Source organism: Durio zibethinus, chromosome 24 (genome assembly GCF_047325235.1).
Source record: "Durio zibethinus cultivar Kanyao isolate XHJ-2024 chromosome 24, ASM4732523v1, whole genome shotgun sequence".
In the NCBI taxonomy this organism is placed as follows: Eukaryota; Viridiplantae; Streptophyta; class Magnoliopsida; order Malvales; family Malvaceae; genus Durio; species Durio zibethinus.
In genome coordinates this window covers 17,946,676-18,018,764 of record NC_143185.1, presented here as the reverse complement: position 1 = coordinate 18,018,764, position 72,089 = coordinate 17,946,676, and the positions used below count along the sequence as shown (strand labels likewise).

General features: G+C 30.0%; 3 protein-coding genes and 2 pseudogenes across 13 annotated transcripts; 3 read left to right on the top strand and 2 right to left on the bottom strand.

Moving 5' to 3' along the window:
* Positions 1–3,050: 3,050 nt before the first annotated feature.
* Positions 3,051–4,804, top strand: LOC111316152 (dof zinc finger protein DOF5.7 pseudogene; annotated as a pseudogene).
* A 6,866-nt stretch (positions 4,805–11,670) lies between these two features.
* Positions 11,671–14,750, bottom strand: LOC111316424 (kinesin-like protein KIN-14R; annotated as a pseudogene). Its single transcript, XR_016333285.1, has 9 exons — positions 14,503–14,750; positions 14,227–14,410; positions 13,648–13,757; positions 13,442–13,537; positions 13,245–13,362; positions 13,047–13,168; positions 12,700–12,951; positions 12,176–12,337; positions 11,671–12,056 (listed from the first exon to the last, which is right to left on the bottom strand). The product of XR_016333285.1 is annotated as a kinesin-like protein KIN-14R (transcript).
* Positions 14,679–15,697, bottom strand: LOC149512002 (kinesin-like protein KIN-14R). Its single transcript, XM_089753468.1, has 4 exons — positions 15,595–15,697; positions 15,081–15,215; positions 14,928–14,986; positions 14,679–14,762 (listed from the first exon to the last, which is right to left on the bottom strand). Exons 1-4 carry the CDS (start codon positions 15,695–15,697, stop codon positions 14,679–14,681), a joined length of 381 nt encoding a protein of 126 aa, XP_089609594.1.
* Positions 15,698–39,379: 23,682 nt separating this feature from the next.
* Positions 39,380–53,490, top strand: LOC111317012 (uncharacterized). 10 transcript variants are annotated; one of them, XM_089753280.1, is made up of 22 exons: positions 39,423–39,659; positions 39,846–39,913; positions 40,105–40,247; positions 40,790–41,302; positions 41,893–41,987; positions 42,163–42,237; positions 42,331–42,492; positions 42,595–42,673; positions 42,783–42,937; positions 43,271–43,334; positions 43,938–44,017; positions 45,248–45,313; positions 46,608–46,658; positions 46,767–46,918; positions 48,045–48,135; positions 48,356–48,436; positions 50,252–50,329; positions 50,468–50,503; positions 50,595–50,638; positions 51,334–51,412; positions 52,100–52,196; positions 52,299–53,490. In XM_089753280.1, exons 4-22 carry the CDS (start codon positions 40,810–40,812, stop codon positions 53,387–53,389), a joined length of 3,069 nt encoding a protein of 1,022 aa, XP_089609406.1. In that variant the 5' UTR covers positions 39,423–39,659; positions 39,846–39,913; positions 40,105–40,247; positions 40,790–40,809; the 3' UTR covers positions 53,390–53,490. The 10 variants fall into 10 exon arrangements, with proteins under 10 accessions (XP_089609404.1, XP_089609400.1, XP_089609399.1 ...); XM_089753278.1 differs by lacking the exon at positions 40,105–40,247 and having other exon boundaries at positions 39,380–39,659; positions 40,746–41,302; XM_089753274.1 differs by lacking the exon at positions 40,105–40,247 and having other exon boundaries at positions 39,380–39,659; positions 40,746–41,302; positions 51,322–51,412.
* Positions 53,491–54,351: 861 nt separating this feature from the next.
* LOC111316151 (putative glycosyltransferase At5g03795) lies at positions 54,352–57,329 on the top strand. The gene is made up of 5 exons (XM_022918161.2): positions 54,352–54,999; positions 55,148–55,434; positions 55,599–55,831; positions 56,811–56,968; positions 57,083–57,329. Exons 1-5 carry the CDS (start codon positions 54,484–54,486, stop codon positions 57,182–57,184), a joined length of 1,296 nt encoding a protein of 431 aa, XP_022773896.1. The 5' UTR covers positions 54,352–54,483; the 3' UTR covers positions 57,185–57,329.
* Positions 57,330–72,089: the final 14,760 nt, after the last annotated feature.

The following is a 72,089-nucleotide window of genomic DNA, read 5'->3' as shown; positions in this document are numbered from 1 at the left end:
TTTACCTGTGTCTATTGACTCGTAAAAAATGTTACTACAAGGTCAAAAACTACTTTGAAAATCAAAATGTTCTTTCCTCCTGTGTTTGGGATTGCAATTTTACAAATAAAAGGTGTCAAAAAAAAAAAAGAATCATAATATAATTATACTGTATATAACTCCTTTATATGACAGGATCAAATCAATTAAAAAGTTTCTATATCAATTAAAAGATGGGAAAAACTTATATAAAGTTTTTTAGGTGAAATTTGTGAAGCTTTTAATTAAAAATGATTAAATAAAACATAAAATTGAAAATCAAAATCAATAGATTGAAAGATTTTGTTATATAAATTATGTAAAATTTAAAAAAATTTAATAAATTTATATATATTTTTTTTAGATCGACATTTTTAATAAAAATATTAATAAAATTTTTACTATTGAATTAATATCAATTAAATGTAAATTATAAACAATATTTTTAATAATTTTTTTTACATATTATTGATCTGCACATTAAACTCTATCAATTTATTGATTTGGATTTTTTATTAAAGTTTTTATTAAATTATTTTTTAAAAAAATTCACAAACTTCAACTAAAAAATTTCTTATAAATTTTCTTCTTAAAAGATTGACATCAAGAGGAGTGTTTTAGATCATATGAGTTTTGCTAAGAACTTATGCTTCATTTAAATAGCTTTTAGGAAGGAGTTTTCACCATACATCCATATAAAAACCTTTAAACGTTATAATTTCAATTTTGATTCATGTATTCGTTGCTTAAATTAGAATCAAGATTAAAATATGATTTTTAAAATAAAAAATATATATCTAAATCATATAAAAAAAGAGTTTAGATATTTGAGTTTAATTTACTGGTCGAGTAAAATGTTTTTAAAAATATTTATTAAGTTGATTATTTAAAATAAGAAAAAATAAAAATATTTCTATGAATAACATCTTAACAATGTTCTTGAACATATTTGATTAAACAATGATAGGTCTTTTCTTTTCTGTCTTTCAATTAGGAACAACAAATGGAAATGTCTTATGAATTTCTGTCATTAATTAAATTATGAAGACTATAGGAGCTCTATATGTGTGCTTGTCTCCTTTCTCAAGGACTATTACAGCCCAAAAGTATCACTCATTTGTTTTTTCTTTGGGCCACAATTACTCAACCACTTTTTTGGAAGGTGTCCAAATTAATTAAAAGGTAAGATTACATCCCCCAAAATCCTACTTAAATGTTGAAGAACAGGTGCAAGATTTTATATGGGGGATAATTAAATTGAAGAAGAGGAAAAAGGCAGGTTAAAAGGGACATTACAAGGCAAGTAATAGATAGACCAAGGCTGCAAGTAGCGTTCCTGGCAGAGGCCCACTGTTACTGTGTTCCTCTTTCTCTGACTCAACCTTACCACTGCTTCTGCCATTGTTGCTACTCTGATTTTTCTTTTTTCACTTGTAACTATTAAAACTCTATGTATATTCTACCAGAGCACATATCCAGGCTTTCATGCATGTCAACAATTCCCATACATTCATGGACCATGGCTCAGTCCCATATGGAGCATATGTATTTGCATCATATCTCTTAAAAGATTTAGCAGACCCTTTTTATGAGTTTCTATTTTCACCTTTTACTTTTATTTAATTTCCATCCTATTAATTACTACATGTTTTAAGCCACATAAACTCATCTGAATTTTAGTACTAATTGCATGCATAGGATTTTTTTTTTTGGTAAAAAGTCTGAAATTAATTAATATAAAGGAAAAATAGCTAGCTTGATATCTTCCAATACATTTGTTCACCTGACCTAATAATTTATTACTAGTCTATGTTACATAAGCATTAATTTTCTCCTTGGGAAAATTTTACACGTGGGATATATATAGGATGAGAAAACTATAATTTAATAGATAAAGTAAATTTCACATATGATAACTTAAAATTATTAATAAATAAATAAAATAACAAACATCATTTCACTTATAATTAATTAATTTTAAATTGGATATTTATTTTAAGATTTAACGTGATATATATTAAGCTTTAATAGATGTTAAATTATTAATTTGGATTAATATAAGAAGCATTTTCCTATAAAAAACATTTTTTAAGAAATTAAGAATACATGATAAAATATGTAAATCGCTTTCTTTTTCAACATTAACTATTATTTTTCAATAGTAAAATTTTTTTTTAATGGAGATGGAGAGATTTAAACCAATTATTTAAGCAAAGAATTATACACCAATTATTAAATTAAATATTCAGGTGTTTAATAGTAATTAGTAAGGAATTAATTTGAGTTAAAAATAACTTTGAAATGTTCCCTATATATCCTAAAATTATAACTTAATAATAACAAGAAACAAAAGCCTTAATGGACAGCAAATCAGCAATTCCCATTACTCAATATAAATTCATAGTGCTTCACAGTTCATTGCTTATCCAGAATTGTAATTTGGGCTAACCGATTGCCCATTGTGTCTTACTTTGTGGGAAGCGGACAAGAGGAACTAAGAGTGGATTTTATTTAACTTCTCTAACAAAACCAGATATGCCTCATTTTTTCCAAATACTAAAATACAGTACTTAATTATTACTACAACACGAAACCTATTTTTAATCTCTTTTTATTTCATTGCATTAACTATGTCTTAATTATTACTGAAAAAATCTCATTTTCACCTAATTTTTAGATTCAATAATTTTAAACATAATATAATATATATTATAAAAATAATATAAAAAATACATAAAACTAATATTATTAAATTTTTAATATAAATCATATATAAATTTAATAAAAATATATTTTGCATTATGTATATGAATATAATATTTTTATATTTTATATATATTAAATATAAAATAAATAAATATAAGTACACGAATATCATAACTATATATCACCAATTAACCATGCATGAAGAACAATCTCTAGCCAAATTTTGTTTCAATCTAGTTGTGTATCTCGCTCATCAGTTTCAGATCATCTATACTTTCTTTGTCTTTTCTCTCTCTTAATTTCCTCTTGTAGAGCTAATTAATTATATATATTTGCCCGCTCTTTATTCTAGTGAGATCTACTCTTTCCTGATTTCCTCTTTTTCTGTCTTTCATGTAACTTTGTTTATTCCAATTTCCACAGCAGATCTATCCTCAAAGAGTACCCCAGCTTATATTTAAGAATTTCCATAACCCCCAGAGCCTTCTTTGATGAATATCACAAGACCCCATCATCAACCCCATCTCTGTCTCTCTATCCCATGCATGAAAACAATCAATTGAGTATCTTTGCCTCTGCAAAAGGAAACTGAACCTTGATACAATCCCACAATTTCTTTTTTTTTTTTTTCATTTTCAAGTTGTTTTTCTCGATTGTCTTTCCATGATGCCTCCTGACAATCCTTCTGTAAAACCAGCTACTGCTAAAGAAGAAAACCAAAACAGTGGCAACCGGAAAGCAGCTTCAACAAGGCCACAAGAGCACCTAAAGTGTCCAAGATGTGACTCTCCCAACACGAAATTCTGTTACTACAACAACTACAGCCTCACTCAACCAAGGCATTTTTGCAAGACTTGTCGGAGGTACTGGACTAAAGGTGGGGCTTTGCGCAACGTGCCAATCGGTGGAGGTTGCCGCAAGAACAAGAAGATAAAATCGTCTTCAAGGCTGTCAGGTGACTCCAAAGACTCCATCTCATCTTCAGAGATGGGCGGATTGAAGTTTTTTCATGGCCTTTCTCCAGCCATGGATTTTCAGCTAGGCGGGTTGTCATTTCCCAGGCTTAGTCCATCACCAGCTGGTATTTATAACCAGTTTGCTTCATTTGGAGAAACTACTAGCACTTCTCTCAGTCTTGATCCATCTGGTAGCTCTAGTTCTTTGATGGGGTTTAGTAATTATCCATTATCTTCAGTTACCAGTGGCCCCAGTGGTGCAATTCAGGAAATGGGTTCACTGAATGTTAATAGTAGCCTTGCTTCTTCAATTGAGTCTTTAAGTTCCATAAACCAAGATTTACACTGGAAGTTGCAGCAGCAACGATTGGCTATGCTTTTTGGTGGAGAGAATAATCAAAAGGAAAATACCACCACTATTTCTTCAGTTCCACTTGAGAACCAAGCACACAAGCCACAATCCGTTTTGTTCCAGAATCTGGAGACTTCAAAACCTGAAATTTTAGCTGTTGGTAATTCAAGAAAAGGAACAAGCAATGAGACCGCCACAGAATGGTTCTTTGGGAATTCTATAGCACCAGTAATTCCAACTCCAACCACTAGCATCAATGGCAATGATAACACAAGCAACTGGAATGGCGTTCAAGCATGGAATGATCTGCATCAGTACAGCACGTTGCCCTAAAAAGAGAAGGATCTAAAAGGTAGATGGCAAAAAAGAAAAATAGGGAAAGAGTAATATATTTTCTAAAAACCCATTTAGGTAACTGTCTGTTTAAAGTGTTTTATTAATTGGGTTCAGGTATCATCAACATGTCAAAGTTGCAGATAAAAAAAAATAGTGTTTTTGTCTCTTTTTGTTATTTATTTTAATAAGATGTTGAATATTAGTCACTTTATAATTTGGGTTCCTTTTATTTCTACCAATTGTTTGTGTTTGATATATACTTTTTGATGATAGTGCTAGACGTATATCTGTTTTCTTTTGCATGTTTCTACAAAGATTATATGTAGGAGCAAGCAGCTGGATTCCTGCTGCCAATAAAAAAGGCCTAAAGTTTTTTTATGAAAGTGAAAGCTGTAGCTGGCTCTACTATGACTAAATGTATATGATCAGGGAGACATGAAAATTTCGTATTTGTTCTTATATACTCAATCTCTCAATAAATTTCCCTTTTTTTTGGTTTGATATGCCTTACAATTTTATCTTCCTTGACTCAATCTCTTTGGGATCTGTGATGGATTTTGGACTGTTATCTTTGATTTGTTTAATGTTCAGTCAGTGTCCAAAACTCTCACTGTCTCACTGTCTCACTGTCTCAGTGTCTCAATCTCTCCCTATCAGGGAACTGGGTCTCAGGCTCTTCAGGCTACTGAACATTGTTACCATATACATGAAACACCACGGCCGCAGGAGTAGCTGGCGAAGCCCTTCCTTGCCTAACCTTGCAGTGTTAAGCCTGGCCTGTTTCCTTTATCCTCTTTCCCTCTCTCTCTCTCTCTCTCTCTCTCTCAATGCCTAGGGCTTTTCGTAAAGAATTAGTTGCAGTGTGGTGTGATTTGGTGGTGTCTGAAAAAGTGGTAGTTTGAAAGCTTATTGAATGAAAGACTGCCAACATTTGAATTGAGAGAGAGAGAGAAGGGAGGCATCTAAAAAGCCTAGGGTTCGTTCTTTTGTGTGTGCCAAAATGTTTTGGTTGTAGCTTTTTAGGGTCTTGGGGGGTGAGCCACCCTCCCTGCTAATTGCTACTGATCAGCAATCACATTGTGGTTCTGTTTTTTGACTGGTGCGGCTGTGAGAGATGAGTGATAAAGCTTTGCTTTTTCCCATCACTGCATTTGCCTCATCTTTACTTATTACTTTCACTATTTATATGATAAACAATTTTGGTCCCACAATCTTGCAAAAGATATTAGCCTGGCCTTAACCCCACCTTCATTTTCTCCATTAGTTTTAGGGAATGTTAAAGTTATTGGCGTCGGAATAATTTTATCAATATCCTTTTCTAATTTTTGTTATTAAATCTTGCTTTTCCATGGTGCATGCAATGGCGAGCTTTTCCATAGATAATATATAATCACAATCATTCTCATCGTGATTTTCATATAGTATAGCAATTAAATGAATCACTCGACCCTTTTATATCCAAATCATTAAGATTTCTCCTCATGCATTAATCAAGTAGCTAGGAACATTTATAACCAATTAGTTTTCTTTCTTTCTTTTTGGTTTCTTTAAAGGTAGAACTAAGGGGAGGGAGAGTCAGATTTCTTTCTATTTCAGAGCCTCAAAATAATTAATGGAACTCATGGCTTTTAATTACTTCCCCCATATCTTCAACATTCTTCTTCTTACCCTTTAGCCCTTAATCTCTTATCTGCCTTTTTCTCGACTTTTCAACATTATATATGTGCAACATTCTATGACCATAGGCTTTATATGTTTACCGAATGATGTCCCCTCTAAAGATACCAAAAACTCCTTATTATGCCTTTAGCCAAAGGTCCCCCCCCCTTTTAATATAATGTTTCTGCTTTTCTCTACCAATATTTCCTTTTATGTACAAAAGTTTTGAAGCGATCATTTACCCATTTGTTTTATTCTTCCGATGATTTTTTATGGACAAAATAATAATCATATAGTAATTAACTAAATATATATTATTTTATATTATATATATATATATATATTAACTTGTGGTATAGAGACAGAAAAAGAAATGATTGGCTGATGAAGAAGAAAACTGACGAAGAACATGAAGAAGCGTGATTAACGTGATAGGTCTCATTGGGAGAAAAAAAAAAGTTTTGATAGAGACTATTTGGTGATGTTGGTGTGTTTCTTTGTGTCTCTAACTGTCATTTTTACAACTTACAAACATGCAAGAAGCTCATGATTCATGGCACCGGGAACTATATATCTGCTCATTCTTCACCCCCAACCACCTCTATTGCCACTCCAATCTATGGCATTGCCCATCACTCACCTACCCTTGAGTTTTAATTAACAGTTTAAACATCAATCCTTTCATGGGCCCAAATCCAATTAATCCTGTGATCAGTTTGACTCTTACCCTCTGTAATAGAACATGACAAGGACCCGGGACCCATTTTGTCCTAAGATAGTATCAATCTTACCAGATCTTTCTTTTAAATTGAGAATCATATAACTCGTAAAGCTACGTTCAAAATTTTAGAAATATATAAAATGAGAACATAGAAAGAATAAAAATCAATTTCCTTTTGTATTTTTGAATTATACATGAAACGGCAATCATTTCCTTTCATATAGAACTCGTCTCGTTTGATTTCTGAATTTTGACCCAAACTTTTGACTAAAACCTTAAAATTACCAACATTAGAAAAGTAGTTACTTATTTCCAATCAAATTGAATATACTACTAATGATCTAGAACGGGCTTTTAAAGATACGTGAACAGATTATTAAATCGAAATTTAAATTTTAATCTTTATAATTATTTTTAGACCCTCTCTCTTTTGTTAAAAAGAAAAACACAACTTGAGAACAGTAATTAAAAAAAAAAAGCTTGAGAACATAACAAAGGGGAATCTGGAAGTGTATCTGTTTAAATAAACGTAGCAATTACCTAATCTTACATGTCATCAGCATTCATTACATAATAACGCTTTCTCCCTTTGAAAGCAAGATATTTTCCTTTTTGGTTTTGTCGTGTCTGCGATTACTTGTTCAAACAATGGGCCAGCCCTACTCAAACGAGAAAAATGTTTTTGCCTGTCATCACTCCTTTTGGACTCTTCTGCTCTAGGTCTTGGGTTTCAAAAATTAATTTTTTTATTGAAAAAAAATTTTAAAGTCAGATAAATTATTTTTATTTTTAAAATTAGGGTAAATCACTAATTTATAAGAGAATTTATAGATTTTTTAAAAAATTTTTGAATTTGTAAATTACTTATCAATAAAATATCATGAGATTCAAACTTGAATATTTTATATCTAAATTTTAAATTTTAATCACTTACATCAATTATTATTGATAAAAAATCAACTATTTCAATTTTAACATTTTATCCATTTACTTCCATTTCCCTTTCTTTTCTTCCCTATTAATTTCAAGGGAATGTTAACAATATAATTAATATATGAGATATATTTTAAATTTAATTAGTAGACATGCACGTGCTTTCTTTTGTTTTTTTTATTAAAATTCAAACTCAGTTACCCTAAACTCCTATTCTATATTCCATTGTCCAATACACTTACGTTTACATGTTTTCCATGTTGATGAAAATTTTTCTTGTTTGTGTGATGTCTACTCCGCCCCATTTGACTGATTATAGAACTTCTTTTTTCATTGGCCAATGATAAGAAAGCTGGTTTCTAGAGATGAAGTGACCCAAACGGGGTTTAAAACGCAATGAATATTGCACTTGTACTGGTTTGTTTCTGTTACTACAAATCACTGAAAGTGATGACAGCATGACAATGTTGTCGATTTTTAGTTTTTTAATATACTTAATTTTAATATTTAATAATTCTTTGAAATATTTGTGTTTTTTTTTAGCGTAAATATTTGTCCTATTTTATACAAAGTATCACGGGTTGGATCGGAGTAAGTTTTTACTCGGCTCGAATTCGATCCGATCAGATAATTTTTTATTATTTTTATATTCAAATTCAATTCGATTTGATATTATATAAAATCATATTCGATTCGATCTGATTTAAAATTAATAAAATATTATTTTTAATATAAATATAAAATTAAATATATAAAAATATATATATAATTATAAAATTAAATAAATAATTAAAAAATTATTTATATATTTAAGATCGGATAGATCAGATCGGATTTGCCTAAAATTCAACTTCGATTTTTTTTTCATGTCACTTGACCTGACCCGATACCCAATTTAAAAAAAAAAATCGATCCTATAAGATCGAATCAGATCAGAATCCATCGATTTCGAATTTTTTTATCTTCTTTACAAAATATACATATCACCACTAAAATCTCTCTAGCTTTACTTTGAGAGGTATAAATATTTTTTATTTTTAAAAGTACAAATAAAATAATTTTGTATTTAATAATTTTTAAAAATAAATATTATAAATCATAATTTTGTAAAATAATATCTATTCTAAAATTTTCTTTCTCCCTATATTTCTCTCTTTTTTTTCTAGGTGGCTTTTTTTTTTTCGTTAAAAGTCCCAAAATTTCCACTATATTTTAAATCTAAAATTTATAAAGATAGAACTTAATAGCTTTCCTTTTTTTTTTTTTTGTTTTGAAACATTCAGCAATCAGCTGTAACAAGATATATACCGGCTGAGTGATTTTAAAAAATGATAATAAATAATAAATAAATAAATAATCGTTATTATTCGATTAATTTATGTTAAATTTTACGTCACGCTTACATCTGCGATCACCGTACCAATAGTTTTTGTTAACCTCGACTCAACGTTATCCGTACTAAAATTCCTTCCCAACATCAATATCAGTAGTAAAATGTTTGTGACTTACATATCTTGCTTCAGTTCATGTTAAATAATCAAACCATTTCTAATGTGGTTAATTGCTTTCCTGCATGATAAAATTAAGCATTTATCTAATCATATGCAGCAAGTTGGAAATGACATTCCACCAAAAAAAGTAGTTTTGCTGTTTTAAGTTATGATTATATATCAGCTGTTTCTACACAGAACTAATAAAAAAAATTAGGTATCTTGATTGCCATAATCAGGGAAAAAGTAAGGCCGACATGTTTCATTTTATTTTATTTTTTTTTGGGGGAGGGGGGGTGGGGGGAGGAGAGGGGGGGAAGGAAATCAACATATGCAATTTTAATTCGAAGATAATTTCCCTAAAAACATTGATGGGATTCATTAACTCATGCATTGTTAAACATAATTAAATAATACTCTATCAGAAAGCACGCTAGCCATTTCAAAATATGAATAAAACTTCATTTTGTGAATTAATTTGATGTATTATATGTGCATTTTTAACAAAGAAAGCTACAGTATAAAAATAAAAAATGAGATTACATATATTAAAATTTAAAATTTAAATTTGTTAACTGTCACTTTTAAAAATGACAACATAAATTAATTAAATTAAGTTTCAAGTTCATTATACACTCATTCCTTGGTATGTTCTCTTTTATCTTGTTCTTTTTTTTTTTTTTTTTTTTAACATTTCATTATAAAAAATTTACACTCATTTTTATCTTCATATTGAATAATTGAGGAATTGAGTAAGAATCTTATCAATTGCAATTTAAAGACTTTTAATGCACATTATATATGTTTTATAGAATGATACTGATTTTGAATTCAATGAAATTTGCTTTTATTACAAAAATAATAATTCTTTTATTACAAAAATAATAATAAAATTTTAATTAGAAAAGAAAGTACAAGTTTCTAAAAAATTTTATTAGTTATGCACCAATGAATGACAATCAACTTTAAAGTGAGATAGAATCTGTGCTTGACTCAAATGATTCATTCATCTGTCTTGAGAGATGAATTCTAGTAAGATTGAGATTCGGTTTACAACACTCGTAAATTTCCATTCCCTAATTTCCTTAGACATTGATCTCTTATGTGAAAAAAAAAAATGAAGTGTGGAGTTTTAGCTTAATAGGAATTTAATAGGATTTTTTGTAGTAACATAATGTACATGGAAACAAGTGTGGAGTTTTAGCTTAATTATCTTGACAAAGTCTTCTTACTATCTCTGTCCTTCGCTGCTAAGACCTGATCCCTGTTAATCCTTTTGCGAGTAAAGGGTCCTTGAGCTGTCATAATATTAGGTGGCCTCCCAACCCTTGCAATCTTAGGTGGATCAGATTTCCTAGCCCTTTTATCATTCAAAGAAGCAGATATAACCATATTGTTCTCTCTTTCACCACTTCTAGAGTACCTTCTGGTGAAGGAAAATAGCTTCTGGGTTTTTTTCTTGCTCTTTCAGCTTTCTCTCAAGCTCCTTAATCTGGAAAAGAAACATAGCATATTAAAAATCTCTATTTGCTCATTGATAAATACAAACTAACATTGCTAAATATTTGCAACCTTGAGTTGAAAAGCAATTGAATGGGACTCAGATTTTTGTACTTGCTCTTTCAACTTATTCTCAAGATCTTTAACCTGTTTGAATCAAACTACTGACCGTTAATCTGTTTTTCCTTTTAAAGCTCCTCAGCTATTATAATAAGAAGATTACACACGAAAGGAAAAACAATCATAAAAAGGATCATTTCTAGGAAGAAATGGTTTGACAATGTAGGTAACCTCTAGCTGGTAACTAGCGGATTCTGATTATTGTTGCTCTTTAAGCTAGTCTTCAATTCTTTGACCTTTAGCAGATAGTAGATTCTAGTTAGTGTGAATAACAACAGGGCAATATGTCAAGTTATACTTTAAATGGATAGCAACCTTTTGTTGGACGCCAGTGCAAATATCTTCTCTCCCCTTTAATCTATCTGAAAGTTGTGAGACCTGCTTCTCTGACTGCTTCTGCATGCAAGTATTCAGCTCCAATTGAACTTCAAAGTTCTTTGATCGTTTCTTGTTGAGTCTTATAAATCTCGTCTCTACCTTTGGCTTTACTTTCTAGGTTCTGTAAGCTCTCTTCTAGTTTCCTTAGAGACTCATATTTGGATCTTGATTCCTGTCTTGCTTTTATCAAGCTTTATAAGAATTTAAAAGTAGTTGCAGTCAAATACTTGATCAATCTCATAATAAAATAATATTGATGGGAAGCAAACACTCCTACATTTAATAACCAGCTACTAGACCTACCACTGTTTTCATCTTTTGGAGCTCACTTGTATCAACTTGCCTCTTAGCAGGACCCAACTCAACTCCTCGACCTAGAGTTGCAAAATTTAAGGAGCTCAAGGTTTCACTCAAAGTCCCTCTCTGAACGGCTAATTTGCACAAACAACAAAGTCTTGGAGTCACCTCCTGATAAATACTAGCTACTGTTAGTTGCACTTTCGGAAGGCTGATTATTCCAAAATCTAATACCCTCTTCAAAACAACTACTACAGTCCGGATCCCTCAAATTTACCTAATAAATCAAGTTCCTGAAATCAAATGAAGGATGTCAAACACAAGAACAAAAGAGCCGGTGGCTATAGAGCCGAGAAGGGTATAAAAGCAACAGACCTGTACGGAATGTGACTACTTTTCATTACTAAAGCATATATGACATCCCCAAGAGCAGAAAGGGATTTGTTGATATTTTGAGCCTCCTTTTGTTGCTCCCCTGTGCATCAGTTTTTGCAAGCCTCTCACTGGCAGCCAAATCCACAAGCCAAAGCTTGCTTTTGGTGCACTCACCGGTCAACAATTTTTTTTATTTTACTGTTATACAAAGCACGCTGAACAAAAATAAAAGAAAATGTTCTCTCTGTAAAAATTAATGAGGAAAAGACAGAATTTGAATGATCTTCATTCATTCTAAATGAAATGTTAAGAGAAAAAGAAAGGGTATTGATACCAGTGGGATCAGCTGCTATGCTCATTCACATTGTTTGATCCAACAGCTCTAGAATTGCTTCCAATCCGCAATACATTCCAAACTTCCTTGACGTTATCAACATTGGCTTCTATAATGCCTGGAATATGATGGAACCCTTCAGCAGATTGCTTTATCTCCAACCTAGCAACCAAAACAAGTTAATGCATTAAGTTTTATGTTGCAAGGCAAGCCCAGATAGATAAGCCAACATTCAGTCTACACTAAATTCAGGATACCAAGTTTCAAAAGTGACTAGTTAAACATGTAATAAACATACAACTATCTCACCTCTTTGATGTCAGTGATGCAGATAACAAGTCTCTAATTTGTTCATTATAAACTTCAAGAACACTAACAGATATGTTATACATAAGTCAACATTAAGTTTTATGTTGCAAGGCAAGGCCAGAGAGATAAGCCAACATTCAGTCTACACTAAATTCAGAATACCAAGTTTCAAAATTGACTAGTTAAGCATGTAATAAAAAGTATGGCTATCTCACCTCTTCGATGTCGGTGATGTAGATAACAAGTCTCTAATTTGTTCGTTGTAAACTTCAAGAACGCTAACAGATATGTTATACATAAATGTTTCACTCCTTTCCTGGGCAATTTGAAATAACTGCTCAAAAGTTCTATAATTGATTCCCCTGTCCTGATCAGTGCCTTCCGTTGTAAATGTCTTTCATGTTCCTGTTAGCCCATAAACAAAAATACAGACATTGTAGGCATAAAGGCATCCGCAAAAACATCAACTGTTAAAGCAAACAAACCACTAGCTAAATCTGCATCTTACAGGATTTAAATGCTTATATCAGAGTTGGTACATAAAATGACAGGTAATTGTTACCTTGATTGTCTTTCGGTGTGTAAACTCAGTCAAACTTGAAAGTCTTTTTGGTGGAGCCACCAGTCAAAATTCCAAGGTCTCCATCTTTTGTTGCATCAAAATCTACAATCTCAGCATGTTACCTGATAATAAATAAATACAGTGTAACAAGGGTTTTTCCATTTAGTCTTCAATGATAAATTGCAAAAGATGCATTACTAAACTACTCAGAAGGGAGAAAAATCCCTGCCTTTTGTTTCCTGAATTTCATTATAGAGATCCTTTAGCTTCACTTGCTCCTCACTGTACTTCACTTTGAGATCCTCACACTGCACAACTGCAAAATCATTCTGTGAGCCTGTGCAGATGCATAATGAAAACTCCAACTCACTAAACCAAGTTGAGTTAGACCCTACCCAGTGCCTGAACTCCGGTGACCATTTTATTTAACTTGGGTATTGACTCAGAATATGCATGTTCTTCACAAACTGAGCATGTTAATTTTTCATTATCTGCAGAGAAATCAAAAATAAAATGCATTGCAAGAAAAAATCTCCTGACATCAATAGTAAGCGAAATTATCATTGCAACAAGAGATTATTGAAAAGATAACATCATTTACCTTTATTTTCTTTTGTAAATCATTGACTGCTGCTGCCCAATGCTTCTTATCATGCTTGTATCTGCTAGTAATATTTTTCAAAAATTTGGCTTGTTTCGCCACAGTTTCATCTGACAAAAAAAGATTTTTTGAGTTTAAAAGGAGCAAGAATAAGACTGTCGTATTACTTGTAGAACTTAAGTACCAAACTGGTAGGACATGTCTTTATAATCTAAACAAACCACTATCATGCATAATCTTTTTCATTTTAGTTGACAGTCATTAGCATTTGTAGCCCTATATTCAATATTCATGATCAAGATTGTTATCATAGATCAAGTCAGCCTTCAGACTATTACCCCCAAATCCTTCCTCACTTGAATTCTTCAAACATAAAAGAATACTGAGGAATGAGCAAGAATGGAGGTTTTTAAGATCAGTTATACAAGAAATGTATTTGGCCGAGTCATTAACTGCTGAGAACAAGTAAACAGCTCCTATCAGAATCACGGTAGAGAATTTCTTTACTAGCTGAACAATTCTTCTGCCCAATTTAAAGTATATGCCTATGCAGGCTTAGAAAATATACACAATGGTTACCTAGCTTGTATGTGTGGAAGATCTTGTTATCAAGTTCCATCCTAACCTTCTCCAGCTGCTCATTTGCTGCAGTCAATGACATCCATGCCTCATGGCATTCATGTGTCTTATGCAGGCATTGTGTAGAAAGCTCTTATATCTTCTTCTCATATTTATCTGAAACTTTTGTTCGGATAAGTTTCTTCTGCAAGCCCAAAATAAAAGTCTAACTAAACAAAAAGTTCAGCCTAACTCCTCTTAGTGGAAACATCTAATCGGAGCTAAATAAACTCTAACCTGAGCTGAGGCAAGTTCTATTTCAGCAGCACAATCGTTGCAGTTAAGGTATTCTTGAGATGCTTGAGTAACTGTTCTTAGATTGAAAAAAAAGGTTTCAAATAAGCAGTTCATCTACCAAGCTCCAAAGTTATAATTGGGAATGAATCAAATAAATGGAATATTTTGTGCTTTCCTTACACAAATCCCGCAAGCCATTGGGCTTCCAATAACTCCTTCAAAACCTCATTGCAATTAGCCCATCCTCCTTCACCGAGACCCTAAAATCAACAACTTGCAATGGCTTATTGGTCCAACAACTGAGAAGATATCAAAATCTGATTTTACCTGTCATTTTGACACAAAATTTTCAACATTTTTATACAGTGAAAAAAAAAAAAAAAAAAAAAAACCACACACTGAAATGATTTTGAATTAGAACTTACCTTTTTTTCTTGCATATAAACATTGAATACCCTCATTCCTTTAGGTCCACTAGGGTGATCTCTGCAAAATGAAGATCAACAAAATAGTCTCCAGGGGGAAGATAATTGAACCAGTACCAGAAGCTTCCAAATCTTGCTAAATGAATGGACAACCTCCAGCTTCAGTTATATCCTCATTAGTCTGCATAACATTTCCCCTTTCAAAGTAACTATCTCCAAGAAATTTCATACTAAAATCTGCTTCATTTAAAGCCTCACCTCCAGCATTTATAAACATCACAATTTCTTCTGTAAATTATGTTAAAAAAACCCCCAAAAATTATAGACTCGATTGAATTATATACCTTTAAGAACAAAAAGATAAGGCTAAAATTCATAATTTACTCATAAGAATTATAAGTTCTCCACAAAAATAAAATATAATCATTTATAAATAATAAAAGCAACCCCAAAAAGTTTGAACGGAATTCCTCGTTTTCCTTTATTTTCTATATTATTTCATAACATTTCTAAAATAATAGATGTACTTAAAAAGATTAAAACTCTTTTTTAGCAAATGTATCAAGAGAAAGTACTTTAATTTCTTTTTTTCCCATAAATTTGTTATTCATTAAATAATTAGGAGTTTAACAAGGTAAAATCATAAAATTAAAAAAAAAAAAAGTACCTCCGCAATTAGATTCGGAAAACCCATATGGGATCAGCCTTGAATTAGAGTCACAAAGCATTGAATCAAGCAAAGATGCTTCTTCATCTTCACCCATGGCCATCTAGATTCAAGGCAAGTGATACATGCGTGATTGTGGGAGTTATTTTGTTTAGATTTGTTACTATTTTTAGTGTTAGGCTAAGCTCAATAACTGCACAATGGGTAATACGGATATTTTCATATATTGTAATTATATGTTAAAAAAAAATATAAATGAGGTATTTGGCACTCACGAAAAAGAAGCAAATTCTATTTTACTTTCTCTCTCTTAATTTTTTGGATTCTCCCTTCCTTTCTATCTATTCTTTTCTTTCTCTTTTCTATTATTTCTTCCTTCTTATTTTTCATTTTAAAGGAAGTTATCAATAGTGGTGTGTGATTTCAAAAGAAATTGCATAAGTGGCATCAAAACCTCATTTCTGGCAAGTGATTAACAATGGTGAATGGTGTTACTACTCGTCTTCGAACATTAATCAAATGCAATAAAGTGTTACTTATATCTAGACAAAACTTCAATAGTTAAGAAAAAAAGTGGATAATCTTCATTTGGAAATGAGAAATGATTTTAAAACAATATTAATGAAATTTTTTAATAAAAGAGAGCTAAAAGGTAGGGCATATGATACTCTTTTCATTAGACAATGCACTTCAATGCTTTTTGAAAATAATAGCAATGAATCCCAAAGTACTCAACAGTTACTTCGTTGGGGATTATTAGTTAGCATTCAAGTTTTGATTTTTTGATGATGTTCAAGTTAGAACGTCCTAAATTCGAGGGAAAAGTTTCAAGATATGGTTTATAAAGATGGAATAGTATTTTTTAGTAGAAACAATGCTTGAAGAGTTGAAATTCAGAGTAACTATTCTGAGTTTGAAAGGTAAAGCCTTTTAGTGGCATCAACATATGCAAAAACTCAAGGTAGCTTTGACATATTGAGTTGGGATAAATATATAACTAGTATGAAAGAAAGGTTTATGTCAGAGGAATTTGATGACCTGATGGCAAAGCTGGTGGAGGTAAGACAATTTGGGACTGTGGAGCAATACTATAAAGACTTTATAAGTAATCTAAAGCTTCACAACTATCAAAATCGTATGCTTTGAGTATATTTGTTAGAAATTTGCATTATGATATTTTTAAAAATATAAGGCTATTCAAGCCTTTTAGTTTGAACTAAGCCCTATATTTAGCCAAACAATTTGAATCCATTTGACACCCTTCTCATAAAAAGCCTGTTCAACTTAACAAACTCTTTTTACCTCCCACTCATCTTAACTCATTTAATATATATGGCAAACACAATATACTGCTTCATTTATTACCAACCTTTCAACTCCCAACCCAAACTTACTATCCTATAATACACCAAAAATCACTTATATTTAACCTTGTCTTAACAAAAAGTTTAACATCATAGAACACTTCACCCAAATTTCACACTAGGAAGCCAACCCTTGTTAAAATAAGGATAAAAAAAGAAAAGATTATATTACTGATGTGGTGTTAAATATAGTCCTAATAATAAATGCATGAAATCATAATTATACCAGCTTTTAATTGAAGATGTGGCTAATCATCCAAAATTAGAAAAATATTCAGATTGTGTGGATAAACCAGAACTATTGGTAATAAACTTAGAAAAGGGTGATGTACCAGTAATAATACTACATGCTATCTGTGGAACTGCAGGTTATCAAACGATGAGAGTCCATGGGGTCATTAATGGCCAAAAGATAATCATGTTAGTCGATTTGGGAAACACACACAACTTCATAGATAACTCTATAGTTAAGACTCTAGGGTTAATTATCAGATTAAAAAGCAAGAGTAGAGTTGCTATTGCTAATAGTGATATAGTTTTGACTCAGGGGGCTTGTCAAGGAATATGTTGGTTAGTACAGGAAAATAAATTCAGGGTTGATTTCATGGCATTACCTTTAAAAGGTTGTAAGGTGGTTTTAAGAGTTAAGTGGTTGGCTACTTTGGGACCCATATTATTTCCATCATTTAACTATACAATTTTAAAATGAGGGCCAATTGGATTACCTTACAAGGAATTCAACTTAGAGAAATACACCCGATGAATAGAAAACAAGGTATGAAACTGTTTGGGAATAACCTTATCAACCTTGTACTATGATGATTTTTGATGGAGCACAACCTCAATTGAATATGATCACCAGCCATCAACCAGAGGCAATAGAGGTCCAAAAGAGCTAAGTTAATTCTTGCAAGCCTATGAAAATGTGTTTGAACTACCAAAATGATTACTACCTAACAAATATCAAAACCATCAAATTTCCTTTGTAGATGAAACCAAAACCATAAGAATTAGACCTTACAGATATCCTACTATCTAAAAGGATAAAATTGAAAAAATGGTCAAAGAGATGTTAGAATCTAAAGTGATAAAGGATAGCAGTAACTCATTTTTATCCTCTATCATAATGGTTAAAAAGAAAAATAGTTCTTGAAGGATGTGTGTCGAATATAGACAATTAAACCAATTAACCATTAAAGACAAGTTTCCTATTCTATTGGTGGAAGAGTTACTAGATGAACTAACTAGTGTTAGTGTGTTTTCAAAGTTAGACTTAAAACTGGGTATCACCAAATTCGAATGCATGATGTTGATGTACATAAAATAGCTTTTCGAACACATGAAAGGCATTTTAAGTTCTTGGTCATGCCATTTGGGCTGACAAATGCTCTTTCCACTTTTCAAAGATTGATGAACAGTATCTTCAAACCATATTTAAGGAGATTTGTGTTGGTTTTCTTTGACGATATCTTAATCTACTCCATAGATTGGGATTCACATTTAAAACGTTTTAAGATAGTGTTTTATATTTTCAGAGATAATCAACTTCACTTTAAAATGAGTAAGTATGAGTTTAGAGCTCAAAAAGTTGAGTACCTAAGGCATGTAATATCTGGCAGTGGGGTGTTAGTAGATAAGAAAATGATCCAATGTACGTTAGAATGGCCTCGACATAAGTCCATTAAGGAGTTAAGAGGTTGGTTAATACAGAAGGTTTATTAAGGGTTATGGAATCATTGCTAAGCCTCTATTTGATCTTCTAATGAATGATGATTTTGGTTGGTGTCATAACATATAGATCCGTAAATCTACAACTAGACTTAACAAATGGATGGAGTCACCATCAATCTTTTTTACTAGGTGTGATTGGCCACCTAAAGAATTTATCCTTTTAAAGAGCTCCAAAGCTTGACTAAGGGTCCCTAAAAGAATAAGTTTGGGTCTACAAACCATAACAGGGTTCAAAAGTTTGATCACATATGAAGAAGGTTATAGCACCTCCACATGCCCATTTAAAGAATTATACCATATTATTTTAAATTCATCATAGGGTCTTGGTTCTAATGGTTTTAATGTTAAAATATTGAAAATAATTCTTAAGATTTTTTATCAATCTGACAGAACTCTTAAAAATATTTTCTCACCTCAAGAGTATTCAAGAATCCCATTTGATTTCTTGAAGAGACTTTTGTCATCAAAAAGATTTTTTTTGGTTTTATTTTTTTGTTAAAAATATATCTAATTATTCCACCATTTGGGCCAAATTAGAAATATTTTTTCTTTTTGAATTTCTAAATTTTCTATCATTTGGTCATATTTAGAAATTCTTTTTTTCTTAAAAAAAATAATATGACAATTATTTTTATTAAAATTTTATCTAAATTATTCCACAATTTGAGCCAAATTTAGAGAAAATTTCTCACTTAGAGATTTCTTAGGAATTTACCATTTGAAATTTCTAAGAATCTCATAATTGGATAATTATCACATATTTTCAACCAAAATTTTATTTGAAAAAGAATACAATTACTTTTATTGAAATTTCATCTAAATTATTCTACCATTTGAGCTAAATTTAAAAAAAATTTCTTACCTAGAGATTTCTTAGGAATTTACCATTTGAAATTTCTAAGAATCTCATCCTTGTGTAATTTGTATTTAATTCCAAAATTTGTATATTTTTATGTTATTTTTATTTTTTTATTTAAAAATAAATATTAATTATTATTATTGAAACTTTATATAAATTATTTCACAATTTTGGATAAATTTAGACAAAATTTCTTACTTAAGAATTTTATATAAATTTACCATTTGAAATTTCTATAAATTCCATCATGGATAATTAATATTTATTCTTAAAATTTATTTTATTTTTATTTTTTAAAATTTAATCATGCAAAAAATACTAAAAAAAACACATAAAATAAATAAATAAAAGTAAAAATAAAAAATACCAAAGAACGACTCGACTTGGGCTGGAATCTGGCTCGGCTATAGGCACAGAGATCAGCTCAGAGGTGTGGCTAAGGGAACGCGGCTTGGCTCAACTCGGCTGAGGGTTGGCTGGAATGCGGGTCAACCAAAAGCGGGTTGCGCTCGAGTCGAGTTGATCCAAATAAGAACCCGCGAATTCTAGGAGTTTCTTAACGTTAAAATGACGTTTTTCAGGAGTATAAAAAATTGAAATTGATCTTTTTTCACCAAAGTTCTCTTCCCCTCTTTTCTCTCTTTCTCTCTCTAAAAAATTTTAGAATTCAATTGAATATTCACTGGAATCTGGAAAAACTCGTCGAAAATTGAAAAATACGATGAAAAATTCAAGTTTGGCCAAAAAGTTTGCCAAAATCTGAATTTTTTTAATAAAATTCCCATAAAAAATAATTGCAAAAAAAAAATCAAAAAATTCCTTAAAAAATCTAAAATTGTTTCTACTCTTAAGAACCCTTTTTTAGCTTCTATTTTCTGTATTTCATGTGTCTTCTAACTTGATCTGTGGGTCTATTTATAGGGCTTTAAAACCACGGACTCCAAAGCCGAATAGAATCCCAATTTCCTCTAGACTTTAGTCCTATTCAACCTCTCCTAATCTGTTTCAAACTCCTTAGCCCAATTTTACACCAATCCAACCACCCTTTTTTCATTTTTATTTTTTTAATTAATTAAAAAGTAGACTCCAAACAGATTGTGTGTCTATAGCTGCCCCTCTTTGTGCATTTTCTGTGAAACATGAATTGTACAAAGACGTAGATAACCCAATCAACTCAACACACTTTTTTTTGTTTTTTTTTTTTTTGAAAAAGTAAACAATGCTTCTCTAAACAAAGGTTCAATGACTTTGAAAAAATAAAATGTTCTTCTAAATAGAGGCACCACAACTTTTGAACAATAAAATTGCTTTTCTAAATAGAGGCACCACAACTTTGAAAAAATAAATTGCACCTCTAAACGGAGGCACCATAACTTTGGAAAATAAATTGCTCTTCTAAACGGAGACATCACAACATTAAAAAATAAATTGCTCCTCTAACATTGAAAAATAAATTGCTCCTCTAAATAGAGGCATCATAATTTTGGAAAATAAATTGCTTATCTAAACAGAGGCACCATAACTTTAAAAAATAAATTGCTCCTATAAATAGAGGCACCACAACTTTAGAAAAATAAAATGCTCCTCTAAACAAAGGCACCACAACTTTGAAAAAATAAAATGCTCATTGATAATCATGTCTAGAGGAGTTATAGATCATGTCTGAAGGAATTTTAAGAGATTATGCCCGAAGGTCTTATAAATCATTTCTAATATTAAGAGATATCCTCTTTCAATGATTACAGGCTTCTTTTCAAATGAGAATTTGAAACTTTTTCATCGAAAAATCTTCATATCTATCTTCTTCATGTAGGATCTTGGAACATCCCTGCACCAAACCTTTTCAAATGTAGTATATGCTATGCACTAGACATTTAGAAATGCAATGCATGCTATGCAAATGCTAGTTAATTAATTCCCATTCAATTGTGGTACTCAAGTTTCTCAAGCTCTTTTTTAGGCCCTAAACCCCTCAATCTTCAAGTATTAGGGCCAAATCAATGTAAGCCTTAATCATTTCTCTAACTTAATTCTCATTTTCTCTTTTTCAAGAAATCTCTTTCCAAGTTCAATGTCCTTATCAGGAACTGAACATTTTAAATTTGCCTTTATCACTCTCAACCTTTCCAATATAATGTAAAAATCTTTCATGCTATCATTATTTATCAAGCATTATTTCAACCTCAAAAAGTAAAAATGCATTCACACATTTTCTCTATTGTAAGATATTGAAAAAAAAAGAGTAAGAATGGTTAGAAAATAATTAACAGAAAAAACACACAAAGAATAAAATGGAATGTCTTTTCAAAAATGATAGCAAACTTTGGCCAGTTGGAAAAAAAAGAATTACAAAAATAGGTCTGGAGGAAAAAGCCTAAAAATAAATAATCCGACAATCATGATAACATATCTTGAAGTCCTTTTTAAAAAATTCAACCACTTAATACACTCAATAACTTAGAGCTTTTCAGAACATACTAGCCTTTTTACCAATGAACTTCCAAATTCTTTGTTGTATTCTCTTTATTTAAGCTGTTTTTTTAGGTTTTTAACTTAGATAAATCTCTTTTAACTCAAATCGCCCTTTTGGGGTTTTCGCCTTGAGTCTTTTTTTATTTTTTTTATTTTTTTCCTTTTTTCAAGCATAATACTTTTTCACAACATCAAAATTTATAGGATGAGGTAAATAATCTCTATCCATCTCAACTAATATTAATGCTCTACTTGAGAAAGCTCGTTTCACGACATATGACCCTTCTCAATTTAGAGTCTATTTTTCTCTATTATCATGCTGGCTTAAAAGAATTCTTTTCAAGATCAACTACCTTTTTCAAAAACAACGAGGTCGCACTTTTTTATCATGAGCCCTCATCAATCTTCTTTGATATAATGCTGACCATGGCATAATGCTATCAATCTTTTTCTTCAATGAAATTTAATTGTTCATAGCATTCTCGAATCTATTCAGTCTCTTCCAGTTCAACTTCTTTTAGAACTTTCAAAGATGAGATCTCTACTTCTATTAACAATATAACTTCCATCTCATAAACCAAAGAAAATAAGGTTACCCCAGTAGAGGTGTGCATTGATGTTCAATATGCATGCAGTACAAATGGTAACTTCTCATGCTAGTCTTTATAAGTTTCAATCATCTTCTTAAAAAAATTTTTTATACTCTTATTAGTTGCCTCAACTACCTCATTTATTTTTAGATGGTATGGCATCGAATTATAATGCTTGATCTTGTACTAGGCACATACTTCTTGCATCGTCTTTCTATTTAGGTTTTTGGTATTATCTGAAATGATTCTTTTTAAAAGTCTATATCTATAAATGATCTCTTTTTTTATGAATTTATAGATCATAGATCGTGTTACATTTCTAAATGATACTGCTTCCACCTATTTTATGAAGTAATCTATCATCACGAAAATAAACCTATACCCATTAGAAGCTTTTAAGGTAATAGGACCAATGCATTAATGCCTCACATCAAGAATAGCCAGAGTGCTGCCAAAACATGTAAAACAGATGGTGAAGCATGAATCTTATCAGTATAGATCTGGCACTTGTGATATTTTTAAAAATAGTCAATGCAGTCATTCTTTATTGTCAACTAATAGTACCTTACTCTCATGATCTATCTTGCCATCATATGTCTATTGGCATGTGCCATACATATTTCATCATGCACCTCCTCAATAATTTTTTTAGCCTTGGTCTTATTTACACACATCAACAATACTTGATCATGGTTTTTTTATAAGGAACATCTCTATCCAGAAAAAAATTCATAGCTAGTCTTCAGATGATTTTTTTATCATTCTCAATTACCTGAACTGGGTATTACTGGTTCTTAATGTATGTAAAATATCATAATACCAAGGCTTCTCATTCTCTTTCTTTTTTATATTAAAGTAGTGAGTCGACATATCCTTGACATCTAACCTAATGGCTTGAATGTTAGCACTATCATTAATTCAAACTATTGCTGCTAAAGTAGCCAAGGCATCAGCAAACAAATTCTCTTTTTGAGGTAAATGATCAAATTGAATATCTTCAAACTGCTTGATCAACTTTACGATATACTTACAGTATAAAATGAGTTTTGAATCTTTCATCCCCTATTCTCCTTTTAACTGATATATAACTAGAGCTGAGTCTTAAACACTTTTAATACTCTAACTTTTTTATCTATAGTAGCTTGCAAACCCATGACACATATCTCATATTAAACGATATTATTTGTATAATAAAATTTAACCTTGCTGTTATAGGATAGTATTATTCTTCTAGAGAAATCAAGATTGCCTTAATCCCATGTCCCAAGGCATTGGTAGCTCCATCAAAATACATTTTTCAATGGTTATCTTCATGCCTTTCTTTTTTCAACTAGGAAACAAGCATCAAATCTTCATCAAGAAATTCAAATCTCATTGGCTCATAATCTTTAGCAGTACGATTCGCGATAAACTCAGCTATGGTACTCTTTTTTATTACCTTCTGGTTTACATATATGATATCATATTCTGATGGCATTACTTATCATCTAGTAATTTTTTTAGACAAAGAGGGTTTCTTGAAGATGTATTTAATTGGATCCAATTTTACTATAAGCCAAGTGTTATGATAGAGCATATATTGTCTGAGTCTTTTGGTGGTCCAAGCTAATACACAATACATTTTCTCCAAAGAAAAATAATTAGACTCGTATTCTGTGAATTTCTTATTCAAATAGTAAATAGCTTTTTTTTTGGCTGGACTCATCATGTTATCCCAACACACATCCCATTAAATTTTCATACATCATCAGGTATAAAATTAAGGGTCTCCTTGAAATATGTGGCACTAACACTAAAAGATTGGACAAGTATTGCTTAATTTTATCAAAAGTTGTTTAACATTCCTCATTCCATTCTTTAGGTTATTCTTATAAAAAAATTTAAATATGAGATCACATTTGTAGGTAAGCTGAGAGATGAATCGAGAAATGTAGTTTAATCTACCTAAAAAATCCCAAACTTCTTTTAGTGTGCTTGAAGGTAATAAATTTTGAATAGCCCATATTTTATCTGGATCGACCTCAATCCTTTTTTAACTGACCACAAAACCTAGCAACTTCCCTAACTTTACCCTAAATATGCACTTGGCTGGGTTCAACTTGAGTTAAAATTTTCTTAACCTCTCAAATAGCTTTTTGAGGTTGGTGACATGATCTTCGTATTCTTAAGATTTTGTAATCATATCATCTACATACATCTCAATCTCTTTGTGCATCATATCATGAAAGAACGTTACCATGGCTCTTTGGTATATTACCTCAGCATTCTTTAGACTAAAGGGCACGACTTTATAGCAAAATGTTCCTTATATGGTCACGAAAATGGTTTTTTCTATGTCATTTTCAACCATCTTTATTTAGTTAGACCTTGAGAACCCATCCATAAAAGAAAACATCAAATGCTTGATCGTGTTATTTACCAGCGTATCAATATAAGGTAAAAGAAAGTTATCCTTTGGGCTAGCCTTATTCAAATCATAATAATCTATGCATATTCGTACTTTTTCATCCTTCTTAGAAATTGGTACAATGTTAGCTACCTATTTTGGATATTTGGCTACTTGTAAAAAACCTACATCACACTATTTCATCACCTCTTATTTGATCTTCAATAGCATTTCAAGTTTCATTCACCTTAATTTTTGTTGGACTGACTTACATTCTGGCTTCAAAGGCAGTCTATGCTTTACTATCTCTGTACTGAGCCCAGACATATCTTGATAAGACTAAGCAAACACATCTACAAATTCTCGAAGTAGATTTTTCAATTGTTGCATTGGGATGTTCAATTACATTGAATCGGTATCAAAAATATATATATTTGTAAATCTACAGCTAAACTTAATAAATAGATGGAGTCACCACCAATCTTTTTTATTATGTGTGATTAGCCATCTAAGGAATTTATCCTTTTAAAGGGCTCCAAAGCTTGACTAAGGGTCTCTAAAAGAATAAGTTCGGGTCTACAAATTAGAACAGGATTCGAGAGTTCGGTTATATATGAAGAAGGTTATAGCACCCCTACATGCCCATCCGAAGGATGGTACCATATTATTTTAAATTCATCATAGGGTCTTGGTTCTAATGATTTTAATATTAAAATATTAAAAATAATTTTTAAGATTCTCCATCAATTTGACAAAACTCTTAAAAATATTTTTTCACCTCAAGAGTATTCAAGAATCTCATTTGATTTCTTAAAGAGGCTCCATCGTTGAAAAGATTTTTGTTGGTTTTATTTTTTTGTTGAAAATATATCTAATTATTCCACCATTTTGAGCTAAATTAGAAATATTTTTTCTTTTTGAATTTCTAAATTTTTCATCATTTGGGCCTATTTAGGAATTTTTTTTAAAAAAAAAATAATATGATAATTTTTTTTATTAAAATTTCATGTAAATTATTCAACCATTTGAGCCAAATTTAGAGAAAATTTCTCACTTAGAGATTTCTTAAGAATTTACTATTTAAATTTCTAATAATCTTATCCTTGGATAATTATCACATATTTTCAACTAAATTTTTATTTGGAAAAGAATACATTTACTTGTATTGAAATTTTATCTAAATTATTCTATTATTTGGGCTAAATTTAGAGAAAATTTCTCACCTAGAGATTTCTTAGGAATTTACCATTTGAAATAAGAATCTCATCCTTGTGTAATTTGTATTTAATTTCAAAATTTGTATATTTGTATATTTTTATTTTTTATTTTTTTGGTTTGAAAATAAATATTAATTATTGTTATTGAAACTTTATCTAAATTATTCCACCACTTTGGATAAATTTTGACAAAATTTCTCACTTAAGAATTTTATAAAAATTTATCATTTGAAATTTTTATAAATTCCATTATTGGATAATTAATATTTATTCTAAAAATGTATTTTTTATTTTTTATTTTTTTAAATTTAATCATGCAAAAAATACTAAAAAAACACATAAAATAAAAAAATAAAAATAAAATACTAAAGAACAGCTTGGCTCGATGATGAAATTTGGCTCGACTACAGGCATAGAGATCAGCTCGGAGGCACGGCTTAGGGAACGCGACTTGGCCCGACTCGGTTGAAGGCTGACTGGAATGCGAGTTAGCCAAAAGTGGATTGCGCTCAAGTCAGGTTGGTTCGAATAAGAATGCGCAGATCTTGGGGATTTCTTAACGCTAAAACAGCGTCATTTTTCAGGGGTATAAAAGGCTAAAATTGATTTTTTTTCACTAGAGTTCTCTTTGTCCTTTTATCTCTTCCCCTCTTTTCTCTCCTCTTATTTCTAAAAAATCTCAGAATTCGATTAAATGTTTTACTGAAATTTGGAAAAATCTATCGAAAATTGAAAAAATACTTCGAAAAATTCAAGTTTGGCCAAAAAGTTCGTAGGAATATGGATTTTTCCAAAAAATTTCTAGAAAAAAAAAATTGCCAAAAAAATAAAAAAATTCTTTAAAAAATCTAAAATTATTTCTACTCTCCAGAACCTTTTTTTGGCGTTTGTTTTCTGTATTTCATATGTCTTATAACTTGATCTGTGGGTCTATTTATAAGGCTTTAAAATCACAGACTCCAAAGCCGAATAAAAATCCTAATTTCCTCTAGACTTTAATCCTATTTAACCTCTTCCAATCCACCTCAAACTTCTTAGCCTAGTTTTACACCAATCCAATCACCTTTTTGTTATTTTTTTATTTTTATTTTTTTAATTAATCAAAAAGTAGACCTCAGACAGATTGGGTGTCTATAGTTGGAATAAGGAAGCTCAGGCAACATTTGACAAGCTTATAAGGGCTATGACTACTACACCAGTTTTGGCACTACCAAATTTTTCACAAGATTTTATGTTAAAAACTGATGTTTCAGGAATTGGGGTAAGTGATGTCTTACTGTAAGGTGGCAAACCCTTAGCATATTTTAGCAAGGCATTGTCCTTTAAACACCAATTTTTATCAGTGTACGATAAAAAGATGATGGCAGTTAAAAAATATAGTGCCTATATAATGAGTAAACACTTTAAAATTAAAACTGATCATCAGAGTCTAAAGTTTATTTTAGACCAACAAGCCACCACCCCTACTTAACAGCTTTGGATTACCAAGATAATGGGTTATAATTATGAGGTTTGTTACAAAAAGAGAATTGCTAATAAGGTAGCTGACTTATTTTTTAAAAATCTCAGGGAAACAAAATCTATGTTGATGGTTATCTCTGTTATAAGCAATAATTTGTTGGATAAAATAAAAAAATTTTGGGAGCATGACTTACACATACAAGGCTTATTGGTAGAAATACAGAACTCTAATGGTAACAACTCTAAATACACACTACATAAGACTTTACTAAAGAGGAAGGGTAAACCAGTAGTGCAAAAAAATCTAGAGCTAAGAAAAGAGTTAATACAGTACTTTCATAATACTCCAATTGGTGGACATTCTGGTGTACAAACAACCATGAGCAGAATCACTAGTGTACGTTTTTTAAAGGGCTTAAAGAAAGATGTCAGAAGGTATGTCAGGGAGTGTACCACTTGTCAATAGCATAAGTATGATACTGTTGTGAGCCTAAGATTGCTTTAACCACTTTCTATTCCAAATAAGGTATGGACTAACATTTCTATGGATTTTATTGAGAGGCTACCTAGGTCTCAAGGTAAAGATGTGATAATGGTTGTTGTTGATCGATTAAACAAATATGCATATTTTTTTACTCTGGCACACTTTTTTTACTGCCTTGTTAGTGGCTTAAGTTTTTATGAATCATGTTTATAAGCTTCATGGTATGCCAAATAATATTGTCTCAGATAGGGACAAGATATTCATAAGTAAATTTTGGCAAGAACTATTTAAAAAATATGGTACAACCTTAAATCTATCCACAGCTTATCACCTTTAGTTAGATGGACAAACTAAGGTTGTCAACAAATGCTTAAAATCTTATTTAAGATGCATAACTAATGAAAATCCAAGAGAATGGAGTAGATGGTTATCTTTGGTAGAATGGTTGTATAATACTACTTATCATTTAACTATTCATACCACACCTTATGAAGTCATTTATGGAGAACCAGCTTTGGTGCATTTACTTTATTTGGCTGAGGATTCCCTTGTTAAAACAGTGGACAAGAGCTTACAAGCTAGGGAAACGGCTATAAAGATGCTCAAGTTTTATCTTCGAAGAGCTTAGGTGAGAATGAAGATCTTAGCTGATAAAATGAGGTCTGATTGAAAATTTGAACCAAGAGATTGGATTTATGTGAAATTACAGCCATATAGGCAAAGGACTATTATGAATAAGAGTTGCTTGAAGTTATCTGCCAAGTATTTTAGTCTATTTTTTATTGTTCAAAAAGTGAGAAAGGTTGCTTACAGGTTACAGTTACCACCTGGGTTGATAGTACATCTAACTTTTCATGTCTTTTAATTGAAAAAACATAAAAAAGCCATTCTAGCACAATCTTAACTTCCTTTGATTGGGGATGATGGTACTATTAGTAAAGAGCACCTATTGATTATTGATAGAAAAATTGATATGAGTGGAAATAGAGTTGTGATAGAGGTTTTGGTTCAATGGACTAACACTTTTCTTGAAAACGCAATATGGGAAGTCTCATACGAGCTTCAACAAAAATTTTTAGCTTTTAATCCTTAAGGACAAGGATTTTGTTAGGAAAAAAGTATTGATACATGCCTTATTGTGAGAATAATAGATAATTTTGTTATTTGTTTAGAGTTTTTATTTTTTGTTGTTTTGGGTCAATGTTAGGCCAAGCTCAATAACTGGGGATGGTCTATAAGGGGTAATATGGATATTTTCATAAATTAAAACTATCTATTACAAAAAGGATGAACATGAGGTATTCGACACTCATAGAAAAGAAGTAAATTTTGTTTTACTCTATCTCTTAATTTTTTAGATTTTTCTCTCATCTCATCTATTCTCTATTTTCTTTTTTCTATTATTTCATCCTTCATATTTTCCATTTTAAAGGAAGTTATCAGTAGTGGTTATGATTCCAAAAAGAACTGCATCAACAAGATCATTTTTTCCCTCAAAAACTCTAGGAATAAAAGAATTAGGGAAAAAGGTTCAGGGTTTTTAAGAAAAGCGTTTAATAGGGAATTATCCATTGGAAAATCAAAGTTTTAGGAGTGTTTGGTTACCGAGAAAGTTCTTAAGGTTTGCTTAGATTCTCTTTTGTAAATCTGTAAAGATGACGAAGAGAAAAAATTTTATGTTTGATTTTGTGTTGCATTTGGAAAGAACATTTTTGGAATTTGAATTCTTTTGTCGACCGTTGGATAAAACTGACCGTTAAAAGCTTTTTGGGTTTACTAAAAGCCTTTTTTGTGGTGGACTCAAAAGCCCATAGGTTTTTTTTATATTAATCTAGTTGTGTTAATACTTTTGCATAAATAAATCATATCCAGTCATCAAAAATTAAAAAAAAAATAAGTAAGTCTTCACATTATTTTAATTATCCATATTTGATATTATAGATATTGAAAATAAAAAATCTATCTTTTCAATGAATTAAAATTATTACATTAGGAACTATTTATTACTACATTTAATACAAAAATATTGTTATAAATAATATGCTAAAGACAATAAAACCTAAAAAAAATTGATTGTAAAATTTATTCAAAAAATAATAATTAATCATAAAATTTATTCATTCAAAGATAATATCAATATCAATAAAAGTCTTTAACTATTAAAATTGAATTAAATTATCATTAAACCAACATCTTGTTGGTTTTATTCTTCAGGTTGAAAATAGAAACATAAATGTTTTGCATGTAATTGTCATGAAGTATCAATTTAATTGAAAATTGAGAATATCAATATTGAAAGTAATATATTTAATTAAATTTGCACACATATGTAAACAATCATTTTAATTATAAAATAATAATCTTTAATTGAAAAAGAATTTGCTTAAACAATTGACAATTTAAAAAAATTATAAAATTTATTTTTAAAAAATTCATATATTCTGTCAACGAGATTAATCAAATTGTAAGAATTTAATAATTATAAAATTTAAATTCAATGCACACATATAATAATTCCTTTTGTAAATGATTTATAAATTAAATATAATTTTTATTGGAATACATTATATGCTCTAACTCTTTTTATGCATTCTTTTGTCCCATATTATTTATTATGTATTAATTTTTATGGAGTTTAAGAAAAAAATATTTGACTTTAATGTATTTAATATTAAATTTTAAAAATTTTTAATAAAATTAAAATTTCATAATTTTTAACATCAAAAAGTAAAAAAAAAAATCATAAAAATAATTTTAAAATGTAAAAAGGTAAGAGTTTTAGATATTCAAAAAAAATAGAATACTTCAAAAAAGAAAAATAAAAAAAAACAAAAGATTATTTTTTTGTAAAAAAAAAGTTCATTTATCTATTAAAAATAACAATGCTTAATTTTTAAAGAAAAGAAAAAAAAATTGGAATAGATCCTAATTTACGAGGACTTCTATAGTAAGTTTAAGATTTTTAGTCTTACAATAAGGTCAATATGAAATATCATTAGATTTGTATAGTTATATATCAACCATCGAATAAATTTTAAAGTATAGAAAAGTAAAACCTATTTATCAAGGAATGAGATTGCAAAACAAAATTTATTAAATCCTATACAAAATTTAAATAATGTTCACTTAGGTAAATTTTTTTTATTTTTTACTTTACTACATGTTTATGAAATTACTTAAAAATAAAAAACAATAATTAAAAATATTTTTTAAATTTTTTTATGTAATTGGTATTGTTTAAAATAATTGAAAAGTATTATAAAATAAAAAAAATTATAACATAAAATTCTTTCAAAGAAAAAAATTAATCTAAAAGAATTTATATTTTAAAATAAAATAAAAAAATTATTAAACATAATAGATGAAAGAAATAATAAAATTTATATCTATTTAAATAAAATGGGATAAAAATGTCATAACATGCTAAAAAAAATTATTTTAAACATAATTAAATATTAAAAAAAGCTTTAGAAGAATTATTTACCATAAATAATTAAGTTAATGACGTGAATTTAAATTAATAATTTTTCTTATAAGTATATAAAAAATAGTTAAAAATACTTTTACGGATAAAAAATAACATAAAAGAAATGATATTTTAGAATAAAAAATTAATAAAAAATTTATTAATGTAAGTAGGTGAAAGGCATTGTAAAAATTTTATCATTTATCGTAAAATATGTTAGAAGTATCGTAACAACTAAGAAATAGTTATGATAATTCTAAACGTAACAAAATGTAAGAATAATCATAACAAAATATTATTAAAATGTAAATAATTAAGTTAACAATATAAGATTTTAATTAATTATTATTTCTCTAAAAATATAAAAATATCAAATAAATAAAAAAACAAATAACATAAATAGGTGAGAGGAAATGTAACATTGTCGTAACGGTTTTATAATCGCTAGACGTAAAGAATTTTAAAATCAAGAAAATAAAATGGGAGTCGCCACCAATCTGTTTTAGGGTGTGATTGACTACCCACAAGTTTATCTTTTTAATAAAACTATAAAAGTGGATTTAAAGTTTATCAAAAAGATAAATTTTGATCTATGAAAAATTAGATTAGGCTCGAGAGTCGGTTACGTGTGGAGAAAGATTAGCACCCTCACAATGCCCATAAATTGGTACCATTGAATTATGCACTATTTTCGGTGTTGGATAAAAATGGTTTTAATTTGAATTTAATACTAATCCCTTTCATTTGAAAAAATAAAGATTTTGCTAAAGCTTTTTATTTAGGAGTATTGAAAAAATATTTAAGTTAAAAAATTATCTTTAAATTCTCCAACATCTAGGTAGAATTTAAAATAACTATTTTCGCTTAAGATTCAACACAACAATTCTTAAAATGAAATAATACTTTTTATAGAAGATAATTGTTAATGACTCTCTAACATCTAGGCAGAGTACTACTTCTTTCGGAATGCTATTTTTATTTTATTTTATAATATCACAAATAAAATGTACTGCCTTTTTTTTCATTATAGAACATTTCATCATCAAGTAGTAAACAAAAATTAAAGACAAAAGACTGCAGACAACTACCAATGATAACACGCTAACATATGTATGTCCATGAATGTTATGTGGGATGAAATGCAATTTTAAAGTTGGGTTCTTAAGTATAATGAGACCACCCTGACTCTCCAACATCTAGGCAGAGTTTAGATGCGACTGTTTATATTTAAGATCTCATTTTTATTGGTACTTTTTATTTAATAATCACATTATTAAAGCAAATTAAGAATTCGTGTGAAAAAACTTAATGAAATAAAGTTTCTTAAATACCCCATCATCTAGGTGGATTCGGAAACAAATCATTTCATGTGAGATTTTCACACATATCCTTAAGGTTTCGAAATAGATTTACGGTAAAGGTTTAGATCGAGGTTTTAAAGATTTGGTGACTTTCGGATGATGATTTGGGAATGCGTACCAAATTTGAGGTTTTTAGAATTTAGAATTTTAAGGTTTTGGACTTTTAAGGTTTAGGATTTTGGATTTTGGATTTTGGATTTTGGGATTAGAGTTTTGAGTTTTAGATTTTAGGGTTTAGAGGTTTTAGAATTTTTTAGGGTTTGAAGGGTTTAAGGTTTCATTTTTAGGGCTCAAAGGGCTTAGGGTTTCGTTTTTAGAGTTTGGAGATTTGTGACTTAATTTTAGGGTTTGGAGGTTTAGGGTTTGGATTTTTAGGGTTTGAAGGGTTTATAATTTAATTTTAGGGTTTGAAGGATTTAGAGTTTCAATTTAAAGGTTTATTCTATTATTATTTTTTTTAAAAATGCGAATATCTCTAAAAATTTTCAACATCTAAACGAATTTTCAGAGTAAGTTCAATTTTTAGGATTTTTTTAAAAATTAATTAAAATTTTTCGTATATATATTTTTATAAAAAGTTATTATTATTATTATTATTATTATTATCCTATTTATACCATTTTTTATTATTTAATTTTTATAAAATAATTCTCCAACATCTAGGCGAAATTATTTTTAAAAAAATATTTTTATTCCCTCCAACATCTAGGTAGGGAAAAAATATTATTAAATTTTTATTTTTTTTAGATTATTATTATTATTATTATTTAGCATTTTTAGTATTTTTTTTTATCCTATTTTATTTTATTATTATTAAAAATAATCAAATATGTATTCTAACAAATTAAAAAAGTTATTATGCATGAGTATAAAAAGACACTTAAAATAACAAAAATAATAATATATAAAAAATATAAAATTCACAAAAAAAAATTTTTTTTTACCTGAGCAGACAGGTCAACAATCCGATTAATGTTGGTCATGACCGGTCTGATCGATTCGATGGTTCAATTAACTGTTCAGGCGATCCAGTGGTTCAGATCGATTCGATCAATTCACTGATGGTTCATCTGGATCGGTTCAAGGTTGGCTGAAAAGGGGTCATGGGTCAAGTTGCACGGATCCCAAGTCAGATCCGGGTTGACGCGTGGATCCCTTTTGTCCAAAATGATGTCATTTTGGGTTTTTTCCCTCTATATAAAACTAATTTTTTTTTTTACTTCATTCTTACCTTTCAGCCAAAAAAAAAAGGTCAGAGCTCCAAAAAAAGCTCTAAAGGCTTGATCGGCTTCTGATCGTCGGTGGCCACCATGCCTACCGCTGTCAATGGGCCGTCGATAATCGCCTCCGGTGACCCAAATCTATCAAACTTTTCCTAAAAACTCCATTTGAGCTCCTAAGTCCAGATCTAATCTCTTTTTCATGAGAGACGACCCCAATCGATGTAGATCGAGGTTTTCGGGTTCGAAGTTGTTGAGTTCTTCTTTTTTTTTAAGAAACTTCAAACTAATGATTTTTTTTTTGTTGCAAGTATCTCCTTGACGTTGGGTTCCTCGTCGATTTGGTGAGGACTGTGATTTTTTTTGTTTTTGACGGAGGTGGGTGGGTTTTGTGTATGTTGTTTGGGTTTTTTTTTTTTTTATGTGGGAGGCTAGGACTTTCAAGACGAAGGAAAGTTGAGGTTTTCTAATGTGTTCGAGAGAGGTCTCTTCTCCTTTTGAAAGGGAAAAATTGAGGCTTTAAAAAGATGAGTGTCTGAGAAACAGGGGGTGCTGATGGGGCTACAGCCCCCTGGTGAGGGGACTGGATAAGGGGTGGCATGATGGCTACGATAAGGGGTGCAGGTGGCTAAGGCAGAAGCACCAGTCTTTTATTATTATTTTTTTATCTTTTCTCTTTTTTAAAATTTTTTAAATAATTTTTAATTTTAATTAAAACCAATATTATTATTATTAATATTAAACAAGAACTGAAAATAATAGATCCAAATAAAATCAGTGTCTACAAATATTCATATTATTTGATGTAAAATAGATAAGAAATATCATAAGATACTAAAAAAGTTATAATAATTCTAAATATATTGAAAAGTAAGAACAAACGTAAAAACATTATTGTAACATAAATAATTATGATGATAATATAAAAATTTGATTAATTATTGTTTTGTGTGTGTGTGTATATATATATATATATATATAAAGAAAATAGTTATAAATTAAAAAATGGTAACATAAACAAGTGGTAAGAAATATAAAATTAATGTCATTTGATGTAACTGTAATATACTAAGAAAGAGATAACAATTCTAAACATAATAGATGGTAAGAATAATCATAAGAAGATATTATTTTAATATAAATAATTATGTTGGTAATATAAAATTTTAACTAATTATTATTTTTTAAATATATAAGCAAAACAGTTAAAAATTAAAAAATAAATAGGTAATATAAAAAAGAGAGAAAAAAACTAAAATGAGTATTATTTGGTATGAAATAGATAAAAAGTATTGTAACATATTAAGAAAGAGCTATTACAATTTTAAACATAATTAAATGTAAGAACAATCATAAAAAAAAATGATTGTAACATAAATAATTAAGTTATCAATTTAAAATTTTAATTATTTATTTTTTAAACATATAAAAAAAATAATTAAAACTTAAAAACATATTAGTAACATAAAGTAGTTAGATAAAATGTAAAAAAGTAAGAATTATCGTAAAATTAGTAGCATTTAACATAAAATGTATTAAAAGTAACGTAATATTTTAAGAAAGAGTTGAGATAATTCTAAATGTAATGAAGGTAAGAATAAGCATAAAAAGATATTATTGTAATATAAATAATTAAGTTGACAATGTAAAAGAATTATTATTTTAAACTCAAAGAATAATTGTAAATCAATAAATAAGTATTAACGTAAAAATGTGAGAATAATTATTAAAATTAGTGTTATTTGAAGTAAAATAAGTTAAAAGTATCGTAATACCCTAACAAATAATTGTGATAGTTATAAACGTAATGAAAAGTAACAGCATGCATAAAAAATTATTGTGACAAAAATAATTAAGTTCGTAATATAAAAAAATATTATTACAAATAAAAATAATAATTTTAAACAAAAAAATAAAAGTTAATGTAAAAAAATAAGAATAGTCTTAAAATTAGTATTATTTGATGTAAAATGGTTACAAGTATCGTTACACCTTAATAAAATGTTATGATAATTCTAAACGTAATGAAAAGTTAACAATAAATGTAAAAAAATATTATTAAAATGTAAATAATTAAATTGGTAACAAAAAAAAATTAGTATTATAAATTAAAAATAATATTACACAAAAAAATAGGTGTTAATGTAAAATATAAGAATAATCATAAAAGTAGTATATTTTGACGTAAAAATGGTAGAAATATCATAATACCTTCAGAAAAAATTATAATAATTTTAAACATATTAAAAGACAAGAACAAGTGTAAAAGTTATTATTATAACGTAATAATTAAGTTGATAACATAAAAAAAATTATTATTATAAATAATAAATAATTCTAAACAAAAAAAAAGTGTTAATGAAAAAAAGTGAAAGTAATTGTAAAAATAGGATCATTTGGCATAAAGTATATTAGAAGTGTCATAACATTAAAAAGTAAAAATAATTGTAAAATTGGTGTCATTTGACATAAATTGGGTTAGAATTATCGTAACACCCTAACTAAGAGTTATGATAAATTTAAACATAATAAAAAATAAGAACAAGTGTAAAAATATATTATTGTAACATAAATAATATTTTTGGCAATGTAAAAAATTATTATTATAAATAATTAATAATTCTAAATAAAAAAATAAGTGTTAGTATAAAAAAAATGAGAGTAATTATAAAAATAGTATTATTTGATGTAAAATGGTAAGAAGTGCCGTAAACCTTTTTAAAAAAAGTTATAAAACTTCTAAACATAATAAGAGGTAATAAAAAATGTAAAAAAAATATTATTACAACATAAATAATTAAGTTGGCAATATAAAGAACTATTATTACAAAAAAAATAATTTTAAATAAAAAGTTAGGAGTTAACGTAAAACGATAAAAATAATTGTAAAATTGATATTATTTAACATAATACTGTTAAAAATATCATGACATATTAAGAAAAAAATTATAATAATTCTAAATGTAATTAAAAGTAATAATAAATGTAAAAAGATATAATTGAAACGTAATAAATTGATAATGTAAAAAAATTAGTATTATAAATAAAAATAATTCAATTAAAAAATAAGTGTTAATGTAAAAATATGAGAATAATCATAAAATTGATATCATTTGATGAAAAATATATTAAAAGTATTATAATACCTTAAGAAAAACTTGTGATAATTTTAAATATAATAAAAGATAAGAATAAGCGTAACAGATTTTATTTTAATGTAAATAGAAATGACAACATAAAAAAATTATTATTATAAATAAAAAAATTCTAAACAAGAAAAACATGTTAACGTGAAAATGTGATAATAATTAAAAAATTGAAATCATTTGGTGTAAAATATGTTACAATGTTGTAACCTAAATGGATAATAATATTTAAAAAATTAGTATCATTTGACGTAAATGAGATTAAAAGTATCGTAACACTTTAACAAAAAGTTGTAATAATTGTAAACGTAATAAAAAATAGAAATAAGTATAAAAAATTATTATTATAACATAAATAATAATTTGGCCAACATAAAAGAATTATTATTACAAATAAATTAAATTATAAATAAAAAAATATTAATATAAAAAATGTGAAAATAATCGTAAAATTGATATTAATTAATGTAAAATATTTATAAGTATTGTAACACCTTTAAGAAAAAGTTATGATAATCTTAAATGTAATGAAAGGTAACAATAAACATAAAAAGATATTATTATAACATAAATAATTAAGTTGGCAATATAAAAAAATATTATTACAAATAAAAAATAATTCAAACAAAAGATAAGAGTTAACATAAAATGGTGAGAATAATCGTAAAATTTGTATTATTTTACGTAAAATGGTTAGAAGTATCGATACATCTTAACAAAAAAATTGTAATAATTTTAAATGTAATGAAAAGTAACAACAAATGTAAAAAGATACGTAATAAATTTATAATGTAAAAAAATTAATTTTATAAATAAAAGTAATTTTAAATCAAAAAATAAGTTTTAAAGTAAAATGGTGAAAATAATTACACAATTAGTATAATTTGACATAAAATATGTTTAAAGTATTGTAATAATTAAGAAAAAATTGTGATAATTTTGAATATAATAAAATATAAGAACAAGCATAACATATTTTATTATAACGTAAATAATTAAATTGATAATATAAAAAATTATTATTATAAATAAAAAATAATTATAAACCTAAAAATAAGTGTTAATGTAAACAAGTAAGAATGATTGTAAAATTGATATAATTTAACGAAAAATATGTTAACAGTATTGTAACAAAAAATGTGAGAATATTCGTAAAATTAGTATAATTTAGAGTAAAATATGTTATAACTATTGTAACACCTTAAAGAAAAGTTATAATAAATTTAAACGAATGAAATATAAGAATAAGTGTAAAAAAATATTATTTTAGCGTAAATAATTAAGTTGATAATATAAAAAAATTATTATTATAAATAAAAAAATAATTCAATAAAAAAATAAGTGTTTACGTAAAAATGTGAGAATAGTCATGAAATTTGTATCATTTTGACATAAATATATTAGAAGTATTGTAACACCATAAAAAAGTTATGATAATTTTAAACATAATAAAAAATAAAAGTAAGTATAAAAACATATTTATTATAATGTAAATAATTAAATTGATAACGTAAAAAAATTATTATAAATAAAAAATAATTCCAAACAAAAAATAAGTATTAATGTAAAAAGAAGTAAAAAAAAGTGAAAATAATAGTAAAATTGATATCATTTAATGTTATACCTTAAAAAAATTATGATAATTTTAAACGAAATAGAAAGTAAGAACAAGTATAACAAAAAATTAAAGTAAATAATTAACTTGATAATGTAAAAAAATTGATATTTTTAAATTAAAAGATTCTAAAAAAATTATTAATGAAAAAAATAAAAATAATTGTAAAATTCATATCATTAGATGTAAAATATATTTGAAATGTCTTATCATAAAAAAATTTTTAATAATTCTAAATGTAATGATAAAAATATATAAAAATATATTATTAAATATAATTAATTAAGTTAATTTCTTTAAATAAATTGATATTATAAAATTAAAAAATATATCATTTTTATTTGTTAAATTAATAAATTAAATAAAATTATGTGTACCTTTTTTTAAAAATTATATTATTCTTATAATTCATTAGCCTAAGATCGATAGATTGCAACGTTAACAAACCTCATAATTTACTCAAAAATCAAAATCGTTGAAAGCCCAGGAGGCAGAAAGAGCGCGTGGGTGTCAAATTAGTGAAGGTCCACGAAGACTGTCGTCGGAGCAAGTAAAGAGAGGGCCGTCCCTATCCTTTCCTCTCTCACCACCCCATCTCAAAAGGCCAAAACCTTCAAATTTTCCCTCACTTTCTCTCCCTTTCTCTTAACTTTCTGTGGGTTTTCTCTATTTCCTCTGTCAAATATAAACAAAGTAAGCTCCTCATTTGTGGGTTAATAATTTCTCCAATTATTGGTTGCTGCATTTTGTTTATTAATTCTCTTTTTTTTTTTTATATTCTTTTACTTTTTCTAATCAAATCATTCTCCTTGTACTTTTCTCATAATTCATTAATCATGTTTAATTATTTATTTTACTTACTTAATTTACTGGCTCTAGGTTTTGGGTGTTTACAAGCTGCAATTTTTACTTCTGTAGATAAAATTTTCAGAGTGATCTTTCAAGAAGTAAGTTACTTCACATTGTAAAATTTTGTTTCCTTTTATTTTTCGGTTCTTTTTATTGAATTCCCACTTTGGGTTAAGATATTTGCTTCCTGTGTTTATAACTTTTAAATTTTTGGTTTTTGTTTTCCCCCATTTTATTCTGTGAAGTTTATTTCAAGGTTGAATATAGACTGTTGTTTTCTACTTGGTAGGATTTCTGAAGGGTTGAGGAATTTTACCCTGCAAAGGTGTTGGTTTAGCACCAATTTTGTTCAGATTCCCCCCACTGAGTTTTGGGTAGACAGAAAAAGAATGCCCTTGCTAGATATGTATAACGGTGGAAATATACACTAAGGCATGCTTCTTTCTAAAAGTGAAATGATAGAATTCCTTTTCAGCTTGTGATATTTGGGATGTTAATAGCCTAAAGTTTGAGCTAAAATGTACAAAATTGGATCCGATATTTTGAAAACATTGCCCTCCCTTCTAAAGTTTCTTTCCAGCTTCAATGTGCTACATTGGTTTTGGCATTTCTGGAACATACATTTTTTCAAGGTTGGACTTTGATGGTTGCCACTACATCAAATGGCCTACTTATTGCATTATGCGTGTGGGAAAGTTCTTATATGTAATATTGGATTCAATATGAACAGATTGGTCAAAAAATGGCCGGAAGAATGGATACCTCAGTTTTTTCCCATTGCCACATAGTAGAAGCACAGAAGGGACAAGGAACTATGTATTCTTAATGTTTAATAAATTTGTTTAAATAGTCTTGATAGCTGCCATGTTTTCTTGCACCAATTGTCACCTAAATTTTTGACCTATTTGCTTTATTATTATTATTTTTAAGGCTTTTCCTTCTGCTACTAATCGTGGGTACCCAAAGTCAGACAGAGTTTAGTGGACAGAAAAGGATGCTTCCTCCACCTCCTGGAATGTTTCAAGATCGTGAGGAGCTCATTAAACATGTGCGGGATTTTGGGGCTAGCCAAGGATATGTAGTGACTATTAAGAAGTCTAGGAAGGACAGAAGAGTCATCCTTGGATGTGACAGAGGAGGTGTTTATCGCAATAGGCGTAAGATTGATGAAAGCAAACGCAAAAGGAAAGCATGCTCAAGGCTTATAAATTGCCCTTTTGAAGCTATAGGTAAAAAGGAAGATGATGCCTGGGTTCTAACCATTAAAAATGGGGAGCATAACCATGAGCCTTTAAAAGATATGTCAGAGCATCCTTATAGTCGTCGTTTTACTGAGGAAGAAGTTAGGCAAATCAAATTAATGACTGAAGCTGGTAAAAAACCACGTCAAGTGCTCAAGGCTCTGAAACAAAGTAATCCAGAGTTGCAGTCAACTCCAAGGCATTTGTACAACCTTAAAGCTAAGATTCGTCAAGGAAATTTATCAGGTAGTCTGCTGTTGTTATTATTATTTTTTATTTTATTCCTCTATTTTAAATTGAAATAAGCTGTAGAATCTCTACTTTAACCTGGCCTCTCCAGTTATGTTGAATGGTAGCTTCTTGGTGTAGATTGCTTTGCAGTTTATCATCAAAATGTCAGATATAATGAGGTAGCTGTTTCATGATTCTAACAGGAAGAAGATAGGGCATTTTTCATTTTCTTCAGAGAATTTACAGTTTGTGGAGTTTGGAACTATTTATTGATCATATGAGAATAAGTTGCTAATATTCGGCTGAAGTTCATATTTATCCTCAAATTTTAGTGGCAGCTCAATTCTGTTATTTATCTGGTTCCATGATTTATGCTAATTTTAGCTTAAGACTTCAGATATAGAGTCAAAGTGGAGAGAATGAAATTGACAGACATGTCTATTGAGGTTGAATGCGTTTTGATGGAGCATGTTTCTATTGTAGTGATTGTTGTACATTGTAATGAGACAAATGCAGATTTTAAACAATATATCTATTTCCACTCCCACTTTGAGAACATAATATTATGTGTAATTTTCATTTAGAGTATAAATTTTTTCTTGTAGAGAAAAGTTTCAAATCATGGAGGCCTAACAAATCTGTTCCTGTAAACTCGAATGGCCCTTTCACTGGAGAATTGTTAAAGCAAAACAACCAGCCGGTGAGTTTTGGTGTGAAAGAAGAACAAGTGGTGTATGACCTTCTCCTTTACTGCTTGGATTTCTTTTTTTTTTTTGTGCTCTGCATGTTTTAGCATGTGTCCGTTTGTGTGTGTTTACATATGGCTAAGTGCTAATGTTTGTCCTTTATACTTAATGATTCTGGGACTTCTATAGGTAAAGGTTCCTAATTTTATTGGAGGGAAATTTGTGGATTCACTAGGGTCCATAGTCATTGATGTAATAAATCCTGTAAGTGCATGAGCTAAAATTTTCATTTCGCTCTTTCTCATCCTCTTTGTTGCTTTCTTTTAATATCAAAGACTTTTTTTTTTTTTTAATTAGGCAACACAAGAGGTTGTTTCTCAAGTTCCTTCAACTACCTATGAAGAGTTCAAAGATGCAGTTAATGCAGCCAAGCAAGCTTTTCCCTCTTGGAAGAACACACCAATTACAACTCGCCAGCGCATCATGTTCAAGCTCCAGGAGCTTATCCACAGAAATATTGTAGGGATAACAGAATTTGTTGTTGTTATTCATTAATTTATTTAATTTTGAACTTAATTAATTTCATATGCACAATCTTTGATTATTCCTTGTTCTCCCCAGGATAAGCTCGCAATGAATATTACAATGGAACAGGGTATGACATTAAAGAGTGCCCATGGTGATGTGCTGTGTGGTTTAGGTAGCCTTTGCTCATCCTGTATTGATTTTGTTCCATCATTTTAAAAGATTGGTAACCACCAGTTTGAGGTTATTAGAATTTATTTATTGCTTTGTTATTTTGCTTGTAGAGGCTGTTGAAAATGCTTGTGGAGTGGCAACTCTGCAAATGGGGGAGTTTGTCCCAAATGCATCTAATGGAATTGATACATACTGCATTAGAGAACCGCTTGGTGTTTGTGCTGGGATATGTCCCTCTAACTTTCCTGCAATGATCCCTTTGTGGGTATGTTTGCCTGCTCCTTGTTTCCTTTCTTGGGTTTTGGTTCCTCATCCCTTATCTTGTCTAAATATTGGCTATTTTAAGCTTCTGAACATCATCATGCTTCCTCTTTTTGTGTACACCATTTGCTTGGTTATCTATGCATTTCATCGTTCTCTAAATCATGTTACAGTGATTCTGTGCCTGAGATGAGGCTGGTTATGGTTCTTCAGTGGCCTTTTGTTTACTGTGCATCATAGTTTGTCTAGTTTCTTTAAGCTCTTGTTATTCCAATTATGAAACTTGCTTTGTGTCCATCATTGTTTTCTTTTTGTGAAATTTGTGTATCTTTTGCAGATGTTTTCTATTGCAGTTATATGCGGCAATACATTTGTTTTTAAGCCATGTGAGAAAAATCCAGGTGATTTGAACCTTTTTTTTTTAGTCTTGTTTACCTTTTTTTAAATGGGCTGGAGGAAATTGAAACTTAATTTTCTGACACAGCACAGTTTTAGGATATTTTCCTAATGAACAAATGAGGCAACCATCCCTTTATGTTAGGAAAAACTAGCTTCTAGTTAATAAGTTGGTGAAGTTTTGTGATTTAAAGTAATATCTTGTGGCTCCATGGTTGTGTAAAGGTTGAAGGTTTCTTCAAAGTATTCATATATCAAGTGAACAATTAAAATCTGCATCCCTTACCATTTTTATTTTTGTTTATATCAGATATTAATATTTAAGCGCAATGAAATAATTGACTAGATATGCTCCTCAAAAAAAAAAAAAAAAAAAAGAAGTGTCTGGATAAACTATGATTGAACAATCCTCCTGCTTAGATAGTATTTGATAGTAATTCCATATCTGACTGAGTAACTCCAATATCTTCTTTGCATTTACTTTATATTGCATTGAATGTGGAATCACCTGTAATCTTGCTGAATTCATTTATATATAGACATCTATTTTTTTTTGGTCATGTTAAGTGTGTTAATGTTGTCAAAACCTTTTTCTTTTCCTCCTCCAGGGGCTTCAGTGATCCTTGCAGCACTAGCAAAGGAGGCTGGTTTACCTGATGGTGTCTTAAATATTATTCATGGCACCAATGTATGCTTTACTTCTTAGGAGCCTTCTATTTTTTGGTTGTTAAACTTACTATTGCAAACTTTCTATAGGAATGAATTGGATATTTCACCATCATTACATATATGTTACCGGAGAAAGTCTATCTTTCATGTGTGGCCATTGTAGTTGAATTAGGCTATGCAAGAAGGAGGTAAAGTATTGGTATAGCATTTACATGTCTTCTCTCCTGGGATTTGCAATTACACATACAGAAGTAACAGAACCTTCTAGCTCTATATTGGGGAGAATTAGTCCTGAGTTGGGTTGGTTAAGACAAAAACTGGTAGAAATCTTTCCTTTGTATTTATCTTCTAAAATACCTTACAGATTCCATTAATGGCTGGGTTCTCTGTCCCTTTCTCTCTTTCAATCTGCTTAGGGTTTTCTTCCCATCCTGTTTTCAGTTAACAAACAGCTTCTGTATCTTTTGAAGCACAAGCCGATGACAGGAGATTGTGCACATTTGAGCATTAAGGAGCCAGTATTTGAATAAAGAATAAAAGTTAAACTTTGGGCTCAAGTTAATTAGTTTCTGATCTGTTTTTGATCCAAATTGCATCATTTACTTGAGTGGAGATAGGTCTTACTTCAGTGGAGGGGATGTTGGATGTGTAGGTAGCACCAAAAGAATTAGGCGGAACCCTAATTCTGAAATGGTTGGCTTGTGGAAGAGGCTCTTTCGTAGGGCATCCTTAGCCTTTTCTGGAATTTGACAAGGTTTAACCTTGGTTCATCACATGACCCTTCAGCCTCACTCCTTAGGTAGTGTTATCTTTTTAAGCTCATCTGCTTTAGCATTGTCATGTTGCCTATTTGATTTTCTGTGCTTCATTTCATCTGTTAGAGACAGATCATGCAATGAATTTGGGCCTCTTGGTAAATGGGGTTTCTCCTTGTTTATTTATAGCTGGTTTAGTGATGTGTTGGAAATAAACTCCAAGTGTGGCAACTTGTTATATAAAAATTCATGTCATATATCCCAAGTGGCCCCTGGCAGCCTCTTAACTTTGAGTGTGAGTTTTTTGAAAGGGACTGGACTAGAGTGCAAGACCCCACTGCCATCTCTACCTGAGACTTTCTTAACATAATCTTCTCCATTCTATTTTTTGCCCTAATTCATAATATCCTTAATATTTTTTTTTTCAGTCAACTGCTGAGAGTTCCTGTCTATGTTTTTAACTTATCTCTAACTAGTTTTTTGTCAATATGCAGGATATTGTCAATTATATTTGTGATGATGAGGATATAAAAGCTATATCATTCGTTGGTTCAAACACGGTAATTTAATTCTCTGAATCTGGTTCTTACTTATAGCAATGCATGAAGATCTGCTTTTATCTTATGCCTTTGGATTTTATTCTCAGATTTTCGCCAAATAGATGCATATAGTTGCACTTCTTAATAATCATTCCAGGTGGCCACTGAATTTCGTTTGAAACATTTACTGGACTTCCATTTGCTAAAATCTAATACTCTCTCTCTACCATGTCATTGAGCCATTTTAAAATGCATATATTAACCTTCCTTTCCAAATTACCCATGTAAATGCATCTATTAGGCCCCATTTAGCATTAAGGTCTAAAAATGCTTTTGGCTAAAAAACTTGGTTCTACCCCAACCTTAATGCTATACAAGGTGAAAAATTTTAGCTTTGAGATCAAAAAGTTTGGTTTTGGAAACCAAACGCAAAAGCTCCAGTGTGTTTGCGATTGAAAAGCAATTTTGGAAAGTAGATTTTTTTTATCCCTATAATTTTAAATTTTTATTATTTTATACATATTTTTTTGACATTTCAATATACCAACATCACTTTTTCACAGCAATATTAAGCACTTAAAATTTTTGAACCACATTTTTGTAACCATACTTTTAAACACAATTTTTTCAAACTGAGTTTCTTCAAACCGCAACAGCAATGCTAAACTAGACCTTAATGTGGTCTATTTTACTAATGGAAAACTCACTCTCCAAAATTTTTTGAAAATGCTATTGATTATGGGAAGAGGGACTATTTACCAGTCCCCTGTACTTCCGCAGCTCCTTCGTTTCTTGGTGATATATTTGCTGTGTAAACTGAAGAGTGTTGTGAGTCTTGTATTCTGCTTTTGTTTCTTTTTTATACAAAATCAACATCACAAACTTGATAAATGTAAGTGGACATGGTTAAGCATGTGATTTCCTCTGTTTCATGCCAAAATTCTTCATTTCATTTTTAAGGGATTTGCGCCGCGCCCATTTCATTGAGTGACATTTTTGAAAACATGTGGGCACCCCATTCCCAATTTAAACTTATTTCAATCTCATAATAAGACTTTCTAAAAGGGGTAAAGTAATCTTGAAACAAGCTTCAATACGGAGCCATATAAACAATGTTTTGTGGTGAAACATTTTACTTTAGGTTTTTTCTTATTATTTTATTAACTATGATTCAAATTCCAATCTCAATCCCCACCACCCCTTGAAAAAAAAAGAAAAGAAAAGAAAAGAAGGATGAAAGAAAAATCCAATTCCTGTGGAAGTCACCTTTTGTTGATTGACTTAATATACTTCTCCATTTTTCTTCTATTTCTAGGCTGGCATACACATACATGCTAGGGCTGCTGCTGGAGGGAAACGAATTCAGGTAGATTCTCTCTCTTTCCTCCTCTTGGTTTCTATTGTTGCTGAACTTGATTAAAAAAATTAATTTGCATAAACTAAGCAGTTAATGATTCTCGTGTTGACTTTTTAGTCCAATGTAGGAGGCAAGAATCATGCGATTATCATGTCTGATGCAAGTATAGATGCTACTTTGAATGCTCTTGTTGCTGGGGGCCTTGGAGCTGCTGGGCAGAGATGCATGGGTCTAAGTACAGTTGTTTTTGTTGGAGGTTCAATGCCATGGTAATATGATTTCTTTACTTGGAATTATTTGCTTTCAACAGCTGCCAATTGATTATAGCTTGACAGATTAGTTTGAATTCTAGTTACATTAAATTGCTACTTGTTAATTATTTGGATGTCTTTAGTGCAGCAGTTCGGTCATCAATTTCGACCACTTTGAGATTGACCTCAAGTTGTTTTAGGAAGTTATAAAGTATGTTGATCAATATTGTAAGGGGAGAAGGAGAAAAATTGCTGTTCCTAAGAATTTTTTAGGTCTGAAAATTTTCGGTTTATGGACATACATGAGTCATAACTACCTCTTCCACATCCCGCAATTGATGCAAATCCTACTTGCTGGATATTATCCAGTTTTTTGCCTTCAAGAATTCCTCTTTCCAGCTTACTTAATACTTATCTATGGGTTTTGGTAAAAACAGAGTTGGTTGATCAATTATAGCAAATGCTTAAGTTGATAATAAAGGATCCATTCTTTTATATTTAAGTTCTAATGCACTCCTTTAAATGCAAGCTAGATAAATGATTTATGGGCTTTGCACACAGCCAGAGTGTGGAAGAAATCTGCAAGCTGAAGACTGATTAAACAATTTTGCACTTAGGTTTAACATGCAAGACAATGGGTGAAGAATGAATGGAAAGGGGTGGTTCTTTCATTCGAACATGAGACCTATGCTCTCATACCTTGCCAAAATGATTGTAGGATAACCAAATCCCAACATTTTGAGCAAATATTAAAGGATTGAACTTTTATATTAATGTTAATATTATTAGGTTTTATTTTACCCTACAAACCTAACCCAAGCCTCTATGTTAGCAAATCAGGACTAATAGATGTGCATGGTAATTATACATTAAAAGTTTTCCAATATTTATCATTTGACAAAGCTCTCCGAGAAACTTAGATGTCAGCAAAGTTATCTTGTTGTGAGGTGACCAATTATATGCAACACTTTTCCTTTTTAAAATTTATATCTTTTGTCATTTCGTCCAGCCCATGTTTGAATGCTCATGGAATTAATATGTTTGTTGATAAATAGAAAAGTGTGACAGTTTCTTTAATGAAATAAAAATAATTGAAAGAATTAGATGAGTTATTTTAAGTTGAGTGTTTTCCTAACATGTTCAGGGAAGAAGAACTTATGCAGCGTGCCAAAGCACTAAAAGTGAATGTAGGATCAGATCCTAGCGCAGATGTTGGTCCGGTGATTAGTAAAGAGGTAAAAACCAACCTTTAAGACTTCTGAAATTTAATCTACATTCTCAAAGTGAAGTTGTTGGTTTACTTCTTTGCTACTAAAAATTTCTGTGGAAGTCGAAACATGCCTCTGCATCCTGATTATTTTTGCATGTTTCTTGTATCATGCATGCTTTAGGTGCACACAATTATTGTCAACTTTATCTTTTGTCTTATTTCCTTATTGCTTGTTGATCTCACAGGTAAAGGATTGCATAAACAGATTAGTTCAAAGCAGTATCGATGGTGGTGCTAGACTTCTTCTTGATGGGAGAAATATTGTGGTATTCATTGGCTTCAGTCCTTTTGCTATGGCAATTATACTAATCTTTAGAATACTAACATGTTTTAAATGCACTTTCGGCGTTCTGCTTGATATGCTTGCTTTGAGGGCTAAATATACTTTTTAGATTTTCAAGAAAACTGTGGGGTGCTATTGGTGATCAATGATTGACTGGTCACTTGAATACACTATCTATGATTAGAGCTGTTTTTTAAATATATCTCATAATAACTACTGCTGGTTGCAGACATATTATTTATGGGTATTTAAAACAATTTTTAGCATAACCATGAATATGTCTCGGAAGACGATAATGGTACTAGTATTCTGGTCATTTACTCGGTCTCTTGGAATGAGGAATTTCCATAACAGTTCTGATTTCAGAAAGAAACTTACAGAAAATGGTGATTGTTGGTTTGCCTTTATCCATGCTAAATGTTGGATTCCTATACACCTAAAATTTAGTGTATTGCCATAATATTGTATTGATAATTATTCTGAAAGCATCTGCCTTATCTATAATCATTTTAAACTTTCTTTATAAAATTGCATGACATGTGAATGTAGTCCTTTGTGTTTGTTTTCTTATTTCTCAGCTTTAAATCCTTTGGTGGTCTATGATTGGTAAAAATAGTCTTTGATATTGTTGGTACACCTGCATGTCTATTTTTAAGATGGTGTGATGTCAATTGAGATGATAAGTAATCTTTAATCATTCAGTTTAAAAGGCAAATTATTGGTTTTCAATTTGTTGAAATCAATAAAGAAGTATGCATAAATTTAATGTATGCAAAATAATAATGTGTTAGGAGGCATCTTAAGGGAGGAGAGGCAGGGAGTTTTTCAAAAGTAGATTAAAGCATGTAAATCAACAACATGTGATTTTCCATTTTTCCTCTAAATAGCCAAACCTTTGGGGTAAACCTACTTCCACCCTTAATTTGGTTCATAAAGCATCTCTGTGATCACTGCTATGTTATTGGATGTCTTTTCGAGATAAGATTATTCGAAAAAGTTACTTCTTTCTTACTTTAGCTTGGTGTAAAAGATGAATTTAAAGGTTCAAATGTATTATATAGAGTAAGTCCTTAAAAGAGAAAGTGGGGATAAGATAGAATGTGATGAGACTTAAGAGATAGATCAATCATCTACTTAAAACAATTTTAATTTCCAGAAAATTGAGAATGGATGTTTTATTTTTTTTTTATGGGTATTGCCAATTTATTCTTTTCTTTTTTACTTCTGGGTATCATATTGTATTCAAATCTAAGGGTTTTAGATTCTCAACCTCACATGAAAAATCCATTTTTTGGGCTCTAGGCTGGCAATGTTGGAGATATAACTTTTAAAAGTTTTAACACCATAAAATTCAGCCAGTTTAGGTGCTATTATGGACAAGTATATAACATAAAATTTTTCGGTAACTAAAGACATAAGTACGGGACTTGTTAACGATGCTGGTCCAAATGGTGATTATATAACTGATTAAAGTAGAAGTATGAATGTGATGCTAAGACTTGTCGACATTCTTTCTGCTGATTAATAGTTTAATTCAAGGTTTATCTTTATTTAGATATTGCTATAGCTTCCAAACTACTTGTTTTTTAGTGTATTTTGTGCTTGTTTTCCCACCCGATAGCTTCTTGCTTGTCTTTTCCTGAGCATGTTGTTATGGTTCTTCTAATTGAAATATATTGATTTGGGAGGTCCTGGACTTTGATTTAACTATTTCCTACAGTTTTTTTTTCCCCTCTATTTCTAGGAATTTGGCTTCTTTAGAACCTAACTTGAAAGGCCCTCAACTCTAATTTTGCAGGTTCCTGGATTTGAGAGTGGAAATTTTATTGGTCCTACCATAATCTGTGATGTTACATCCAATATGGAGTGCTACAAGGTATTCCTTTTCTTGTGTTTCCAGTTCTTACATTTTTATAATGAATGAACTTGAACAGTTTATGATTGTCAGTGGAAGAAGAAATTAACTAAAAAATTTTGGCATATTCTTGACCACACTGTATCTTTATTTGAGCAGGAAGAAATTTTTGGACCGGTTCTCCTTTGTATGCAGGTATCATGTGCTTTTACTTCTGCATTAGTATTAAATATATGGGGTTGGTTGGACTTAAGCTAACAGCCTTCATTCCTGCAACAACCAACAGGCTGGGAGCCTAGAAGAGGCTATCACCATTGTAAACAGAAACAAGTACTTAACTCTAGTCTCTTTATCTCATTTGAGGCTTTGAATTTTCTACTTCAATGTGTTATAGCATCTTTCTACTAGAGCATGATCAATGCAGGTTGGCATGGAGTAATTCATGTAGGGAAAATTAGCATGTGCCCTCTTTGGTTTTTAACAGTTACAATGACTGTTGGATTTTATTAACTTCATTATCTTTATATATATATGTATGTATGTATGTATATTGTGCTTTACCCCTTCAATTCAGAGACGCGTAGACATACATGCACTCACATGTCCACCTACCCACACACACGCACATCTTCTCCTACTAATAGGGCATCTTAGGGGAGAAATTGTTGTCTCACAGAGTACAAGGGGGTAAGATTTGCATGGCTATTTTCTAAGATACCCTTGTATGACACTATATTTTTTCTCCCTTTGTCCCTTACTTGCCAGGCTGATGTTTAATCATACAACATGCTGATTATTTGCTAACAGCTACTAGATATTTGCTTCATGTCATAAGAATGGTGTTTTTTCTCTTAAACCCTGGGACTAAGTTTTCATCTAGGAAGATGCATGTCTTAGGATTCAGGAGCAATAAAAGTTTTATTTCAACTATGCATATCTTTTTTTCATAGACTTTGAAATTCACATCTAAAGTTTTCACGACTTGTTCATCTCCAACTTTTATTTATATGTAGCTATTTAAATAGGTCTGTGAACGGAGCCTCTATATTCACAACATCTGGCTATGCTGCATGGAAGTTTCAGAATGAAATCGAGTCTGGGCTGGTAAGTAGATCCTTTAGTTTGAAATTAGAAAATAAGGACCTGTTTTAAGCAGGGGTTCTATTGACCATAAAGTGCTTCTAACCTGTAAAAGTGCTTCAAGGATTTTTTAAGCATTTAAAGTGGTAGATGTGTTTGATCCCAAAGCACTTATCTGCTTGGCAGAGCTCTTTGTTAAAAATTACTTTACTTGAAAATCAAACTTGCATCAAATGGGCTAGCATGTTTTTAACAGCAGAAATGTGTTGTTTGGAGCTCTTTTTGCTGTCCGTAGATGTTCATGCCTTATTACGATGTAACTTTATGGCTCAAATTATTGTCTTGTCACGATTTAAAAACAGTCTATCATCTAGATATCAAGAGAATCTAGAAGTTAAGTCTCTTGATTTCTCATTTGTGCTATTCAAAGAAGAAACCATGTTGGTCTGCGGAGAGGGGCTAAAACATTCTGTCTGAGCTTACTATAGTATTGTACTGATTTTTTCATGGTAATTTCCAACTAGCAAACTTTTTCCTCATGGCAAGTGCTTCACTTGTCTCAAAGAGGCTTTGATATATGGAGAAGCGGTATAATTGCCTTAGAGGATGCACATTGCACCCTGTTGTAGCTTATTTCTTATTTAAGCCCTTTTTTGATCTATGACTATGAACTAATCGTCATTTGTCTAACTTGAAATGTGTATGACTCAGGTTGGGATCAATGTTCCTGTTCCTGTTCCTATTCCGATACCTTTTTCCTCTTTTAGTGGACCGAAAGCATCTTTTGCTGGAGATCTTAATTTTTGTGGTCTGACCTTCTCCTTCCTTCCTCCTTATTACTGTTATAGTTGACCCATATTCTCAAATATGATTCTATCTTCTTTTTTTTTCTCCTGTTTATGAATTGCAGGAAAGTCAGGTGTGCACTTTTACACCCAGATCAAAATGGTGGCACAGCAGTGGAGGGATTTACCAAGCCTAGGAGCATCCTCAGGTTTGCATCTATCGTCTGAGATGGATATGACAAGCCGGGGAGTCTCTTCAGCATTGCCTCCATCATCAGAGCGAGATTCACCATACCAAAGAGAGCCAGCCATGTCTCCAGAATCAGAGGGGAACTCACCAAATCATACAATATTGCTTTCTGTCCCTGCAACTTCAGGGAGGGTTCCATCAAACCCTGCAATTACATCTCTGCCTCCAACTGCTGATGTTGATTTGCCAAATCATGGAGCATCTCTTGTTATACCTCCTACATCTGAGATGCATTTGGAAAACCAGGACACGTCCCTAGCTATGCCATTAAGAAGAGAGAGAGACCTGTCGGGCCAAGGAGTGTCGTCAGCAACAACCCACCAATCTGAAAGAATGTACACACCGCAAACATCACAATGGAATGAAACTCCAGCCGTAGCATCTCAAAGAACTGAGTCCATTCCTCCACCCTCCGAGAGGATTTATATACCCATAACGTCTCAGAGGAATAGCAATGCATCTACAACAGTTAAGAGGTCAGACACTGCAATAGGTTTAACTCATGAGCGACTATATGCGCCAACATCTCATAAAAATGACAGTATGGTTCCCATTTCACATAGAAATGAAAGCATGTCTCCAACTTCGGAGAGGACATACATGATGACAACTTCTCACTTGAGCGACAGCATGGGTCAAATTTTTCCAACTTCTGAGAGGATATATGTACCAGCTACTCCTCACAGGAGCGACCACATGTGTTCAACCTCCCAGAGGGCTGATGTCGCATTACGACCAGCCTCGGAGAGGTTATACATGCCTGCAGCACCCCAGAGGAACGATAATATTGCTTCGGCAGATCCAATGCCTCAAAATTCCGAGAGCATGTATATGCCTTCGATTGTTCAGAGGAACGCTGATATGCCACCAACATCTGAGAGGTTATATATGCCTGCAACATCTCAGAGGATGTATGCTCAAAATGCAATAATTTCAATGGATGATTATCCTAGCCAAAGGATATAGGAATCCTCCCTGCTTCTTTCCTTTTTTTTTTTAGGAACCTTTGTAGACAAATCAATATAGTAATCAAATAAATGCCAATTCAGGTTTCTTTTTCTTTTTCACTCCAAAATCCAATTCCATACTGATTTGCTTCCGGATAGCTGCAAATATCATATTTCACATTATATTTGACTGGATGTGGTTGGATCCGTATTTGAGGACTCTAATTTCACACTTTCAAATTTCATAATCTCTACTTTTAACAAAACTTGATTATATCAAAGCAGAATATACGAAATCAAAAAGTAAAGTCATAAATTTTTGTTAATTTTTTATCTAAAAATCAATCAAATTCAAATTACAATTATAAAATTTGGTGTTTAGATTAACAGAATATTTGATAAAATATGTTAATACACTTGTCATCACTGTCCATATTTATTAAGTTCAATTATAAATTATAGATCTTGACCATAAAAGTTATTATAATTTTATTAGATAGTATTTTTTATGAAATTATTAAAAAAATTTATGTTATAATAAAATATTATAAGTCAATAAATCAAATTAAATAAACAAATCAAGCAAACCAGTTGTTATTAACATAATGCATCATTGGCTTGTATTAGATGGTATTAATAAAAAAATGATGGTAATTGAATCTCACATTATCCACAATTTATTCAAAATGTCATTTTTTTTTAAATTCAAAGTACCATAATCTTATGAATAAAGTCAAAGGGGAAATATAAGTAAACAAAATCTAGCACGGTTGTCTATTTAAAATTTTTAAAAAATTATATTTAAAATAAAAGCTCCCAATCCTATTAAAAACTATTTTTATACTAAATTAATCAAAATTAGTAAATTAAAGTTACCAATTTATTCAAGCGGTTTACTTTTTTTTTTAACTGTTTTACTGAGCATGATTTTCAAACAAGAAAGAATTATACAGTCTCCTATAACGTCAATCTCCGTATACAAAAAGCAGTAAGAAAATCCTTCGTTTTTACCTTCATCTCGTCCTCAAATCCAGCCCACCTTCGCCGCCACTTCAAGAAAAAGGAAAGATACAAAACCTTCATCGTCGCCGGAATCCACCGTAATCACTGGCGATGATAGGTGGAAAGCAACCGTTACAGCAATCTCAGCTGTTTTCTCTAAAGGGATCCATCCTCACTGTCTCCATTCTGACCCTTATTTTCTTCACTTACTTCTCCTTCAAATCCCTCCGTCCTCTTCCTTTCTCGCCTCCCACTCCTCAGCTCACTCTCCTTCCCTCCACCACTGCCACCCATCCCTCTCATGCACGTTTCGTTGCTGACAAAAGGGCAAACAATATCGGTGAAGGAGAAGACGACAACGACGATGACGACTTGTTTACCGATGTTTACCATTCACCGAAGCTTTTCAAGTTGAATTTCGAAGAGATGGAGAGGAAGTTCAGGATTTACATTTACCCCGACGGTGATCCGAAAACTTTCTATCAAACTCCCCGGAAACTGACTGGTAAATACGCCAGCGAAGGTTACTTTTTCCAGAATATTCGCGAGAGTCGATTTCGTACGGACGATCCAGATCAAGCTCACCTCTTTTTTATCCCAATTTCTTGTCACAAAATGCGCGGCAAGGTAAACCAAGAAAAAATTTCTTTTATAAATAAATAAATAAATAAATAAATATATATATATATATATATATATATATATATATAATGAGATCGATCTACGTAAATTATTTAATTTGGAAACTGATTTTTTTTTCAAACGGTTAATGCAGGGCACATCGTATGAGAATATGACAATAATTGTTGAGAATTATGTAGATAGTTTAATAGCTAAATATCCTTATTGGAATAGAACACTAGGTGCCGATCATTTCTTTGTTACTTGTCATGATGTCGGTGTTAGGGCAACGGAAGGTGTTCCTTTTCTTGTAAAGAATGCCATTCGTGTTGTCTGTTCTCCAAGCTATGATGTTGGATTCATTCCTCATAAAGATGTTGCTCTTCCCCAAGTTTTGCAGCCTTTTGCTCTTCCAGCCGGCGGAAACGATGTAGAAAATAGGTAAAATAAAATCCCTTAGTTTATCAAAGGAAAATGTTAACGAGTGCATTTTGGAATTGATCATAGTGATATTTATGATTTTATACTTAATACATTGTTGTCTTTGTTTGAAATGGTTGGGAATGTAATTTTAGCTTTATACTAACTAGAAGCATGTTTTGCAGGACAACACTTGGTTTTTGGGCTGGTCATAGGAACTCGAAGATTAGAGTTATACTGGCTCGTGTGTGGGAGAATGATACTGAACTTGACATTTCGAATAATAGAATAAGCAGGGCTACTGGACATTTAGTATACCAGAAGAGGTTTTACAGAACTAAATTTTGCATATGCCCTGGTGGCTCTCAGGTCAACAGTGCTCGTATAGCTGATTCGATCCATTATGGATGTGTTCCTGGTAAGCATTCTCAACTTCTTGTGGTTGCTGCAGTGAAGGACGATTTAGAAATCTGTGTTTTGTTAGTTGCTTATTGCTAGCCTGTTGTTGCATGTGAATTGCCAAGTTATTGGACTAGGCTTGCTACAAAAGAAGGGAGGAACTTATAGAACTACAAATACAAATTCGAGTGAGGAACTTAAAACAAAATCATAAACGGAATAAGTTTGTCTCTTTGCTATGCTGTAGTGGGGGTGATTAGACTTCCTTTTGGTGATAGAGAAGATCTTTGCTGAAATACCAGTTAAAACATAGCTATTGTGACTAAACCTGGTAAGAAAAATCAGAATACACTTTGAGGGATGTAATGATAGGATTGCTCCTAAAGGCTGGCCATATCTGAGAAGGTGTGATTCTTGTGGGCACCCCCTGTGGAGCACAGCAAAAGCATTTTCAAAAATTTCTATTCACATAAAAACTTGGGATTATCTCTGTTACTGTGACAGAGTGCAGAGCAGAACTTATTTAGCATCCCAGCATAATCGAAGAGTCTTAATTCTTAGGCCATTATAAAGTACGAGCCATATTCAACCTTACTGACTTATCTAGTTTTACAGCCAGCATAAATATCTCCTAGATTCTGATGTCCTCTAGTTCTGCCATAAGAGTTGATTTACACTCTACCTCAATTGTGTCATGTGTCAGAAACACAATGTGCATCAACCTTATAAATAATTTATGCCTGGAAGAAGATTTGTGAAACTTTAGAACTAGTTTGGAGTAGGGGCTTTAACTTTTTAAAGGGATTGAAGAAACAGTGAGATTGCCTTATTTTAGATCCAAGTTTCTGCTAGTAATTTCTTTTTTTTGCCTTGTTATTTGTTAACTTATTTCTCCTGTAGACACCCCTTGTTATTTCTTAACTTATTATTCCTTTAAACACCCCAGAGAGAATGATTAAAAATGTTTCGCTTAACCTACTTGGCATGTTTTCTTGCAGTAATATTATCCAACTATTATGACCTGCCATTCAATGACATTCTTGATTGGCGAAAATTTGCTGTTGTCCTTCGAGAGAATGATGTGTATGAGCTCAAGCAAATCCTAAAGAACATATCTCATGAGGAATTTGTTACACTACATAAGAACTTAGTGAAGGTAATAGCCTTCCTTTGCTATACCAATTCATCAATTTTCACTAAAATTGAAGTTCAATCTAAAAATTTACCTGCATTTATTGATGAGAATTTCTTGTGCAATTTCTTTTACCAGGTTCAGAAGCACTTCCAATGGAATTCACCACCGGTAACGTATGATGCATTCCACATGGTTATTTATGAACTTTGGTTGCGCCACCATGTAATCAAATACTAATCTGTTAATCTATTAATGAATGTAGTGCCTCTTCACTTTTGTATACGCTAAACGGTTACTTTCTAACAACCTAAAAGCCTGTATTTTATGTACATACTGCTCAATTGTTGAGTGCCAAAGATGCCAACTATTTGTTTGTTCTTTATATTCCATTTTGCATGACTCAATGCCAAAGATGAGGCAAATCAATGACTCGATGATTTCCAAAGAGAACCATTACCGAGGAGCTAGCAAGCTAAATCTTCATTTTATTTTGTTTGCTAAAAAGTTTAAGAAAAGATACTTTCCCAAAAGACTACAAAAATGTTGAGAATATAATTCAACAAAATTAGTAAAAAAAAAAAAGATATGAATATATGTTATTTCTTGTCTTTCCTCATCTTCAATCAAAATTTTCACTGCCAAAAACTCAGTATAATTAAAAAAGAGAAAATGATTAGTTCATAGTCTCTCATTTTGGCTTCCACATCATGTATACCAGCTACAGGATAAGACGGGGTCAGACGTGTGCACAAATAGTGACGATTATGCTTTACTTAGATCGAAATAGGACAAGGCAGAGTTATGGAGGTATCCATACAACGTAGCCAGCTCATTATCATTGATACCTTCTTTTTAATCGTGGGACAAGTTTGGGATTCAGATGCAATTTTTATAATAAATTTGAAATTCAATAATATTTATAATTTTTTATTTTATTTTTAGACTGTAATTTCTTTTATATTCTAAAATCTCTACAATTTTGATTTTCAGAAGAAAATTATCAAAGAATTGGCTCAGCAAAGAGGGCAATCAAAGGAACCGTTTTAATTTATGTATACTTTTTCACTTTGTAGTTGATTAAAATTAGATTTTTTTGTTAAAATTTTGTATTTCTTTAATTTCCTAGCCCAATCTTTGAGCATAGCCCTAAGTTGAGCTTTATTTTAAATATAGACTATGAACAATGTATAAAATTTATATGGTAAATCTAAATAATCTATCTATTGAAGAGAAAATGATAACTTAAGTATTATAAAAAAAAAGTTTTTGAACTCAAAAATTAATTCAGTTGATTTATCTAATTATATTTTATAATTGATATTTAATATATTTAAAATTTAAATTTCAACACTTATAATTTTTTATTCCAAATTATAAGTTATAGCTTCCTTTATATTAAAAATGCCATTAGTATTCATGAAAAATAGTTTAAATTGGTGTTTGAATATTAAAATATTACATGATGGTCAAATAAAATGTCTATATATTAAAAAAAAAGTTCAAATTATGCCTGCTATACAAAACTTTGAAATTTAATCCCTTTTTTTTTAATTTATAAAAATTTAGTCTCTCTATTATTTTAATTTAACAATTCCAATCATATCATAAACGGTATCAATTTATTACCGTTAAAATCGATGATGTAGATTTTGACATAATGACGTATATGTTGATTAGGCTAACATGGCTCGTTAAATGATTGACAAAATAATACCACATGGCCAGAAAAATTATAACTAAGATTTTTTTTCATAATTTCTCTCAATAAAAAATAAAACTTTTTTTATTCTTAATTAAGTTAAAAAAAAACCTTCACAATCGTAACTCAAAATTTGACAAAAAACAAACCCCAAATCCCTAACCCCATTTCTTAATTGATTGAAATCCCAAATCCCTAACCCCATAAACCTTAATTTGAAGCCCTAAAAGCTAGATACTAGAAATTGAAAGCCAAAAATTATCGATTGCAATCAAGGATTACCGTTTGTGTGAAACCATTAATCCCACTTTCCTTATTAGAGTTTCGAAGTGTGAAGCCATCTCCTTTTGTTCGAGGGTAGCGTGCTTCGTTAGAGTTTCAAACGTAGGTTCGATGATTCCACTTTCCTCATCCATTTATCACTAAATATTAACGACAACAATCTCATCTTTTTTATTATTGATATTTTAATAAAACTAGAGAAAGAGATTTTTTTATATATCTTAAAAGGTGATTGCTACATTGAATAGAGAAAGTTGGCTTTGAGGTTAGGGTTATGTTTTTTTGCACTCATGTTTGTTTTTTTTTTTTTTAAATGCTTTTGAATCTATGATTAAAAAGTTGATTATGGTCTTATGTTTTTTTATAGTGCTATGTGGTCCTATTGCGTTATGTTGTCATATGTTAGATTCTATGGCCTACATGTCTTGTTGTAATGGCTATTGGTCTTACAATGTTTATTTTTATAATTATTTATTTATATTAGTTAATGATGCCCATTAAACTTTCATGCAACATTAGTTTCTATACATTGAATAACTTGTTTGGTTTATGCTATATGATATGCCTCATGAATTATGTATGTTTATCATTTGTTGCACATGTATTTGTTTGTTAATTTTTGTGTATGATGGAGACATGAATATTTATTTATTTATTTATTTTGATGTTGATTGTCACATCTTAGTATGACTTGGGAACCATGCCAAGCAAGATACCATCATGGGGAACAATTCAAAAGAAATCGTAATTCATTTAGATACGTGAATGACTTGGTAAATAAATTTGATGAGGATCCAAATTGCGTTTGTTATTGAACAATACTAGGGACTATGAAGAGTTTAAGTTATGATTTGAGAAAAAAAAGTGAAAATTTACTTTGTGAAATCTAGTAAAACATTTAAAACAAGATTGAAGTTGTTAACAAAAGATGATACCAATATGATAGACTTGGCTAGTCAATTAAAGATGGGTGGGCCAATAGATATTTATAGAGAACATTTGGATGATAGGCTTGATAGTGACATTCCAAATGCTTTGCCTAAACCTATTGAAATCGATGAAGGTTCAAATGACAACAATGATAAAATTGTTGTGATTGGTAGTAATGAGCCAAATAGTCAACTTAGGTCTCTTACACTTACATTAGCTGACTTTAATAATGGCTCGAATGGAGAAAAGTTAACTAAGTCTGGTAATAAAGTTAATGTCTGCAATGAAATTAATAAAGTTACTATTAAGAAAGGCTATGTGGCTGAAATGAATACTAGAATGAATGCTGTCAATATAAATATGATTGATGCCCATATGATTGTAGATGAAGTAAATGTGGAGGGATTAAATACAAGTGGTGTTAATGATAAAGATGAAAATATAAGTCAAGATGGTGATGAAAGATTGGTGGATGTAGATTAGGTTTGTCATGATGACTCTAATGCCGATGATGAATTAGAGAAGTTAAGTAGAGTTTATGGGTTTATGTTAAGAAAAAGCATGGTTTAAATGATGGTGTGTCAGATGATATTGATGCCAGCCATGGTGGTGAAGAAGTAAGAAATGTAGTTGAATATTTAATGGTAGACTTTGAAACTAAAAAGCTTGATGGGTACAAGGGTGATTACATTGATTCATTAGACCCTGACAGTTTCATTTACACTGATGGATCTAATGAAAACGATGCACAAAAAGTATAATCTAGGAACACTTATTATAATCTGTAGTCCCGTGTGAAAATTTTATCTTTAAACTTAAATTTGACAATCTAAAATTGTTTAAAGAAATTCTCTATAATTTTTTCAACAAGAAAATGATTTGAATTCAAGTATAAAAATAATGATAAAATTAGAGTTAGAGCTGTTTGTAGTACTAAAGGCTGCAACTAGACTATTTTTAGCTCATGGTGCAATACTAATATGACATATATTATAAAAAAATTTGTCTAAGCATTCATATTTACCTAAAAGTGTAAACGATACATTAATTCTTACAAGCTATTTAAATTTAATTCAGTTAAAACTCAAATTTGATTCAATAATTATTGAGCACAGCTTGAGCTCGAACAGCTCGACTTATTAAACGAGCTAAGTTCGAGCATATTAGTACCCGACTCGAATAGCTCATGAGCCTAATTGAATTTTTTTATTATATATATTTTTATTATTTTATTTATAAAATTACTATCTTACCCTTAACCTAAAAACCCCTTAATTTTCATTTTATTCTTTTCCTTTTTCTCCCCATCTCTCTCATCTCACTAAAAAACCCATATGCTATGCCCCTTTATCTCACTCTTTTCCAATTTTTTTATGCTGATGTAGTAGCCAGCTAACCATCTTTCTTATACTGGTTTAGTCTTTCTCACTCCCTCGATCCCAGAATGGCTAGGTTATCTTCTCGTCCTTCAACAATAAATTAGAAGCCAGATCTTTACCTTCTGTAAGGTAATAAAAGGCATATGTAAGCACATATGTCTCATAATGTTATATTGATCTAATAAGACCAAATATGAGAAAGACCTATTGAAGGTGCATTCTAGTTAACTCTATTTGCTTGTTAGTGTCAAAATAAATTCTAATTTATATGTTTTTTTCAAGCATTTCTGTTGATTTCAACTTTAATAAAACCTTTTGGAGTTTACAGGTTAGTTGTGCCACTTTGAACTTTTATAAGTATATGTTCACTTCTCTCTTAGTTTCCAAGAATATTTATTGGTCACTATAGGCCTACAATATTGGTCATTATAGGCCTACAATTATTTTTTGCTTATATAAATTAAATTATCTACAAAACTAGCAATGTAAGTGATGTAGTCGATAGGTAATATAAGATATATGGTATTACAGATGAAATTCCAATATTTTTAACATAAGTGAGGATATATAAATTGACTTTTTGTACATGGTATACTAGATAAAAGCATGGTACAAAGTATAGTGTGAAAGAGTTACCAAGTCTACTGTGATTTCTCTTTCTTTTCAAAATTTTGATGAATTAGTCTTCAACTACTACCCGTGACTCTTCACCAAGTTACTTCTTACTATGCTTACATCAGTAGTTTTCTCATGGAAGCAGTTATTACTATCATTAAATTATGTTTTTTATAGTACTTAATATAATTGGAGCCATTTTATTGACTTTAGCATAAATCCTAGGTTGTTAAGTATGGCTGCAGGCACTCCATGCCATATAAGATATAGATAAAAATAAAGTTAACAATTATCCCCATTGAAAACTTTTGTCATTTAGTAGTGTTCAAGTATAATATGCTAGAAACTAGGCAGTTCTATATGCCACTTCTCATTCAAGTATAATATGTTTTTTTAAAATTTTTAGTTTTAAATCTTTAAATTAGTTTAATTTACTACATTCATCATAATTTTAGTTACTGCATGTGTATGATCAATTTAGATTTTATTTATTCACATAGTTTTTCATTCTAGATAATTTTTATTTATTGTTTTTAGCTACTACTTCAGTTTTGCTACACTGTTTTGATTTTTGCACAATTAAGGCTTTAATTTACTATATTTTGCAACTTTAATATTTTATTACAGTTAATATTTAGTTACTGCATTAGTTTAATTACATATTTTTTAATCTAGATTTTTATTTTGTATAGTTAGAAAAATTCTACATGTTTTTCTACTTTAGTTTTAAATTATACTCTTAGAATGAATTATTCTTCAACTACTATCTTCATTTAGTTGTCTCTTCCTATGCTTGCATCAATAATTTTCTCATGGAAACAATCATTACTGTCATTAAATTTTGTCTTTTATAGTACTTAATACAACTTGAGCCATTTTATTGACTTTAGCACAAATCTCAGGTTGCTAAGTATGGTTGCAGGCATTCCAGCCCATATAAGATACAATTAAAAATAAAGTTAGCAATAGTCCTCATTGAAAACCTTTCCATTTGGTTATGTTCAAGTATAATATGCTAGAAACTGGGTAGGTTTCATATGCCACTTCTCATTCAAATATAAGATTAATTTTTTGCATATTCTATGTTTTGTTTTCTTTTTAAAATTTTTAGTTTTAAGTTTTTAGCTTAGTTTAATTTACTGATTTCATCACAATTTTAGTTATTGCATGTGTAGGATCAATTTAGATTTTTTTTTATTTACGTAGTTTTACATTCTAGATATATGAAGAGACAAACCTGGATCAATTATTTTAGTTACTGCATTTGTAGGATCAATTTAGATTTTTTTTATATTTATATAGTTACCGTCACTCCACTGTATTTCAATCATTGATCAATTGTCATATCTATCAAGGACTATGTATATTGCTTGCAATTCCCATATATGATTATCATTTACTACTAAATTCAATACTCTTCCAATAACTTGTTTCTAACAATTTGTTTGGCATGTTTATAGCGAAAGAATTTACAACACATGTTTCCAGCAACTTGTTTGGCATTATTGTTTGATCTTAAAATTGAATTATTGTTTTGATTTGTCTTTTTTTTTTTATATATAGAGAACTAAACATGTCATTAACCATGTTAAATATCACCTCTGCATCATTTCAAATGGTAACAAATTCTTTTGCTAGTCGTATTGTGTCAGATGATGATAATGATTCAGTAAATGAAACTTTAGATGCCATTAATGGTAACACAAATAAAACACTAGTCACCAATAACAATGGTAGAGAATGTGATGATGTTGACCCTGATAAGGGTGAGAATGGTAATGAAAAAAAAGGTAAAATATATCTGTTGTTTGGTTAGAGTTCAAAGAAATCAATTTTCTTGATGGTTCTAAAAAAAAAAGTGTGTCCATTGTAAGAAGAAGTTAGCTATAAATGCATGTAAAAGTACAACTCAATTTAAGATGCACTTGATAACTTGTGTTAAGCAAAAAAATTTTTAAAATCAACAACAAATGATCAACTTCTAATCAGTAGACAAATATGGTGATGTATAGATACTACTTGCTCTCATAGATGGCAAGTTTGATGTGGCAAAGACGAGAGAGACAGTTGCACATTTGATCTTTATGCACAAACATCCTTTTTTGATTATGAAAAAAAAAGGTTTTAACATGAAGCAAAAATGTGAGATGCATGAATGAAAAAAGATATCACGTAATACTATTAAGAAAGAATGCATGTAAGTTTATGAAATAGAAAAAAAAAACTAAAGGCACTGTTGAAGATTGTCAGCAAGATTGTTTGATGATAAATTTGTGAAAGTCAAGTAATCAAAAGATTGAGCATGTAGTTTTTACAGCACACTTTATATATTCTAATTGGAGATTGCAAAAACGCATTATCAGTTTTGTTTGGATCCTCATCATGATGTTGAGATTGTCGATTGTATTGTTAAGTGTCTAAAAGAATGAAGAATTGAAAATAAGGTGTTTACACTTTTTGTGGACAATGCTTCAAGCAATGATGTGACTATTAAAATTCTTAATGACATTTTTTCAAGAAATAAAGGTTGCTTTATGAAGAAAAATTGTTTCATGTTTGGTGTTGTACACATATCTTAAATCTCATGGTTCAAGATGATTTTTTTAAGATTAGAATGTGATTAGTGATGTTCATGAAAATGTCAGTTTTATTAATCAGAATGAGGCAAGACTTAAATTATTTTTTAACATAGTATAACAGTTAAAGTTGCCTGATAGAAAACTCATTTTTTATTGTAAAACACATTAGAATTCAACATTCAAAATGTTGTCAGTTGCAAATAAATTTAAAAAAGTGTTTTTAAGACTAAAAGAACTAGAATCTCATTATGAATGTTGTCAAAGTCATGAAGATTAGAAAAAGGTGAAGAAAGTTTGTGAGATTTTAAAAGTTTTTAATTCGGCCACTAAAATCATTTTTGGAAGTGATTATCCAACTTCAAACCTATTTCTGAATATAGTTTATCAAGTAAAAGTATTATTGGATAAAAGGATGAATGATGAAAATGAATTTGTTCAAGCAATGATTCGTAAAATGAAGAGTAAATTTGACAAGTATTAAAGAAAATGTAATTTGTTAATGGCTATAATAGCTATCTTAGATCCAATGTACAAAATAAAGGTGATTGAGTTTTGCTTTCTTCGAATATACCCTGATAAAGAAGCAAAACAAAATATTGTTAGAGTTCAAGATGCTCTTTATGAGATTTATAAGAAATATATTCGTGAGTATCAATTTGATAATGAGCATAGTGCTAAAACTCAAGTGTATAATAGTGGATTAACGGTATAAATATATAAGCTTTTATTTTTGGTTTGTCTGAGTTTATAAATTATGTAAAATCAGTTGAAACTGTTTAACCATAACAATCTGATTTAGATGTCTATCTAGCTGAGGATTGCTTTATTTATAAAAGAGATTCCATTAAATTTGATCTTTGGAATGGTGAAAAGTAAGCACTTTGAAGTATCATATTTTATCCAAGATAACTCGGGATATACTTGTTATTCTTATCACTACAGTGACTTCATAGGTTACCTTTAGTGTAGGAGGTAAAGTTATTGATACTTATTATGCTTTTTTAGCTTCTAACATAATGCAAGCTTTACTTTGTGGAGGAGATTGGTGTCGAAATCTTCATAGAGTGAAAAAAAAGAACAAAATGAGTTTTTTTTATTATTATTATTTTGTTATTGGGTGACTATCATTGCTTTAATCTAATTTTTAATTATTTTTCTTTACTTTATCTATATAGAAAAAGAAGAAACCAATTGAGATTGCAGTAAAAATCCCTTAAAGTAAATACATCTAGTGTCTTTTATACATGTATGAAATATTATTACTAAATACTTTTAATTTGTCCCAACATCACTAAAAAAAAATAGGTGGTAACCAATCTAGATTGAGCTTTTTGCATTGTAGTTCACGAACCATTAGTTAACTAACGACAGAAACTTATGTTAAGGCAATTGACAAGACATTATATTTTTCTACTTTGATTATAAGGCAATTGACAAGATATAATACTTGTTTATGCTAATGTTAAAAATTTAAAGTTATTGATCATTGTAATAATATCATAATATTTTTTTTACATGGGTGCTTTTACTATCATTCTTATTGTTAATTATAATTTGTTTGTTTTGTAATTATTTTTTTGTGTACGCTTGTTGGAAAACAATATAGTATAAATGTTCATTTAAAGACATAATATTGTGAACACAACATATATATTGTTGTTGGTTTGTTGTAATTTGTTTGTGGACTTATTTGCTTGAATATTTAATTTCTTTCAATTAAGACTTTAATTTCTAAGTTTCATTATGTCTTTTATTTGTGAGTTGTATTTGAATCATTTGATGAGACTTTTATTTGCTTGAATTTGGTTATTGTGTAAGTTGTTATTATTATTATTGTTGTTATTGTTGTTGTTGTTGCTATTATTATTGTTATTTCTTGAAAATATAATATTTATTAGGTTTGATAAAAAATAGTTGTAAAAACTCTCGAACTTAAGCTCAAACACAAATAATCGCGCTTTTGTCGAGTGTAAGAATCGAGCTTATTTTACATATTAATTGAGCCTAATTGAGTAAATTTGAGTAGCGTGATTTGATCACTAATCGAGTTCAAGCTAGAAAATGAAACTCAATTGAATTCGAGTTGAGTATCGAGTCAGAGTTAGAAGTCGAGCTCGAGCCTCTCATTGTGTTGTCTCGATTAGGCTTAATTACACCTTTATGCCTATCCATTTAAAAAATAGAAGAGTGACAGTCTTTGTTATTTCTAGAAGGTTTGGTGCACATATTAATGCAATGTTAAGGCATTTGAGGGCACTTTGTTATGGGTTAATGTTACTTATGATGTTTATAGAGCAGTCAAGGGGTTTGGATGAAAAAGAAGTAAAATAAGGATTTTGTATCTTCGAATGATTATGTTGAAGAGTTGAATTCAACTAACCCAGAGAGCACCATCTTTTTTATATCTAAAAAGCCAACCCTTGATTCAATGCCTTTAATTTGACAACCTATATATATGTTTTAGGACATTGAAGCAAGGATTTTTGGAAGGATGTAAACACATTATTGGTTTTGATTGGTGTTTTCTTAAAAGGCTTGTTAAGAGTCAATTACTTATGGCTGTGAAGAGGGATGAGAACAATCAAATGTTCCTAATTGCATGGGTAGTGGTGAAAAAAATATTAAGAAATGGTCATGCTTTATAAAGCAACTTTGTGATGATTTGAATATTCAAGTGGATTAAGATAGGTTATTATAAGTGATATGCAAAAGGTATGATACTTATATCTATTTTTTTTAATATTTTCTTACTTTAATATTTAATTGAATTATGTATGCCTCTCAAATTATGTATTTAATTGGTATAATTATTGCATTATAATACATTTAATTATTTTTTTTCTATTTTGACTTTGTTAGGGTTTGATAAAATTTGTTAGAAAAATATTACCATTTATAGAGTAAAGGATGTGTACTAGGCATATCTATGCTAAGTGCGGTAAAAGTCATAAAGAAAAGAACCTAAAAATACAATTTTGGATATGTGCTAGGTCTCTTAACCAACCTGAGTTAAATAAGCAGTTAGAAATTATGAAAGGACTTAAGAGAAGGTTTAAAGCAAAAGAAAAGTTACTACAGAAATGGCTTATTCAGGATTGGTGCCAAGCTTTCTTTAATGACATCATTAAATATGATGTCATTGATAATAAGAAGTGTGAAACTTTTAATGGTGCCAATTTGGAAGCTATATGTAAGCCTATCAATAGCATGCTAGAGGATATTAGAGCTTATATAATGAAAAGGTTGGTAGAAAAATAAAAGTCTATTATAAAATAAAAGACTGATTATAGACCCAGAATTGTAGATAAACTTGAAAAGTCAAGTTAATTGTATGGAAACTGGAATGTTGAATGGAATGAGAGTGAGAGGTATGAAGTTTATTGAGAGAATGTTTTAAAATAAGAGAGAGAAAGTTCCATTGTCATGTTACAACATTCATATTTTTGTAGGAGATAAGACATTTCTAGAGTTTTATGTCAGCATGTTATGAGTGCAATCATGTATAAGGGTCTACAACTATTTAATTTTTTAAATTCATGGTTTATAAGGAAAAAATATTTATGTTAAACCCAGTTAGTGGAAAGCTATTTTGGTCGAAAAACATTAATGAACCAGTTTTGCCTCATTTGGTAAAAAAGATACTTGGTAGACCTACAAAGAAAATAAAAAGAGAACCATTTGAAGGAAAGAATGGATCCAATTTGTCAAGGGTGGGAGGAAGATGACATATGGATTTTGCTATAAAGAAGGACATAATAAAATAAGATGTCCATGGAGATCATAATTTGTAATAAACATTTTATTATTTTATTAATTATTGGGATAATGTCTTATATAACCTTTGAACTATTGTAATTTTTTGGATTTGATACCTAAACTAAAAAAGTTTCTAAATAGGTACCTAAACTCTGAAATTGTGTATCAATTTGGTCCAAAAGTTAACTCCATTAGCCAAGTTGTTGACTTGGCTATTTTAGCTAATAAAAATCTATCATTTGAACACAAAATGACATGTCATGCTTACATGGATTGCTTATGTGGCCATATATTCTATAAAAAAAATTGAATAAGTAAAAAAAATTAATTTCTTTTTAAACTATAAACCTCAAATTCAATACACAAACATTAAACCCCAAATTCGAATAACTTTATGAAATTTTAGCAAAATAGAAGCTTATGAAAGGTTTGGCAAGAAACTTGTGAAATTAAAGCTGCTACCTTGTGAAATCTAAGCTACAACCTTCATGAAATCAACGGCAAACAAAGAAAGCAAGATGGCTAAAAAAAGTTATGGAGTTTTGTTAAAGATTCATCGAAAAGAAATGGATATTTTGGGCAGTCATAATCAAGTTATAGCTCAATAACAAGAAATCATTTTACTTCAATTAGTTTTTATTATGGAGTAATGGCTCTAATTTGTAGGTTAACAACATTGAAGAATCTAGCAAAATTTTTTTATAAATGTGAAAAGTTCAAAGAGATATTCTTCACATTTATTGATTTATGCAAAGTTGGTCTTGTGATGATGGATAAAACTGAATTTATTTTTGTTAACATTTTACAGTTTATGAATTGTGATTTTTTTCAATGATTTGAAGATGAGCATTCGTTAGACGGTGAAAATGCAAATTAGAATGAGGAATTGAGAATTGAAAAAATATAAATTGCTGATTGAGAAGAAATAGTTGAGGAAAGAAAATATTGCATTGAAGGAAAATTAAAATAATAATAAAGTTAATAAGCTTTTCAATGAGGTTTGGGTTCTAAAAATGAAAAAAAAAAAATCATCCAAGAAATTGGTAGCAAAAGGTCAAAGACTAATATAGTATTACAAGATTATGTTACTAGTGTCTTGGATGGTGTTTTTCATTTTCATTTTAGAGTTTATTTTATGGTAGATTGAAAAATTTTAAGAATTTATGGAACAACTGTACATTTTGTTCTAAACTTCTATAAGGATGACGTAATGAATGAAAGCAATTACTACTATATGTCCGAGTTTAAATCATTGTTATGTGCTACCAAAACTTGGTGGTTTTATTTTTTTAAATGTAAAAAATTTGCTGATTGTTTTTTCCTTTTGTTTCTAGACATTTACTTAAATCTTTCTATCTTTTCATTGCAAGTTAGTTTAGCTTCTGCTTGTTTGTACATTGTTTCCACATTGGCTATAATGTTTGTACCACATTTTTCATGTCCCTAGTTTTAATTACTAAAGTATACTATTTTGTCATTATCTTTATTCCATTACATTTCTTAGAATTGAATGTCGTCTACAATGGCAGTTAGCTATCCCTTTTTGTGTTATCTGTAACTATGATAACTAGTTTATATTACTATTATAAACAAGATGAAACCAATTGATCATTATACAAACAAGATGAAATGAATATATCAATGATCAATCATAAAACAAGTTCATTAATTCCTTACTCATTACACACAAAGAATTGGATGATGATTATCTAACAAGAGCAAAAACAACATCCATAATTGATCTATAGATAAGATAAAACCATAAAGAAGATGAAAATAATTCATTTAGCATTGACTAAAAGTAATTCATACAACATCTAACAATGTACCTTTATACACTGCTCATTACATAAGTAGTTTTATCATGAATATCCAAAAATAGCAGAAACAACATTTATCATATTCATAAACGAAAAGCACATAAAAGTTACAAAAGGATATCATGTTTAAAAACAACATTCATATTAATTCCTGGAAATGTTGCTGAACTTGGTGCTTTTTGATTTTTTTTTCTTAGCCTAGCTTTCTTGTATACTATGTATCTCATGCAGAAGAGTTAGAGTGTCATCAAGTGCTATTGAAGTTTGTCTTTTCCTTTTGAGACCCAACAACTCATTTATCAAATCTTGTATTGAAATCATTAAGTATTACCAAACAATGCATCAAAGTCATATCTAGTAACACATATAAATAGGTTATCTCAACCAAAATAGATTCTTCATCTTTATATCTAGTAACACCATCTAAATAGCCATCTCATTATTCAAAGAATCATCTATAGCTATTGTTGATGTTGATGCACATTTAACATTGCTTAGAACAGATATCAACATTTGACTTTTTAATCTAATCTATTTGATAAAATATAATTCATTAATATATATACATAAATCCTAAACAATCTAATAGTAAAATTAAAAGTTATACAATAAAAGAACCTTACATTTAATATCTGCAGTCCTATAACATATATATGTTCATTCCTTGTATGATTTTTCTCCCCCTAGTTCAGATGGTACAAGTTTTTCTTTAATTTTTTGTTTTTCTTTTTGAACAGGTAACTTTGAAGTCTTGTGGCCTTTGGTATTGCATTAACTATTGTAGTTTGTCTTGATAGTGTGTCTATTATAGTTTGTGTTGATGTTGTGGGTGCTGTAGTTTGTGTGGGTGGTATGGCTGTTGTTATAGTCATTATGGGTTATGAGGCTGTTATTTTGGTCATTGTGGCTGGTGTGGCTCCTATTTTGGAGATTGTGGTTGGTGTGACTACTACTATGGTCATTTTGAGTGGTGTGGCTGTTGCTCTAGTCATTGTAAGTGGTATGGCTATTACTATGGTCACTTTGAAAGGTGTGACTACTGTTTTAACTCTAGTCATTCTAGGTGATATGGCTGTTATTGCTGCTTTACTCACTTTGGATGGCATGGTTACTGCATAATCACTCTGGGTGGTCTAGTTACTGCTCTAGCTATGGTTACTTTGGGTAGTATGATTGCTACTATGGTCACTCTGGGTGGTGTGGTTGTTGTTTTAACATGGTGTTTTGATCATGGTGTTTTGATCTTGCAGGTTTACGAGGCATGGTGTATTCATGTCTTTAACTTGTCTTGTGTTACTACCCTATAATGCATAAAAAACAGAACATATGGTTAAGCAAGTTATAAATTAAACTTCAAATTATATAAACAGATTGTAACTTACATTTTTTTTATGAACACTTTTTTGAAACTTAAAACAAATTTGATACCTTATCTTTTTTTTTCTTTGATAACTTTGTCCCATTTAAACTTTTACCCTCATTTATATTTCTATTCATTTTTTGTCTATCAAGTATTCTTTTAGAAAGTGCTAGGTTTGTCTTCTATCTGTGTGGTAGGCCAAAATTTATCTTCAAAAATAGATGATAGCACACAACTATAGCATTTTTTATACATTTATTTCTTATATACATATGCAACATATTCTTTAATTTTTTTTATTTTTAAAAATTATGACACATATGGCATGAGGACATAGAATCTCAATCAAATCCAATGACCTATATGTGCATAAATTCTAGGACAGAGCAATTTATTCCACTTAGCACATCTAGTCATATTGTCAACAAGTCTTTGCATCATATAATACCTAATTTCTTCAAACATTAAAATGATAGAAATATACCTAGCATGAATAATTCTATCATTAAATGTCTTATTATATTGTTATCCATGACATTAGATAAAAATCTAATATTAAAAAAACCCTTTGACCAATGCTTAGGACTTTTTTTCAAGATATCAATTAATGTTGTACCTTTCAAATCTCTAAATCCATTTGCTCTTGCTTTGAATTCAGCCTCTATTATGGTTTTACTGTACATCTATAATTACTTGTAAAGGTCACTACCTTTATGGGTTTT

What these genes read in the sequence shown, in the direction of transcription:
- LOC111317012 (XM_089753274.1), top strand. Translation starts at nt 40,810, where the DNA reads ATGCTTCCTCCACCTCCTGGAATGTTTCAAGATCGTGAGGAGCTCATT. An exon ending in TTGATGGGAGAAATATTGTG is followed by an intron (nt 48,437 to 50,251) that starts GTATTCATTGGC and finishes CTAATTTTGCAG; the next exon opens with GTTCCTGGATTTGAGAGTGG. An exon ending in TGGAGATCTTAATTTTTGTG is followed by an intron (nt 52,197 to 52,298) that starts GTCTGACCTTCT and finishes TATGAATTGCAG; the next exon opens with GAAAGTCAGGTGTGCACTTT.
- LOC111316151 (XM_022918161.2), top strand. Translation starts at nt 54,484, where the DNA reads ATGATAGGTGGAAAGCAACCGTTACAGCAATCTCAGCTGTTTTCTCTA. An exon ending in GTCACAAAATGCGCGGCAAG is followed by an intron (nt 55,000 to 55,147) that starts GTAAACCAAGAA and finishes CGGTTAATGCAG; the next exon opens with GGCACATCGTATGAGAATAT. An exon ending in GGAAACGATGTAGAAAATAG is followed by an intron (nt 55,435 to 55,598) that starts GTAAAATAAAAT and finishes CATGTTTTGCAG; the next exon opens with GACAACACTTGGTTTTTGGG.
- LOC149512002 (XM_089753468.1), bottom strand. Translation starts at nt 15,697, where the DNA reads ATGGCCATGGGTGAAGATGAAGAAGCATCTTTGCTTGATTCAATGCTT. An exon ending in GGATATAACTGAAGCTGGAG is followed by an intron (nt 14,987 to 15,080) that starts GTTGTCCATTCA and finishes CATTTTGCAGAG; the next exon opens with ATCACCCTAGTGGACCTAAA. An exon ending in TTTATATGCAAGAAAAAAAG is followed by an intron (nt 14,763 to 14,927) that starts GTAAGTTCTAAT and finishes TGTTGATTTTAG; the next exon opens with GGTCTCGGTGAAGGAGGATG.